At 40.9% G+C, this 66,424-nt stretch overlaps 1 protein-coding gene and 1 long non-coding RNA gene across 3 annotated transcripts in view; both read right to left on the bottom strand.

Annotated features, from left to right (window-relative positions):
• Positions 1–16,162: 16,162 nt before the first annotated feature.
• Positions 16,163–30,540, bottom strand: LOC144586872 (uncharacterized). Its single transcript, XR_013541942.1, has 2 exons — positions 30,390–30,540; positions 16,163–25,387 (listed from the first exon to the last, which is right to left on the bottom strand). It is a non-coding gene; the product is annotated as an uncharacterized LOC144586872 (long non-coding RNA).
• Positions 30,541–57,242: 26,702 nt separating this feature from the next.
• The window catches only part of MAT2B (methionine adenosyltransferase 2 non-catalytic beta subunit), a 14,963-nt gene continuing 5,781 nt past the window's right edge, over positions 57,243–66,424 (bottom strand). The window contains exons 5-8 of one of the 2 annotated variants that reach the window (XR_002301865.3): positions 62,876–63,069; positions 60,183–60,296; positions 59,342–59,514; positions 57,243–58,434 (exon numbers count right to left, since the gene is read on the bottom strand). Coding sequence is in view for 1 of the 2 variants with exons in the window: in XM_020807881.3 (XP_020663540.1) it covers positions 58,264–58,434; positions 60,183–60,296; positions 62,876–63,069 (479 nt within the window). In the remaining variant the exon portion in view is untranslated. The remainder of the gene's footprint in view (positions 58,435–59,341; positions 59,515–60,182; positions 60,297–62,875; positions 63,070–66,424) is intronic. The other variant, XM_020807881.3, reaches the window with a different exon arrangement.

Raw genomic sequence — 66,424 nt, forward strand, 5'->3', positions numbered from 1 at the left:
GGATAAACGCATTGGCAAAGCAGCTACCATGTTCTCTAGACTCACAAAGAGAGTATGGCTCAATAAGAAGCTGATGGCACATACCAAGATCCAGGTCTATAGAGCCTGTGTCCTGAGCACACTCCTGTACTGCAGCGAGTCCTGGACCCTTTGTGCATGGCAGGAGAGGAAGCTGAACACCTTCCATATGCGTTGCCTCCGACGGATTTTTGGTATCACCTGGCAGGACAAAGTTCCAAATAGAGTAGTCCTAGAACGAGCTGGAATTTTCAGCATGCACACATTACTGAAACAGCGACGTCTACGTTGGCTTGGCCACGTCGTGAAAATGGCTGATCGTCGAATTCCAAAGGATCTCCTGTATGGAGAATTAGTGCAGGGAAATCGCCCCAGAGGGAGACCACAGCTGTGATACAAGGACATCTGCAAGCGGGATCTGAAGGCCTTAGGAATAGACCTCAACAGATGGGAAACTCTGACATCTGAGCGTTCAGCCTGGAGGCAGGCGTTGCATCACGGCCTCTCCCAATTTGAAGAGACCCTTGTCCAGCAGGCCGAGGCAAAAAGGAAGTCACAAAAGCAGCAAAACCTGGGAGCTGGACAGGGGACAGATTGGATTTGTCTTCAGTGTGGAAGAGATTGTCACTCTCGAATTGGCCTTCTCAGCCACACTAGACGCTGTTCCAAGTCCTCCATACAGGGCACGATACTATAGTCTCTCGAGACTGAAGTATGCCTACTACTAGGGTTGGCTTTTACATATTTTTAGTTATAGCAACTTCTTGACTTGGCTTCATTTCACTTGACATGACATGACTAGTGAAACTCCTTGAGAACTTCGCTCCTCATAAGGCAGGATGCAAATTCAAGAAAAAGATTCAAGAAAACAAAACAAAGCAAAAAAAAATCTAAGTATCCATCCCTATCGCTCTATCTGAGGCTGGTTTGGGAGACCCTTCATCCCGTTCAGTCTCAGAAGTGCCTCTTAGATGAATTACCGTGCGTTTAAAACTTCACCTTGTGTCATATAAAGAAAAGAATATGGACACTTAACTACCCTCTTTCTTCTGAATATTCACCAGACCTGCACTTTCCCCCAGTGGGGATTCCGCATGAAAAGGCTGCTCTATTGCACTGCGTCTGTATATCAAGCGCGAGAGCACCTGCTGTGCTGTTCAAAGCATGAGGTCTGACACTGCAGTCATTTCAATGCATAGTCAGAAGGCGGCCACGGCAGCCCTGCACTTCCAGGAGAAGAGCTGTGGCGAAAAGACTCAAAGAGAGTGGCAGGCATGTTATTCCTCCATCCAGCAAGTCCAAGTCAAAAAAGTGAGCACATGTTGAATCAATAGTTGGAGACACATCGGGGTTTTTTTTTTTTCGGATGTGGGAAAGAAACACTTTCCTTGCAACTGAAGTGGAATGACATTGCCTCTTCCTGTCAGCCCACAGATATAATTATGTTTGCCCAACCTCATCATGTCTGAGGTCCAGTGCATTCAGGTGTATTTATTTGGGGTGACTAATTTGGTACGGGCAATAGACGGCATGTCTGATCCATTTTGCCATTATCTCTTCTCCGAGTTAATTTTCCTCCCTGACTGAAATACAACCACAGTCAGAGAGAAAGACAGAACTTGTGTTATGCAATACGGAAATAAAGCTTTGCTATTAGTTGAGGGCGGAAATAAGAGAGACATGAAGCAAAGTATGCTGCTTATATACCACCCCGTAGCACTTAAAGAAGTCTCTGGGTGATTTACAATTTAATCATGCAGGCTACACACTGCTAATCCCCAGCAAGCTGGATACTCAATTTAACAATCTTGGAAAATGGCAAGCAGAGTCCACCTTGCGCCAGCTACTTGGGCCTGTCAGAATTGAACTCAGGACATGAGCAGAGTCTTGGCTGCAGTACTGCAGTTTAATCACTGCACCACAAAGCTCCTTCACTATGCCACAGTGTGTGAACAGTACTACCAGCTGTGCATAGTGTAGTCCCAATACATCTATTTCTCTGCTTGCATAGGTCTTTAACAACTAAGGCTGAGCCAGAAGTTCTTAAGCGAAACATTTCTGACATAATTGGAGATAGAGGGGGTAGGGGCAGAGGAAGGAAAAGGTTCCCAGAATCTTCCCCATGTGTACAGTCTGCAGTTCAGGGAAGATTGTCTGAGTGAAAGAGACTATCACTTTCCCCATCTCCAGCTGTCCTAGTGCAGAGATCTAAACACAATCTTTCCATGGCCTCGAATCTATAGTTTCACTATAGTTTCTCCATAAAGTTAAAACATAATTTATTTGCTTTATATGAAAGCAGGCAACCGGTAAGAAAAAAAAATGCCTGAAATTCTCTATAACAAAGCAGATGCTAGGGATGAGATTTCCAGGTTAGGACAAATGAAAAATAGCATGGAAAAAGCTTATTCATTTTCAGGTTCTTCCATCACTTTCTGGAAGAGAGCCATGAAAGCACTATGGCTGAACAAAGCAGAACATAGATCTTCCATGTTCATCTGTGTTTGCTTCTCTCGTCACCTTCCTTCACTCCGTGTATGCAAAATTGCTTCACCATGATACTTCAAGAGGCTCCCTGCCTTGCTTTCTGCCATCCTTCCCCTTGCCCAGCCAGACTCACTGTTTTCTCCCTTCCCGCCTCCCACCACTGCTGTGTGCTTTCTTCACCTGGCCAGGTCTGGACAGCCCTGCTATTCTTTCCCATCATTGCCACTGACACACCTGTCTTCTTGTCCAGACAGCCCTGCTCTTTTCCCACCCAATTGGGGACATACCCCCCCCAATATCCACTTTCATGGTAAGCAAAAGGAGTGGTGAACCTCCCTCCCCCCAAAAATGGAACAGGCACCCTCCCCCCCACAAAAAATGAAATGAAAACAAAATGAAAGTTTACATCATGCACACCCCTTGCAGACACAGCGCAGCTGCACTAACATGCAACATGACACAAACACAGCACACAGTGCAATTTGTTTAGTCTCAGAGCCAGCTGCACCATTGCCTTGGAGTGAGGCAAATGCCTCAGGAGAGCAGACCTCACAGCAGGATGTGCCTCCTGAGCCACCTTGAACTTCTCCTCTACTGGAGGACAGAAATAGGCATATTTATCAATATGAGGTAACAATATGGCCTCATTCGCAGCCGTAAACCCGCCTAAACTAAACCAATCCCTGCTTTGTGCCACCTCCAGAACCTAGGTGTTGGCCACAACCTATGTGTTTGGAGTGTTGTGTGGAAAATTCCAGCCAAATGTTACCAGGAGTAAAGCCCGAAACCATACGCCACACCCTACTCCCCCAAAAAGACATTTGCCCATGTTTAAACTCATCTCTAAAAAGCAGACCTAGCACAACCACCTGCTGTAAATTTTTGGGACTCTCATTTACTGTACTACCCACAAAACATCAGTGCATGGCCTGAAGAAGTGGACTTGCCCCACAAAAGCTTACTGTTTATTTATTTTTTTTAAAAAAAGTGGTATAATAAAGGTATCACTTACTGCTGCATATGTGTTGTCCTGTAGCTTCTGATTTGCAGCCAGCCTTCTGTTTTCAGAAAAGAAAACATACCATTTCTTTTCCACCCCAGGATGCTAATATGATACTGGCAAGCCTATCCATTTTTTACATCTAGTTTGAAATCTCCATTTTGGGACTGAGTTTAACAACAAATCTTCATCTTCAAAACAAGATACTTGGGTTTTCTTTCTTCTATTCTCGATCCAATTTTTTTATACAACCAAACTCAATAAGACGTTTTAGAGAATTTAAAAGCTTGCACAGTTTTATGGAGATTCAGCTAGTTCTAACAAAGGTATTGCTTGCCTGAGAGCCTGTGTCCCCATTGTTCCTCCAGGGAGAAGAGCCAACCTCTGTAGCCTTGGGCAAGTCACATGTTCCCAGGGCACTTCCAGAAGAAGGTAATGATAAATCACATACTCTATACCTGAAAATTCTGTAAAGCTGTGGTCCCCAACCTTGGGGCGCCAGATGTTGTTGGACTTCAACTCCCAGAAATCCTAGCCAGCACAAGTGGTGGTGAAGGCTTCTGGGAGTTGTAGTCTAAAACATCTGGAGGCCCAAGGTTGGGGACCACTGCTGTAAAGGATTGTCATAAATTAGACCTGATGTGATGACACACTATTATTATTAATTATATATTTTCTATTTCAAACTGAGTTGTCAAGCGAAGTTCCATTGTTCAAATGTTTCTGAAAGGCAAATACAGTCTAAAGCCACTGTTGAATCATCTTCCACAGGCAATTTGAAAATGGTATTTTGACTCCAGCGGACGGACGATTAAGATAAATGTCTGTCATGCAGAAGGTTTATCTATAAACACTGCAGCAAGGCGTTAGATTTTTACCACAATAAATGGTTAGTTGCAATCAAATGCTGCTCAGACGAAAAATGTGGCCCATAGCTGTAATTACCAGTCTCTTGACTGAAACAAAGGGCAATTACAACACACTGAAGAAGTGTGCCCGCTACCATGAAGCACTTGATTATGGAGTGGGGAGGCAATCAGCAAGTGACATATTTTTGCCAGCATGGGTCTAAGAAAGAGATCATTGGGGGTGGGTGGGTAAGACTGGGTAGCATTTTTATACACTGAGTTAAGAAATCAGCCGGTCCTTGTTTTTAATACATGCAATGGCAGCTTAAAAAAAACAAAACAGCTTGTTCATTTGGTGAACTTAAACAAAGAGTGAGAATGCACTAATTCTGTAATAGTGTGGTATAGTGAGTTGCTTTAGTTTCTCAATCTGTTCTAGCAAATTTACCGGTTTGTTGGTTTGTTTTTGCATACTCTTGCAACTTTGCCTTATTGTGTCTGACTGCGGAAGGGTAGTCTGTGCTTAAAGCAGCCATTTGTAAGGAATATTACCTCCTCAGGGAATGTCTCCCACACTCATAGAGCAGGAAAAACAAAAACATACCACCTCAGGAATCCTGTAGATTCTAACATTATTTGCCATTTTAACAGACTGCCGTTGGCTTGGGTCTGGATGGCAGATAAACAGTGTGTATCACAAACCTAAAGCACAGTGCAGTCTTTTAAGGAAAAACAGACTATTTTAGGCCCTTGCTCCTTGCCAACCTGATTTTATTCATTATTTGTTTGCCCTGAATACCTGTAAGCTGAGAGAGAGAGAGAGAGAGAGAGAGAGAGAGAGAGAGAGAGAGAGAACACAGAGTCAGGGTACAGCAACCTAGATCTCAGGGGATGTCAAAAAAGAATGAGGGGCAGAAGGCTAATGGAAAGTGTCACTTATGCAAATTAAAAAATGAACATAGGTCTCCTGTCAAAACCAACTTTTTTTTCATAATCTTTGATGATACCTTTGTCTTTAACTGCTTCTTATGCACAAGGCAAGAGCAAGAAGAATCATATTGAAATGAATGTTTGAAACATTAAAGGTTATACTTCTAAATGTAGGACAGTGTTACCAAGGTCATAGCATTGGGGACTTGTCACCATCCCTGGAGCCTAAAGGAGCAACTGGATGAGATTCAGAAAACTGATGGTGATGAGCTGGTGCAGACTAAAGACCGGAGAGAACCAATAGCCTTCTTTGGATGGGAGAGTGAGGAACATCGTGGGGGTAACTAAGCAACCGTTAACATCACCACCAGTTCCAAAAGAATTCCTCTTAGCCCAGTGGTCCCCAACCTTGGTTTCTCAGATGTTCTTGGACTAAAACTCCCAAGAGCCTTCACCACTAGCTGTGCTGGCCAGGATTTCTGGGAGTTGTAGTCCAAGAACACCTGGGGACCTAAGATTGGCAACCACTGCTTTATCCCGTATCATGCACAAAACTGTGAAGGCAGCTCCTTGTCATTAAAGAGAAGCAAAGCTGTGCTGCTAGACCTCTGGCTCCTCCTCCAAATACCATACACAAAGTTCTCACCTGGCCATGAATTTCTGACGCAGCACAATATTTTTATTTATGCATTTTTTAAAAACATCATTTGCAGGTTGCCTTTCTCCTGATAATGGTGGTTAAAAACATTTCAGACTTTAAAAACAAGTTTACTTAGCTGAAAAACCAGCATTTAGGGACTCAGTCAGGGATATTAAAAGCCAGCCTGAAGAAGTGAGTCTTTGCCTGTGGGCAGAAGGACAAAAGGGAGGAGGCTAAACTAAGCTCCCAAGGGAGATGATTCCATAACCTGGAAGCGGCCACACAAAAGGGCCTCTCTATGACTATGGTATGTGATGTATGTAGTCAACCCCAATGTTCTTTCTAATCAGTGGGTTTTGGGTTATTTTTTGTTTGAGTTTTCAATATTTCAGTCTGGATGTCTAAGCTCTATTACTAGAATTTCATGCAGCAACTTCATTAGCCTGCTTCCAGCTCCGCGGCAGAGCATGCAGAAGATCTGGCATCTCCAGACAGGACTAGGACTCAGCTGTTGTGCCCCTCGTGGCACCCTGTGGCTCCCTGGGTCACTGCCAAACCAGCCAGGAGCAATGCAGAAGCTTTTCTTTGGCTTTTTTTGCCAAGCCTGCAGTGATGTTGCTGCTGCTCTTCCAGCTGGCTCCAGCCCTGGCTCCTTCCCATTTCTTTGTTACCTGATCTGCACAGCACAACTCTCTGCTCCTCCTGCACCACCGCCACTGCCGCTTAGCGGAGCTACCAAGTGGAACAAGTTTGGGACTAGGAGAAAAACCCTGGATCAAACTCTGGAGAACTGATGTGATTCAGTGGCTTACCTTCCCATGTAGGAGCTTCTGTGTGTTCTGGAATCAACCTGTGTATGTCCATGCAGGTAGACTGATGTTTAACACATATGCAAAATTGAGTTCCTTTTTCCAACTAGGAATTAATAGGCATAAACCACTATTTTGATAGTGTTTCTTACAGATCAGTGTATGTTCCAAAGTAACTAAGTATTTCTGGGCCAAATTCAGATCTGGTTAAGTGCCCTTGCAGTTAACCAGCTGTTTCTAAGATGCTTGCTTGCTTCCCAGAAGGAAGGACCATATTTGAGGAAGTGGTTGTTTGCTGGTGGAGATCTTAAACTAGTGGGATAGAGGGCAGTTTTTTTAGTGTTCTATTGGCTGTGTTGTACTTGAAAGTTAATGAAAAAACATGTGGTTTTGCAAAAGAGTTGCTGTTATTTAAAAACCTGAGCAATTTTCATAGGCAAAAAATTAATTTTAATGATTAGAGATTTCAGTCATGACAGCAGTAGCTCAGGTATGCATTTGATGCGATAACAATGAAAAACAGTGTTAAAATGGGTGAAAACATCCCAACTAGCCCTTATTTGTGACAGCAAATTTCCTCCGTCTTCCAATAGCAGAAGATGGCAATGTAACTATAGTCCAGGCTATAATAACCTATACAATATGTGAGACCAAATAGCAAATCCCTTCTCAGAGAAATTCTTGGAGAATGTTTCCTTCTCCTAGAGAAATTAGATGAAATTGTTCCCCAGTTTCTCTTCCCAGAAATACAGTGCAGAATTTTGAAAGACCTTTTTTGCATGGCTTTGCTACAGATCATTTGCCACCATCTCTGTAAAATCTTGTAGAGTGAGAACTTTAAAACTATGGTCTATTAAACTTTCCCAAGCTAAGTAATACAGTATAGGGTGAGCTAGAGGTTACTGGCTTCAGAAGCAGCAATCCAGAATTACTGCCTCCATCTCTAAGGGAATATATGAAAAGCATAGATGAATGGATGGACAGATAAGACAAAAATGGTAGATTTTGCAAAGGAAAAAGATAGATGGAACAGACAGATAGATGGATAGGCCAGTAGACAAACAGTGAGATAAGACAAATAAAATACACTAAATTCTTCTCCATGCAGGTAATATGCTGGTGCCAGGACATATTTCAGAATATATGCCGGAAGGGTCCATGACTCAAATTTAAAAATGTGGATGAAGAGCTCACTCCTATTTTTTTCCATCCAGCAGCCCCTCCAAGGGATCAAAAGGAGGAAAATGGAGAGAGAAAAACTTTGTCTTCCTCCCTCCCAAATTCTGCTGCTGCAGAGGGCAATACGGGCTTATAGGTGACTGTAACTCTCCTTCCATCACTTGTTAGGTTTTTATTTGTTTTCCCCACAAGGGAGAGCAGGCACTAGAGTCAGATGCCACATGCAATTAGCATTATCTCCCATTCTAATTAGTAACATCAGACACTGTATCTATCTCCCTCACCTCTCTGCCTTAGAAGCCTTATCCATTGCATTATATAATGTCACTGCCTCTCAACTTAACACATTTTGCATCCTCACACAGAGCCAAAGAACTGACATACCAGTGAGCTGCCATCATCAAATGCATACAAACGCAAATTGCTTGACTGGTGGGACTGCCTTGAAAGCTCCTAGACAGTATTTTCCTCACACCAATAACCTTTGCTGCAGGATTGAGCTCACAGGAGACTAATTCCCTAAGTACCAGTGCACAACACTGATTAATTGAAAGTGTTAATATTGCATGCCCAAGTTATCACCTTCTACTTCCCAAAACAATTTTCCATCTGTTTCTTTTCTTTTCTGCAGCTTCACAGTCCCACACTATAAATCTGAGTGATGATTTTTCCAAGCACCAGCAAGGCCAGTGAGAGTGTGCCCTGGCAGGATTCTGAGCCCTGAGATGTTGATTAGGGTTGGCGAGGATGGTGCGAATGTTGTACCACAACGTTCATACATAGGAGTTCATATTTTAAGAAATGAGTAAACCTAGCCCCCCCCCTTGTTTGTGCTGAAGTGCTACATCCAAACTCAGGGTTTGTAAAAAGTGTACCACCACCACCCCAAGACTTTCACTTTCTGAATTACATATTTCATGAGGATGAAACTGTCCTCCCCAAATGGGTCATAGAGAGTAAGGGTAGCTGGCTGGATAGCTCAATGGTTTAACTATCTGGCAACGGAGCCAGAGGTTGGGAATTCAATTCCCCACTGTCCCTCCTATGAAGTAGAGCCAGCCTATGTGAACCAGTTGCACAGTCCCAGGGTGTCCCCAGAAGAAGGGAAAGGCAAACCACTTCTGAATATTCTCCACATGGGCAACTCTGAAAAGGGTCTCCATAGGTAAGAATTGACTTGATGGCACACAATTATTACTATTTATTATTAAGGGTGCCTATATCTTGTGCTGACATGTAATGGCACTAGCATCAAACTCTGCACCCTGTACCAATATATCATGAGTCCCTGTACTCTGTGCCACAACATTGCATTCACTCATCCAGGACACTTTGGAACCTGTTTCTGAGGTGCTGTAATTGCCTGTGATGATTAATTCTCATGACCTCCGTTCCATAAATGTGGACTGAAGTGGTCAAACTAGGTGTTTGTGAAAGGCTACTTTCTTGGTTTCCCTACATACGAAGATGTCCCATGAAGATGATGACATGACTTCCAGGGAAACTTCAGCTTCAGATCCCAACATCCCAGTGTCATTGGTTTCCGAACTGGAAAATACCCTTTCTTAAATGTAGTAAGTCCTCAGGACAAACAGGACAAAGCAAGATGACTCATCATCTGATTTCTTGATGTGAAGGAACTGATAACCTTTGTTTATCAATGTGTGCATATCTTTAAAAAATACTAGGCAATTTGGAACCAGTTTATTTGAAGCAGGCAGGAGGCATGGTCTGTTTTCTCAGAACTAATAATACAGAAGTTGTGTTGACTAGTGCTAGTGAGGGGGAAATCTGCAACAGAGACTATTCATCGTACAGTGATGGATGTTAACTCTTTCCCATGAAAAGCAGGGTTTAGCTTTCCCAAAAAGTTAGGCTTCCTTATATCAAAGAGTACATTGTCCACCAAGATGCATGTCAGAAATGCCAGGCCAGATTCTGGTGAAAAAAATCATGCCTTTTACAGGGGACTATCAGAGTTTTTCCCAAAGAAAGAACTCTTCCAAGCTCTATCCAGTCAGTAGAAGCATAGTCTTCTCCATAGAAACCACATCCAGAGAACACATTTAGGGAGAAAACATTTCTTTCTGACATAAAAGGGACAAAATCTAATAGTGTGTTTCCATTGGATCCCACTGTTTTCACCAAAATTAATCACTTCTCTCAAAAAAAAAAAACCTGGAAAACACATTGGTGTGAGAATTTTAGCAAGAGAAAGTTGGGAATAAAATATCAATTCCAATTCAGATAACAAAGTACACCTTTGGAGCATGGCTATTACTTGCAGGTTTATTTTAGACATTTATGTATTTGGGTTATTTCTAGTTGAACTGAACGCAGACAAAGCCTCTTGCACACTTATAAAACACAAAAATGGTCAATTTTTAAAATATCCATATCCTTTAAAAAAAAAAATCACTACACATTTGTTGTCTGTTTCAAGAATTTCCTTTTTCTCTCTTTCCCTCATGATTCTCTCCAGATTTTTCTTCTACTCTTGTTAGATCTTCTCTTCCTTAAGAATTTTTTTGTAATTACAATTATTTGTACTCTCTTGCTAAAAATTAATAGTAAATTATTTTTAGCAGGAGATTACAAATCTTTCCTAATTATAGTGTAATATTTTAGAGGCTTTTTTCTATTGTTATGTCCATGTGACTTATAAAGCATCTTACATTGTGTCTGAAGTTAAATTTCATTTACGGAACAACAGGTTCACATCTTTGGACTTTGCTATGATTGAATCGGTACACTTTTAATTTCTTTTCTGTGGTTGGAGAGCAATCCTTTTTAAACCAGCATCTAAGAAAGAAGCTTTCTTTTTCAAAATATATAAATCTTTTGAAAGGTTTTCCTTCTGTGATATATTGTGCTACTGATATTGAAATGGCTACCTGGCATGGACAGATAAAAATGCACTAGTGATTTTCAAAAGGTCAGCTATTTTTGATGCTACCATATATTTAGAAACCATAACAGTGAATCTAATTCACAAGGAACAAACATCTCTTGGCACATCTCTCAGCTGTATCGTATACACTGCAACCCTATGCCACAATTAGCAATGTTGCAATATTCGCACTATAAAAAAATAATTAAGGCAAAAATGAGGATGGATGGACAATTTCCTGATGATGAAGAAAAAAATAAGAAGAAAATGAATTATGGCAGGGTAAATGCAATTATATTTGGATGACAGATGCAGAAATTGTCTGGAACAACTATCAAAATGTTATAGAGTGAAAGGGTCCCCCCCCCCACAGAGAGAGAGAGAGAGAGAGAGAGAGAGAGAGAGAGAGAGAGAGAGAGAGACTTCTTGTCACTTTTCCAGTTTCAAAAGCTTGGGGGAAGGGATCTAGCTTTTATATGAGACTTGAGTAGACATTTATAGTACTGAATACAATGGGATCCTTCTCTTCTCTCCTCCTTTTTCCAGCCCTTCATGTGAGGCCCAGAAGTACTCGGTTCAGGACTATTCCCCAGGTATGTGGATCAAGCTTTGTAACACAGAGATGAGGGACCTTCCTGTTCCACTGACACAAGCCGTTCTGTCAGCAGAAGGGCCTAAGTGTATATTTAGTTTTAACAACAACAAACTGGTTTATGACTGTAGAATATTGTGCCTCTTTATTCATGATTCAAAATGCCAGGAAATGGCCCAGTGTCGTTGCAGGAAAAGGAATGACAGGATAGTCTACAGCAGACTTATCCAACCTGCGGCCCGAGGGCCGCATGCGGCCCAGGTCAGCTCATAATGTGGCTCAGTGCAATTTTTTATTTTTAAAGAAATTCCAAACTTTCAAGTTACACTGCCGGCACTTGCGGCTGGAATGTGGCTGGGGCACGTCACAACGGTAGGGGGAGAGAGGGAAGGAAGGAAGGAGCGGGAGGGGAGGGGAGCTATGTGATTGCATTGCGCCGTCCCTATCAATAGATGGACCCCTCCCGGCCCCATAAAGCCACCGGAGTCGAAGCTGGCAGGCTCTGCTGTCTGAGATCGCAGCTGCTGGTAAGCGCGCTTGGAACGGGGCTGCAGAGGATGGCCAGGGCTGCCCCCCCATGCAGCCCAAACCAAATTTATGTGCAGCCCAAACCAAATTTTCATCTTCTAATGTGGCCCAGGGAAGGTGAAAGGTTGGACACCCCTGGTCTACAGGATACTCTCTTGTACTCAGTACCATTCATGCAATTTCCATGTTGTTGTTTTTTGTTTGAACTGTCCCCATTTTTAGAATAACCTTGTACAACATTGATTTACTCTTCCAGCACAAAATAATTGCCACAGTGTCGTGCAGCAATAATCACTCTATGATTAAAGTGTGGGAAATTACTTTCAAAAAGAATGAATATAAGAGTATATTGGAGGCATCCATAAATGAGTTATGGTAGGATGATGCTCTGGGACTTTGCATGATCTGCTGGGTCTTGATAGAGAAAGACTCAAGAACCAGTAGGTTTCAGCCAAGGGATACCATAGAAATTACTGGCTAATTAATCTGATGGATGGGTGGACTGATTCAGAAATGCTAGACAAGTAAAAATGTGCATCTAACTTTTCCCAGTATGAAGTATATAGTTGAAAAGGAATAGCAAAATGCATGAAGAATTTTCAGTTATAAGGGTCTGAATCTTTCTTCTCAAAGACAGCTGAAAACACTAAAGAGAATTGGTAATTATAGTTCACATCATTTTGTCTAATTCAGTTAAACTGAGAATTATGAGGCTGAAAACAGGTGCTTTACCAACAGCATGACCTAAAATCCAGATGTGAATTAGTGCCTTTACTTTCAGACTGTGAGTCAATCGCAGACCTCTTGTGAAAGTCTCAGAGAAAACTAATGGTATGAAATATATATCGGAACACACATAACAAAGAAAAAAAATCAACATTGAAAATTGGGTAGAAAGTATTTTCAAAGGCTTTCACAGCTGAGATCCGATGGTTGTTGTAGGTGTTTTGGGCTGTTTGGCTGTGTTCTGGAGGTTTTTCTTCCTAACGTTTCACCAGTCTCTTCAGAGGACAAGAGTTAGAACTCTGTCTGTGTTCTAACCAGAACATATACAGAACACAAAGCACTGTGTTTTGTATACCAGAACACAGACAGAGTTCTAACTCCTGTCCTCTGAAGTTGCCAGCCTCAGAAACTGCTGAAACGTTAGGAAGAAAAACCTCCAGAACACGGCCAAACAGGCCAAAAAACCTGCAACAACAATTGGGCAGAATCTTTCTTAGAACCTATCAAAACGGCACAAAACAGTGAGATCTGTATTCACCAGAATATTTGATCAAGAAAAAGGATGGAAAACTTTCATGGAATGAGGCTTTTGAGCAAAGAAGGATGAGACGTATTAGGCAAATGAGAAGAAAGAGTTCAGTCAGCTTGCTTTTGCCAGTAGCCAGTGGCACAGATGAGTGGGGCTGACAATATTGGGGACTGGGAGAGAGTCATCCAGAAAAAAAAGAGAAACTCTGGGAAGCCGAATAAACAAGGGTTGTAGTAGACTGTAGACAAGAAGGGTGGGATTTCATAACATGACGAAGAAGAGAAATGTGTCAAAGGCTAGTCTGATGGTAGTTCATTTATTTTACATGTTTTTCTTTGTTTATACATCTCTCTGTAAAAATGCTCAGGGTAATTTATATCCTGATGGGAAGGAAATTAAAATAAAAGATACAAATAAGGTAAATCTGAAAAATTATAATAAGTGCACAGACTTAAAGGCTTCAAGGTTACCAAAGTCAAATTTTTAAAATGTTGTAAAGGAAGTGTTCAGCACATCACTACTTGGGTGTTTTTGCCAGTGTTTTACTATGGTTTCACTGAGTACTGCAATGTATTTACTCCCTACTGTTGATTTTATTTGATGTTATTCTTTTCTGTTTTATCCTATTTTCAATCTATTTAAACCACCCAAAGAACTTCAGTTATGAGAAACTCTTAAAATATACTTTAAAACAATACATGTTTAAATGCCTTGCAAATAAGATGCAGTTGTATTGGCATGGAAGACTTATAAGACTCCTTAATGGAAAAGTGACTACAGAACATACATAAGGTATACCCTGAGGTTTTGAAGAAAATGTGTGATGACTATATTAAAATAAAACTGAAGTACTAAAGATCAGTGCAAATAAGCAACAAACCTTGTTCAGTGCTTGTGCGACAGGTTGGAAAAGCGCACAAATCAGATCTTTGTCTATCTAAGAGATCATCAGCTATCAAGAACTTACGTCTCCTGATTTCTTTAAATATACATTAGCATCTATGATGCCCACTGGATAAGACATTTGTCCTTGATGAAATCTGAATGACAAATATCACTAGAGATGGGCATGAACTGTCCTGCGGTGGTTCAGCACAGCACCTGTGTAGGTGTTCCACGGACACCACACACTTCCTTCCCTTGCCTCCTTGAGCGAACACTAGTCACTGGCAACAGTAGGGGCTTCTCTCCTCCACCTCCTCATCTGAATGTGCAAGTGCCTGAGACGGCAGGACAGGGAAGCCCATGCTGCTGCCAGTGACTGGGTGATCACCCAAGGAAGTGGAGGAGGGAAACGTGAGCCCAAAGGAAGCATGGGAGTGTGTGGTGCCTGCAGAGCACCTGTATAGGCGCTGTGCTGAACCATTGATCTCTGGTTTGTGCCCATCTCTAATACGATCAGTGTCAGATGGCTGTGTCAATTTCACAAAAACAGTATGTTCACAAACCTTGGTTTCATTTTGCATTATTTTCCAAAATCTGCCATGATAATTTTACCGCTAAATGGAGGTTGATATAGTTTCTGCATCACTGTCATATTCACATGAAACCAGAATTACTGGAATGTCCAGGTGCACCTGGAGCTGTTTTCATTTCCAACAGAAGCTCTTCAGAAGCTACACCATGCAAACCTGACATTTAAAATATGGAGACTCTGATTTGCTGCTATTGAAATGTCATCTTCCATGGTGCACCAACCCTGAGGCAATATTGCTAGAAATATAATTGAAAGACTGCAATATTCAATGGCTCAAAGGACTGCTAATGAGAAAGGAGTTTTTAATCGTAAGGTCACCAGTTCAAATTCTGGCCAAATGAATCATCTCAAGTCAGTGGGATATCCACTAATAATCTACACTTAGTAATGTGTTTAATGCTAGAGGCCTATATTTGAAAATGTCAGCTGAGGTATTTAATCAGAAAGCATGTTGAGTAAGTATTATTTACATAAGAGATATCATGATTCTTAAATGATTTGCATAAAATATGGCATCTATGTTTCTTTGGTGATATATAATTAGATGGTTTATATCTATTTAAAGAGTTTTGTGGCCTCAACCTAGATCATAATTATTGTATTTCTTCTTATACCAAGAACTACAAAGAAAAGATTAATATTAGACCTCATTACACTTGTTAAGTACATTTCCCTGAGCTGCTATGAAGATGAATATATATTATTCCCCACCAACTCACCCCCAAAAAATCATGCACACATATCAGCTGGTAACATCCTATCCACAGGGATATTCTTGAATAGCATAAGGAAACTTTTCTGTCACCACTTGTCTTCTTATCTCCCGCTTTCAGGGTTGGGGGTCTCAGACGTTTTAAAAGCTGTGGTGATGGCTGCTACCTCATATAGTTTTAGTGGGGAAGAGTACAATTAACTAAAGACATGCAAGGCCTTTTAATCATAAGATATATACGGATTGTTCATGGAACAAGACAGACTGAATACTTGCTGGTGGGAGGAACAAGAGGGAACTGTTGCCTTGGTATCCTGCTAGTGGGCTTCCTGGAAGCATCTGGTTGGTTGCTGTGGGAAATCAAATCTTAAACCATTAGAGTTCTTCATCTATATTTGAGCATTTGATTTCCCACCCATCCACCCATTAACAAACCATTTATGAATAATGGCTAAGAGGGCTTTATTTGACATGGGCTTATTGCACTGTCCCCCACTTAAAACCATATGAACTAAGGAATCATCACCACAACTTTCTGTGGAAGGGAATTCCATGGATGATTTTTGAGTTGCATTGAGAAGTGCATCTAAAGCCCAATTCTAACCCAGTCAGTCGGCTGAGAATGAAAGGAAGGTTCTGTCACGGTTTACCACTTGTAGTAGCTATTGTCAAAGTCATGCTGATTTCCAGAGGGAGCCCATTTATACTGTGATATCAGACTTCAGGCTGAGATGCTTTGATGTTATGTAACATTCATGACCATTTTAACTTTTGAGGGAATGAAACTGTCAACCATATAATGTTTGCAAATAGTTTAATTTCTGTGAATAAAGTGGAAAGATCAGTTTGGCTACAGAAAATACAGGACAAAAGGATGAAAGAAATGATGTGGTCAAGCAACTGAGCAATAGGTCCAACTGAGCCTTTGGCTGCCAGCTTCTGACTCAGATGTGACCAATTTTTTAAAAAAGCAATCGCAGACGGTCACGTACATATGTTACAGAGCAGTGGTTCCCAACTTTGGGTCCCCAGATGTTCTTGGACTGCAGCTCCCAGAAATTCTGGCCAGCACAGCTAGTGGTGAAGGCTTCTGACAGTTTTAGTCCAAGAACACCTAGGGAATCAAGGTTGAGAATCACTTCTATAGAGTTGTTGTTGTTGTTGTTTAGTCGTTTAGTTGTGTCCGACTCTTCGTGACCCCATGGACCAGAGCACGCCAGGCCCTCCTATCTTCTACTGCCTCCCGGAGTTGTGTCAGGTTCATGTTGGTTGCTTCGCAGACACTGTCCAGCCATCTCATCCTCGGTCGTCCCCTTCTCCTCTTGCCATCACACTTTCCCAACATCAGGGTCTTTTCCAGGGAGTCTTTTCTTCTCATTAGATGGCCAAAGTACTGGAGCCTCAGCTTCAAGATCTGTCCTTCCAGTGAGCACTCAGGGTTGATTTCCTTTAGAATTGATAGGTTTGTTCTCCTTGCAGTCCAGGGGATTCTCAAGAGTCTCCTCCAGCACCACAATTCAAAGGCATCAATTCTTCAGCGGTCTGCTTTCTTTATGGTCCAGCTCTCACTTCCATACATCATGACAGGAAAAACCACAGCTTTGACTATTCGGACTTTTGTTGGCAAGGTGATGTCTCTGCTTTTTAAGATGCTGTCAAGATTTGTCATCGCTTTCCTCCCAAGAAGCAGGCATCTTTTAATTTCGTGGCTGCTGTCTCCATCTGCAGTGATCATGGAGCCCAGGAAAATAAAATCTGTCACTGCCTCCATATCTTCCCCTTCTATTTCCCAGGAGGTGATGGGACCAGTGGCCATAATCTTAGTTTTTTTGATGTTGAGTTTCAGACCATTTTTTGCACTCTCCTCTTTCACCCTCATTACAAGGTTCTTTAATTCCTCCTCACTTTCTGCCATCTATAGAGTGCTCATTAGCAATTCTGAGGGAACAACAAAGGGAATGAAGAGGGTCCATGTAATGACTATCTGTAAACACATGTTACAAGGCATTCACAGTGACAATGAACTCAAACAGCAGTGGTTCCAAACTTTGGGTTACAGATCCTGAAATCAACTCCCATCATCTCCAAATAATATTTGTTGGAGATAATAGGAATTTTCTCCAACAAATATTATTTGGAGATGATGGGAGTTGATTTCTAACAATATATGGAGAACCAAGACTGAGAAGGTAGTGACAGAGATCCATGAAAATTGTCTTAAATTATGTTAGAGTCTCTCTTGGGTTCAAATGTAAACAGCTGGTTATCCAACGAACAATGTAAAGGGGGGCTTTGCAAGACAAATTAGCATTGCGGCCTCCCCTTTCTATTTGCATAAAGAAACATATCTAAGATTTGCTTTAAGCCTAATGTGAGAAAACAAAACACACACAGCTGCACACTTTTCTTTCATGAACACACAGACACACACACACACAACATAGAAGGCTGAGTCTGATGAACAATTGTTGCCGTTCAACTGGCTAATGAGGTAATCTGTTTCCAGTGTTGTTGAAATTGAACTTTTGATAATTTTGAAGCCCTTTAATTTATTTCTTAGAGGAGGGAAAAGGACAACATCTATGGTTAAGCAAGCACTTCATTACTTCCCTATCTTTGGTCATAAATTACTGTTTACCTGTCAGCTGAAATCAGAACACCCACAAGGTACTCTTTGAAGTTAACCTATTGGATATAAAGAGTTGTTTAAAGAGCTGTTAAAGAGCAGCTTGATCTTCAGACGAGGTCCTTTGAAGCTGAGAGTTAATGGCAGAGTATTTTTATTCCAAGTGATCAAGCAATTAATGAGATAAAATAGTGGGAAGGCAGGCTTAATAGAATTATTGTGGCTCAATCACATGCTAAACCTTCCATCAAGTGCTAGGAGAAGGAGGTGAAAACAACCAAGAAATTGGGTTGCATCAATTCAAGGCAGGAAAAAAGAAAATAAAGCAGAAGAAATAAGCCTGAGTCTATTTTTTAAGATCTTTGTTAACCTTCTGTGGCAGGAATGAAAATATTTAATGCCTGCCTCTCACATCCCAGTTGTAGCAAAGAAAACATAGCTTTATACACATGGGCAGTAATAAGAATGTTATGTAAAGTGCATTTCTACACGTGCCATGGAAAAGTGGGCACACACATAAAGCAAGAACAAGAATATGATGCCTGAGCACATGAGACATAATAAATAAACTGGATGAAGATGGATGCAATCACTGTTTGGGCAGTGGTACAATAATGCTTCTGAAAAAGGCATACAGTTATGAGGTAAAGAATAGAGTACTATCTAAATCCATGCTGAGGAAAAAATATTTGCAGATGCGCTGAGTATTCCCATGGTGTAAGAATCTTAGATATATTAGACGAATTCTGAAGAAATATGGACAACAATGTAAAGACACAGTGGTCCCATTCAAAAGATGAGGATCCATAGCTTGGACCTGTGCCCTCCAATGTGACACCCTTTATACAGGTCAGACAACTGTCCATCCAGTGTGGCAGGGACTGCTTTAACTGGTAGGGGCTTACAGACGGAGGTATTTTCTGCTACCTGCAGATATCAAGGGCTGAAGCCACAACCTTCTATCATCCAGAATTCACACCCAAGAAATGGAGTATGTGTGGCTGCTGTTCCTTGACACAGTTGACCCATTTCAGTCAGGAATGGGTTAACTGTGGCACTCCAGATGTTTTATTTTTCATTTACAATTCCCATCAGCCCTTGCCAGCATAGCCAGTGAGGAGGAATTATGGGAGTTGCAGTCCAAAAACATCCCTGAGTTGAGTTTTTAAGACTGGGTGGCTTAATAGAAGGGTGTCTTCATCAACAGTTTAGATGTCCTCTGTAGCAAACAACTCCACATTTTAACTGCACCATCAACTGCTAACGGTTAGAAGAGATTTCCAGGAACAGACTAGTGGATATTTAATTACACTGTACCTTTGTGAGGATGTACATCCTGCCAATCTCCATTGCAAAGTGGGGTATAAATCTAATTAACACATTGATTGAAATCTTGGTCCAGAGAGACCAGAGCGCAAATCAGCAGTCAAATGGAGTTGAGAACTCTCAGCCCAATTTACTCCACAGGATGCTCATCAAAATAAAATGAACTTAACCATATGCATACAACCTTCAACTACTTTAGAACAGAAGTGTGTTTAATAAACAGAACCCCTTATATCCCCACATGCTTTCTAGAATATTGTTTGTAGCAAAAGAAACCAAGCAATGATCTTTGACATTCTTTACCATCGTTGTTATTTCAAGGTTTTGAGAATATTTGGATTATTTTTTAAAAAATGACACTTTCCACCAAGATCTGTCTTCAGTTTTATCCACCTCTTTGCAAAGGAAATCATCAGAGCGACCCTTGGGAAGGTGGGGGCAGGGGGAGAAAAGGGAGGCAGCTCAGACATTTCTTGAGCAAACAAAATGTCAAAAATGTAAAGAACATTGCCCTTGAAAATGACTGGCCATCTTGCTTGATCTCTTTGTATGCTCCACTCTAGCTTCCATAAATCACGAGGAATAGCAGAGGATTTCAGCTCTGTGCTGCTTAAGCTGAGAGATACCAGTGACAAGAATTATGCTGAAGTCTGGCAGCTTCCCATCTCTTTCCCAAGGATGCCTCCCTTCCCCCATGGGCCAGAAATGGCAGGAACCACTGTGATTTTTGTTGTAAAACACAGATAAATTAGATATATGAATAGTCCATCATGGAGAGAGAAAAGCGGGGTACTGTTAGAGGAAAAAGATCTGGGTGAGAGTAAGAATGGCTGCTTATGGTTGATTATTATGATGATGAAGAAGCAAAGAACATAAGCACAGTTGTATGGAGAAAGTCCAGACAGGCTGGATTGTAGAAACAAAAGAGGCAAACAATACATATGTCACTTGTAATTTTTTTTAAATGCATGCAATAAGGTAACAGCTATTATGATTCTCTATCACTGTCTGGAGAACATGGAAGAAGAAAATTTAAGATTATAGAATCATAGAAAAGTGAAGTTGCAAGGGACGTACAAGGCCATCAAGTCCAACCCCCTGCTCAATGCAGGAATACAAGGTATCTGGTTCCACTGTTGTATTGCTCTAACAGTTAGGAAATTTTTCCTGATATTCAACCGAAATCTGGCTTCCTTTAACTTGAGCCCATCGTTGTGTGTCCTGCATTCTGGGATGATCGAGAACAGATCCTGCTCCTCCTCTGCCTTTCAAATATTTGAAAAGTGCTATCATATCACTCTTCAGTCTTCTTTTGTCAAGGCTAAATATGCCCAGTTCTTTCAGCCTTTCCTCATAAGGCTTAGGTTCCAGATCCCTGATCATCCATTATACATTTTGAACCTGTATATAGAGAAACTAAGGTGAGGAAAACATATTCAGGCTATTTATCTGCCTATTGCCCTCCTCCAACCGGTCCAGATCACTTCATTCATGTATTGGTGCTCTATTCCTACAAAAGAAAAGAGGAGGGTACAGCTGAGAGGTATGGACCATTTGGGGTGCATTGGGATGAGAGATGGGCACAAAATGAACCATAAAGCAAAAAAGAACCACACAAAGTGGGCTGTTTCATGGTTTGTTTGGGGGCACTTCAGGGAAATGTTACCTGCCCAAAACAAAATGAAACATTGAACCATTATCAGTGTTGGCAATTCATACACTTTGTAGCTTGTGTGATTTGCGACTTCCATGAATGGTAGAATGCCCTTTACATGATGCCAGTCTCACAGCAAGTCTTCAGCTGATTCTCCTCCCCACTCTCTCCAAGTTCGGTGAATATTGGATTTGGGATGTCCAAGTTATAGCCCCCCAAGGCAGGTTCCCCCCCTCCAGAAAGTGTTTGTTTTGCCAGAAAGCTCATGGTTCATGAATAGTGAAGAACCACAAAACATCACAAAGCACTATTTTCCTGGTTCGTGCCAATCTCTAATCAGGGCCCCTATCCTACGGACAGTATTTTCAGACATTTTGTTTTAGTAGTGGGTTTGGGTCCATTGATCTGGTATCTGTCTTTAACAGTAATGCTGAGTAGGTATATGCCATTCAGGATATATATATATATATATTTACATTATCCTAGGTCATGACGCCTTCCAACCCTGCTCTTCTCCAGGTAAGTACAATTTAGGTGTAAGTCTGGCTGGTGGAACTCCCAAAGTGGAGAATTCTCGGATATGAGACACACACACACCCATGAATGGCACATGACTAGCACTGAAAGCTGTACAGAGTACTGATCGAAGCAGTATAGGGTGGAAACATTACTCTTCATGATCTAGACATGTTCATTGATGCAGTTTCAACTTGCACTAGATGTTTTTGCTACCACATGACATGTCTCAGCTCTGTCATCATTGGTATGTGGTCTATTAAACTTCCAGAGATCTGTTTTCCCAACCTGGCAGCCACCAGGTGTGGAAGCTGGATAACAACTACCATTATCCATAGGCATGGATAGGCATGCTGAGGTGATAAAATGAGTATGCAATCCAGTGTATATGGAAAGCATTCAGTTAAGATGTCTACACTAGATCCTTTTCACATGTGCAGCAATTTGGCCAGATTATCACCCATTCTGGAATTGTGCATTTGATTTTTTTTCCCTCCCTATTCAGAAACAGACATTTACAATTATCTGAGGAGGAAGACTGGGGCAAAATAGGAGTTTCTGCTTTGTTCAGTGGCTTTCAGTTACTTGCTCCATTCATACTAAGAAGGATGTTCTAGTCAGGGTAGATGGTCTTAATTTATAACATTCCAATTCCAATTTCAGTTCTACTAATTCTAAAAAATAAGGATGACAATGATAATGAAGATGATGATGATGGAGGTAGAGATGTAATAGGGAAGGTTATACTACTGGATACTATGCGAGAAGAATTCAGCAGTGTAATATGAGAATCAACCATGCAAAAACTGACCATTGAAGAAATAGCACAACACCAATATTTAATGCTAAAAGTCAGGCTCTGCTAGCCGAATCATTTCTAGCTCTTTTCACTGTTGATGGCATTTGAAATCCCTGTGATGCTCAGCTGCGATATTCTATACAAATACAGCTGGTGTCAGATGAGTAATTTATGGATACAATTACCGTATCACTATAAACAACGAGGGTGAAACGCACAAGGTGTATAATATGGGCACATTTCTGAAAGTAAAGGCTGAATAAATTGTAGAGGTGCTCCTGTAAGCTGCAATTTGCAGACCATGGCTATAAAATAAGACTTTTCACTTATTTGGGAAGTCACTGATTGATGTCAGCCTGATGACCTTGCTCCCATAGCACCAGAGTTTTATTTATCTCATTTACAGGGCCTCTACATGTCTCACAGTGTCACTAAACAAGTAGCAATAAATACTAGTGCTTAGTGTGGGTGTAATCTCTTTAAATGAATCTACTAAATGTGATGAAAGAAAAGAGATCAAGTAGGCCTAGTCCTAATACCAGTCTTAATATCAGGCAAAATAAGCTTTTTTTCTTGTAATGCAGAGGAGAAATGAATATGCCTTCTAGAATCAGAAGAACATGCAGGAGAGCCTGGTATTCATGACCTTTATCCTCCTCATTGCCTCTTTCTCCCAGAAAGCTTTCCTGCCCTATTATTTGTACAAGAGAACACTTTATAGCACAGTCTGTGAACTAGCTGATAACAAGCCAGTGGCAGAGGAAAAAACACCCAGTGACTGTGGGATCTAGCCGGTACAGAGAAATATCATAATTATTGCCAGCTTCTAATCTTGAGGTTGGAAAGGCAAATTCAGCCCTGCCATGGTATGGACACCTGAAAATTGCTGATTCCACTCATAAGTGTCACATTGCTGCTGCTGTCTTTAATGCCTGCTCTATCTCTCACTTGCTCTGGGGTTCTGCAGGAAGAGCAGACTCCAGCTCTGCCATTAGCAGGTAAAAGGAGAGGATAAAACAACAGTAACTATAGCAACACCAGGGCAGACTGAATGTCTCTTCCAATAGCTACTTTTTAAAAAATGCCAGAGATTACTTAGGATATAGGAGTTACCTCCCTGATATGTTAGGGAGAGACTCCCTACTGTCTACGGAGATATCTGGTAATTCTGTAGGAACCTCTAATAAACTCTCACAGTTCTGTTTCACCTAAAGGGAAACTACTAAAACAGTCTTTGAAATGAGTTGCACCAAATGCCATCCAAGGTTTCAATTAGTCTACCTTGTTTGTGTTCCTAGAAGGACAGGGCAGGCCCTGCGCTTAGTCCTTTTTGTTAGTACAGAAGAATGATGTGGGGTGGAGGTGGGAGGAAGCAGGCATTTTTCTTTTAAGATCATGAAAGATTTATTGCTATATAATACTGGTGAATTAGATATTAATTTCCTTACTTCAGTTTTGAAAGAGGTGTTCTAAATATCAGTTGTGATTCTTTTTATCTTACAAGGATAACATTTGCCAATCAACTTTTGAAACTATGTGAAGTGAAACTAAGAAACCACTGTACCATTTTCCATTTTGAGATTAGTACTAGGTGAGTTTTTTTAAGACTCAAAACTTTTTTCTTAGCATAAAGACTAATGGCCTATTTTGACATATATGTTCTCATTCTTGTTGCTAGGCCATGGAAATGTGATTGCAGATGCTAACACATTATTGCTACTTCTTTTTTTAAAAAATGGTTGTGTATTATGTATGGGCAATGAATACTGATAATGTCTAAAAAAAATTAATGCCTTAAAAATCACAAATAAAATATCCCTCAATTCCCCAAAATGATTTTCTCCCTATAAGATTCTGAAGTAACAGTATTTTGAAGCAATCAAAACTAACATCATTGGTAGTTGCTTGTGGTTGTCTTCTAAAGTATTTTTGTTATCCTCTTATTATCCCTAAAATGTAACACACTTGCCACATGTTACTTCTAATCTCTGAATAACAGTAAAAGGTGTGGGTGTCTTATAAATATCAAAAACATTAAATAAAAATCAGCTGTGGGCTGTCTCCAGGAATTGTATTGTGAGGGTGTCTGGAAATTGTACACATACAAATATAATATACAAATTGCATACAAAATGTATGAAGTAGAAGTGACAGCAATAAGGGGACATTAATTTTAGCAAAGTGAGGCTGAACTTTGGAACTGAACGCAATAGAAGAGGACAACAATTTGAGCAAACTCAGGATCAATGCAGATGCAAGGCAAGTGAGAGTGACTGAAAACACAACTCAATGTAAGTTACTCTCTGTTGTGTTCCTTTTTCCCTTGCCAGCCACATCTCCTCCTTATCCTTGGTATATAATGGAGGGAAGGAGAAGCCATACCACTCTGCTTAATCTGAGCTTTCTGTGCAGATATAGGTTGCATGAACGATAGATTAAAAAGTCCAGGTGCCTCTTTGTCCTCTTTCATTCTTTTAACCATTCCTTTAAACATAAAAACAAGACTTGACCAGTGATGAAGAGGGAGGGATCATGAGACCCCATTTAATGACCACTTCAGTGGTCCATGTTAATAATCTGGTTCTTCACTATTTGCTTTACTAGTAGGGTCTTCCTCCTTAATGGCTACATGGCTGGTAGTTTCAACATGGTCTTCCCTTTACAAGGTATAATTATATCTAAAATTTGAACAGTGGAATCATGTGAGACTTTCATTTAAAAAAAAAATTAAACACTTGCAAATTTCTTTATATAGAACCATAGGATCTATTGTTCTTAAAAAAAAAAACAGATTTATGAATGTGGGATATTGTGCTTCTATAGCCACAATGCAAAATATCAGAAAATGGCCTGGTATTGCTGCACAATATCATGCCCACATTGCCAGTAGGAAAAAGAATGCCAGACTTCACAAACATTCACAAAGAGACACCAAGCAGGGGGGAATCCCAGAACTGAGCTGCTGCTTCTTCTTCTTCTTCTTCTTCTTCTTCTTCTTCTTCTTCTTCTTCTTCTTCTTCTTCTTCTTCTTCTTCTTCTTCTTCTTCTTCTTCTTCCATCAATTAACCACTTCTCACCCAAACACAAAGCAATGGTCAGGGCTGTTTTTTAACAAATGAAATATTGAAGCAAAAGTGTGAGTGCAACACATGCAATGGAGCAATATACACACTTTAAAACCTCGTAGGTAAACTAATGTGGCCATGCCTGCTCCTCAGAGCGCAGACTTGAAAGCTATCTTCTAATTCTCAAATTCCAAACCCATACCCTACAAACACTTTGGCTACATGTTTTCCAAAAGATATCCCCTCACCTTTTAAAATAAAAATAGGGGACTGAGAGTTAGCAAAGATGGCCGCTTAAAACCAAGGTCAAAATCATCCATAGTATGTTAAAAAAAAAGAATGCGAAGACAGATGGAGAAATTTCACTTGTTTGAAATGTAGTGTTGGAGGTTACCCATATAGATACAGCAGACGACCAGAAAGGCAAATAAATTTATGCTCAGTCAAGTCAAATTTGAACTCTCACTAGAGCAAAAATGAGTCAACTGAGGCTATCCTATCTTGAACCTATAATACGTAAGAACAGAGAATTGACCAGAAAATACAATATTGCTGGGGAAAGTGGGGAGGGGGTATTAGAATGAGAAGAGCTAACATAAGACAGATTGTCTCAAACATTTGAAATTTACCTGTTTTAAAAACCTTGCTTATTCTATTTAAAATGCAATACAACCTCTTGTTTATCACACTGTTTCTTCAACACTTAATAAAATATCTGTGAAAAAAGAAACTAAAGCAATCAAGATCTTATTTGGATTCTCCCATCACTGACCTAATTTTCGAAGGCAGGGTTGGGAAACATGTGGCATTTCAGATGTTATTCACTGCAACTCCCAACGGTACCCATCATTTCCTATGCTGAGTGTGGATAGGAGTCACAGTGTTGTCTTAAGTTAGCCAGGAAGAGTCGCACTGGATCAGAGCAAATGGAATCCAGTATTCTGTTCACACAGAGACCGCTAACAGTTCTGTCTTGCTTATGCTTCCCAGCAACAGATTTACAAAGCCTTACTGACTCCAGTAGTGAAAGGATTGTGTATCCATCACGACCAGCAACTTCTGAGACCCTTATTGTCCATGATTTTCTCTAGTTTCCTTTCAAAGCCATCCCAGCTGGCAGCCCTCCCTACATCTTGTGGCAGTGAATTCCATGGCTTAGTTATGTGTTGCACCAGAGAAGAACTTCCTTTTATCTATCTTGAATTACCTACCATTCATTTTGAGTGGTTCATCTTGACCTCTGTTAATATTACTGAGAGCAGCTGGGGGCTAGGGGATTCTTTCTCTCCACCTTCTTCATATCGTGCAGGTTTAATTTTTTTTTTATCCTGTCACTCCTTAATTGCTGCTTTGTAGTATATTACTAGAATGTCAAATTGCATCTTCTTTAAAGACTCTTAGGTAAATGCTGGGGCAAAGTACCTAGGGACTTGAATGCATAGGTTCCAACAAAGGTCTATATGTATATCTTTTGGATATTCATGTTCTATCAAGTGATTTCTTTTTTTTTTTAAGCCTAATTTTTTTTTAAAAAAACCTAATTTTTTAAAATCTACTTTTAAAATTTTAATATTATCATTGTCACGATGACACAACGTAACAAGAAATTGAATGTTAATGTAGCACCAGTTGCTACCATATACCAACTTCTGGGTTGCCAACAGTAAACAAATGCAATTTCCTTGCGATATGCACCCAGAGATACAGGATGAAGCGAGGAAAAGCAATCCTATGAATAAATGATTGTTTGTGCAATAGTTGTTAATCCCTCACTGACGCCCACCCTGCATTTTTTAAAGGCAAGTGCTTGGGATTTGAAGTTTAGCAAATCATTCTCCCCATCTCTGGTAGACAGGACTGTACAGTGCTTGCTCATGGCACTTTTGCTCTTTTCCAATCCTCCAGGATGGAAGAAGCCTCTTACAAACAAGGCAGGCTGCCAGAGATAGAATACAGAACGTTCAGGGAGAGTGAGTGGCAACATTTATGTAATTGGAATCCATTTAGAGAGCAGCGCTGTGCCACTTTCTTCTGCAGGTTACATGAAAATCCCAGAAATGTGTTACACAAGATTTAAGTCAAAGCAAGAAGCACCTAGTGCAGTTCACTCACATCTCGGACTTTCAAATTCTTAAATTTGCCCTTTACTGAAAAAAGTCAATGATTTCCCCAAGAAAGTTTGATTAGTTTCTTTTACTTTCTGTAATGAAGTGCCATCCTTTTTACACTTGAAAGGATCTTTGTAATAATGCAACATTGATCTTTTGAATACAGATGAGCTAACCTAGATAATAGGATTTAGTACCCAAAAAGATGGGACTGGAATAGATCTGTAAGGCTCCAGTGCCATCAAGAGGATTTTCTCGACAAGGCAACCATTCATTGCCCAAAAGGTCCTTAACAAATCTCCCCAACCCCTGCCTCCATTATATCTGAAGTGATCTTTTTCAACGAAAGGAGCAGCCATTAGAAAGCAATTGAAAATTTAATGTACAAAAAGCTGTCAATGTTGAAATGGATGACCGCAGAGTGTGCCTAATTCATGGCGCCGTCAGAAAAATTATACAGAGAGGGCATTTCAAACTCTTTTCATTCTTTCGTTTTAATCCTCATTGCCAAGTCCCAGTGCCTAAAACTGTAATAACACTTTAAAGAATAATAGCTGAAAGAAACACTGGTGACAAGAAGCAGATATTGGATATTTTTTTTCCAGTGTTGGTATACATGAAAGGGAAAAATCAATGGCAAATCAACACTTGCTCTTCTGAATATTTCCTGTCACGAAAACAGTAATTCTAATGGGCAGGAAGTCAAAGTGCTACCCTGGCCAAATCTCTGCTTTCTGACTATTGCATTTTGTCTGTTAGCTTTATTATTCTTGCTTGTTGTCGTTTTGAATACACTGTTCACAGTGGCAACTGACAACTCCAGTTTTGAGTATGTTAGGAATTCACTCTAGGTTTTAGTTGGGACGTGGTGGCGCTGCGGGCTAAACCGCAGAAGCCTGTGCTGCAGGGTCAGAAGACCAAGCAGTCGTAAGATCGAATCCACACAATGGAATGAGCTCCCGTCACTTGTCCCAGCTCCCGCCAACCTAGCGGTTCGAAAGCATGCAAATGCGAGTAGATAAATAGGGACCACCTCAGTGGGAAGGTAACAGCGTTCCCTGTCTAAGTCGCACTGGCCATGTGACCATGGAAGATTGTCTTTGGACAAAACGCTGGCTCTGTGGCTTGGAAACGGGGATGAGCACCGCCCCCTAGAGTCGAACACGACTGGACAAAAATTGTCAAGGGGAACCTTTACCTTTACCTTTAGTTGGCACATTACAAGAGCTATCTAAGATGCTCAGCCTTATCCCCTGGAAAGGTTCACTGCCTCAGATAACCCTTGAAAAGTGCAGATTAAAACCCAGTGAGGATTCAGAGCTCCCAAAACTGGAGTCACCAGCTGCTGTTGACTGTTCCATGGGTTAACTTTTAGTAATTGTTTTGCATTCTATACTTTTATGAGCTGTTCTTGTTGTTAGGTGCCATCAAGCGGCCTCGGATTTATGGTGGCCCTATGAATGACTGATCTCCAAAACATTGTGTTCCGCAACAGTCCTGCTCAGCTCTTGTAAATTCAAGGATGTGGCTTCCTTGATGGAGTCAATCCATCTCATATTTGGTCTTCCTCTTTCCCTGCTGCCTTTCAGCTTTCCCAGCACTATTATCTTTCCCAGACAATGCTGCCTTCTCATGAGGTGCCCAAAGTAGGACAGCCTCAGTTTCATCATTTTTGCCTCCAGAGTGTTCAGGCTTGATTTGCTCTAGGACTCACTTTTTTTGTCTTTCTGGCAGGCCAGGGTATCTGCAAAGTTCTCCTCCAGCACCACATTTCAAATGAATCAATTTTATTCTTAACAGCTTTTTTAAAAAATCCTCCAGCTGTCACACCTGTACATGGTGGTTGGAAATACATGAGTGTGGATGATCTTGGTCTTGGTCTCCAGTGACACACCTTTACACTTGATTATCTTTTCTAATTCCTTCATCGCTACCCTTCTGACTCTCAGTCTTGTTCTGATTTCTTGGTTGCAGTCTCCATTCGGGTTATGAGCTATACTGAGTTATTTGAGGAGGAGAAATGAGACAATCATGCTGAGACAAAAACTACAATCTTATCTTTGCTGCCATCTACATAAGAGCATTAGTGGTTACTCCTTGGAGTTGTCATCTACATGGACTGGTGGCATTCAGTATAATGGAGGGTGATATACAAAGGTTGAACTAAAAGAATAAATGTGGCTTGCCATGGCCACACTAAATTGCTATTTTCAAAAACAAGGGCTTCTAGCATGGGGACAAAACATTAGGGAAAAAGAAGAGGAGGAAAAAAATGTTAGAATCTCTTCCTCCACCACCCCACAATCTGGGCTTGGGTGGGGAGAGTCACCATGATTGTTCTTAATGAGTTTGCTGTTGTCTTTCAAAGAAAGGTGAGGGCAGTCCCAAGCGTAAGATTCAGATACATGCTTAACATCACATCCTGATTTGACCTCAATTCCAGTGTAGGCCAGGAGTGGACAATGGGTAATAAAAACAGAACGCCAAGTTGTGATGTGGGTCTGTGCCTTAATAAACTCTTTTGGAGCCAGTGCTATCAAGATGGCAGGTTTCTATTTCCTGATGCTCACACTGGCTGTAGAACGATGCTTCTAAATTGGAAGTAAATAGATCATTGCAAAGCCTGCCATGTTTCTCTCTGTCAATTGAATTATACAATAGATGGGCAAGGACCTGAGATATGAATGACAGGGACCTCTAAACATGTCCAACTTCCTTTCCATTCACTTCGGCTTACACATTATCATAGTGACATTTCGAGCTCTATATCCCATATCCTGTAATTGCTCTATCAGAGCAGAACTGAACCACCTATTCAGATTGTTAGCATGTGCCAATCAAGCTGGCAAATGAAGATGAATTGCCTGTTTTGCCACTTCCATCAATATAAACCCAGAATGAAATAATACACAATATAAATTTTTAACTACCTGTCTCATTCTACCTGCAAACATGAAATTCCCATGCATTTATAGAAATCCTGTCCGCTATATGCCCATGAAGCAAAAGAAAAAAGAAAAAAAAAGAGGTAGTCTCTTTGGTGGTGCAAGTCTGACCCCTTGTGGTACAGAAGAAGAAACACATCTCAGACACTGAGTGAGGAGCAGCTGCTATAACGTCGCCTGATAGTCACAAAACTCTTTGTTTTCCAGGACATTGTTTCTCAACATTTATCCTGATTAATGATCAAATTATATTAATCTGCTATGTAGATGAGCCATCCAATCAGAAAGCAAAATTATAGCAAACTCCAAGTAGATTTCTTCTCAGTATCTACATTTTTCTTTGGTTGTTTCCTGAACAATATTCATGTTAGTCTGTAGCATCAAAAGCAACAGTTTACAGACTTACTTAGTATAATAATGCTAGGTCCATTTGAATCAAAAGATGGCTGGCTGGCTTGCTGCCGCCATTAGGGCTGTAGACACGATCGCACCTAAATGCCCTCTCCGGCGCGCAGTTCAGCCAGTGTCCTGGTTCAACCAGGAGCTGCGAGCTATGAAGCTGAACAGGAGAAGGCTAGAGTGCAGTTGGAGACAGGAACCAACTGTTTATAATAAGAAAGCTGTCAAGATCGTGACTAACCACAGCCTGGCCAAGGTGAGGGCTGCTAGAGGATCACAATTCGCTAACTGGATAAGCGAAGCTTCAAATCAGCAGACGGAACTTTTCCGTATAGTTTGCAATCTATCCGGAACTGGGCCTCCTACTAATAGGTGATGGGCGCTCCACCTTGCCCAGTGATTTTTGAATCCTTTCAGCCTTTGATGTCGGATATGGTGGACAAAGTGCTTGATCACTCTTAGTCCACCATTTCCTCTCTTGACCCCTGACCAGCCTGGCTAATCAAAGCAGCCAGGCCTATAACAACTGAATGGGATACAGCAATAATTAATGGGTCTCTCAAGGGGACACTCATTAGGCCCATCAGGAAGGAACCTAGTTTGGTGGCGGATGATATTGGCAATTATAGGCCCGTCGCCAATGTTTCCTTCCTTAGTAAGGTGGTGGAGAGGGTGGTGGCTGATCAGCTTCATGCTCTTTTGGATGAAACCAATGCCCTGGACCCGTTCCAGTCGGGCTTCAGGCCGTGGCATGGCACAGAAACGGCATTGGTTGCACTGATGGATGACCTGCTGAGGGAGGTTGATGGGGCAAAATGTCCTTGTTGGTCCTTCTTGACATCTCAGCTGGTCCTTCTTGACATCTCAGCTGTCCTTCTTGTTGGATGGTCAAGCAATCTAGATGTAAATTTCAAAGGGGAAGGGCCTGCAACACAAACTAACTTGTTTGCTTGTTTGTTTACATGCTGACCAATTAGAGAGTTTGTTGTTCCCGGGTAGGGAGGCCCCACCCCTGTTTCCGGCCCTCCTGGCCATGAGGTGATTCAACCACCATTGTTGGTCACCATTCCTGCACACGCTCTTCACCTGGAAAGATGTAAAGGTTCCATGCCGGCCCACTGAGCCTGGAGACCCCTCCAGCCACGTGGGGCCAGAACAGAAGAACATTGTATTCGCTATTTTTATTCCTGTATCTACTTGAAACCTTCTAAATGCTTATCTTCGTGAGTACAATATAGATTTCTTTCTTTTATACAAAAGGCCTCCTGAGTGTTATTCTTGAGTGCTAGTGTTTGGTGAGGGGCGGGTACAAAGGGAAACTTCTAGCTAATTCTGCCTGAACCGGCTGGCACTTCTGCTGTGCATTTGTACTGGAATTCAGTACAGTACCAGAACTCGTAACAGGTCATGGGCCCAGAGTGACTAAACAGCCAGCAAAAAGGAAAAGATTAGCTAAGAAGTATTTTTCGGGCGTTTGTTGTTTTCCAAGTGTATCTTGCGTTTCTTTTTCTCCCCCCCCCCCTCAATATACCAAACTAGCTGAAGAGAGTTTGCTATTGTTTGCTTGTTGATTTTGTGCTGAAAAAGGAGGCAGGAATGGCAGAAAAGAAGGAAATTAAATTGCCAGCCTTAACCTCATTTAATTTTGTGAGATGGAAACAAAGACTATTACTGGAATTTAAGGGCATGGAGCTCAATGATTGCTTAAATTCAGACAAACCAGAAGAAAGCAAAGCTAAAGTAGAATGGGAAAAGAAAGATATAACTGCACAAACAATAATTTTTCGCAACCTAACTGATGAACAATTGGCCTATGTTGCAAATTGTGAAACAGCAAAAGAAATGCTTAAAAATCTGGAGGAATCTTTTGGGGTTGCAAGCCACCAAACTGAGGCAGCATTAATTAAGGATTTAACCAGGATCCGCTTAAATAATAAGAAGGATTGTGAAAAACACATATCTGAATTTTTAAATATTACAGATAATCTGATTGCATCTGGTCATCAAATGCCTGATAGGATGAAAAGGGGATTTCTGCTAGCATCCCTAGGAGAACGTTTTGATGCTTTTGCCTCAGTTGTAAATGCACAACAGTTGTCTTTTGATGCCAGTGTTAAGGCTCTGAGAGATGAATGCAGAAACCAGGCAGGAGGCTATTTCAGTTCCCAAGAGGCAAGTGGATCAAATTACCTGATTCAAAACAGGAGCCATAGAAAGGCTCCGCCCCACGACCAATCACGTATCAGCTGCTGGTCTTGTGGGAGGAAAGGACATAGATCAAGGGACTGTGACGCCCACAAGGAGGCTCCAGCCAATGGGAGCTCTCACCAAGTTGAACAAAGAGCTAGCAAAGGCAAGAATGCAGCTTCTGGTCACAAGAGGGACAGAGCTACAGAAAGGCCAAAGAAAGAAACTAAACAGAGTGCATTTATAGCTTATGAAGTTACACCGAGCTACCAGAGAAATAGAGACTCATGGATTATTGACAGTGGATGTTCACAGCATGCCACTCATGACAAAACATTTTTTAAAACTTTTGATTCATCAGCCAATGGGCAAATTAAGGTGGCTGATGGGAACTGTGTGGAGGTGCAAGGCAAGGGGTCTGGAACTTTGATGTGTCTAACACCAAATGCAGTCTATGAAACTACTGTAAGTGACGTGGTCTATGTTCCCAACCTTGACTGCAATATGCTCAGTGTGTCAAGTCTCGCGAAAAAGGGTTTTGATGTACATTTTTATGGTGAAAAATGCACAGTTGAAAAGGACAATGAAATATATTTGGAAGCTTATGAATCTAATGGCATATATAAAGTCAGTCTCTTAGATGAACAGGTGCAGATCAACACAGCGCAGACGGTGCAAGAAGAAGTGAGCAGCCTGGACCTGTGGCATCGCAGATTTGCTCATAGAGACACAAGTGCAATCCTGGAACTGCACAAAAGGAACCTGGTCAAAGGACTTGAGGTAAAGCCACATGACAGTAACAAGACATCCAGGTGCGTAAGTTGCCTTACAGAAAAAGGGGTCAGACCCTCATTTCATTCAAGTACTGAACAAAGAAGCACAAAAGTGTTAGACTTGATTCACACTGACTTATGTGGACCAATTAATGTACCATCGATGGGAGGCAACAGATATATTCTAATTTTTCTGGATGATTTTTCAAGGTACTGTGTCACCTACCTACTGAAGGACAAGAGTGAAACCCACAACCTTCTGAGGAAATACGTGGCCATGGTGAGCAACAAATTTGAAAGAAAACCTAAGGCTTTTCAGTCAGATAATGGTGGTGAGTACATTTCAAACCACACACAGACATTCTTTGAGGAACAAGGTATCCTACACAGAAGGACTGTTCCATACACACCAGAACAAAATGGAGTAGCTGAGAGAAAACTAAGGTCTCTTCTGGAGATGACTAGATGCATGCTTGCAGATGCAGAGCTACCCACCAGGATGTGGGATGAAGCTATTATAACTGCTACTTACCTTCAGAACAGACTACCAACAAAAGCTACCACAAAAACACCCTTTGAACTTTGGCATGGTAGAGTCCCAAACATCTCACACATTAGAGTTTTTGGAAGCATTGCATACTCTTACATTCCCAAAGAGAAAAGGCATAAGTTGGACTCTAGAACTGAACAAACAATTCTTATTGGGTATGATTCAGGTGTCAAGGGTTACAGAGTCATGAATCTGAGAACTGGTGAGGTCAGTACAAGGCACGTGGTTCACTTTGATGAACAAAGGAAGGCTGACAAGAGAGGGACTGTGCTAGACAACTCTGATGAACAGAATCAATACAGCCAACCTCTCCTAGACATACCTATCCCAGTGCCCTCACAAAACGAACCAGAGGAAGAGGAAGATGACGATGAGATGAAGAATGAGAGCAGTACACCAACAGAAGGGGATACGGATGGAGCAGTTGACAACTCTGCAGAACCAGAGGATGGCACCACACTGCCAGAGGTTCCAGAACCAGAGGTCAGACGCTCATCACGGTCCAACAGAGGTGTGCCGCCGCTTCGCCTGTCCTACCTTGCAAGGGCGTCGCAGACAGATGAGCCAGCGACCTGGGAAGAAGTTGAACAAATGCCAGCACAGGAGGGTGCCAAATGGAAACAAGCTGCGAAAGAGGAGATAGAAGCCCTACACAAGAATGAAACATGGACATTGACAAAGTTACCAGCAGGAAAGAAAGCAATTGGATGCAAATGGGTATTCAAAGAGAAAAAGGGAGCAGATGGACAAGTGGAACGCTACAAAGCAAGATTAGTTGCCAAAGGATTTCTTCAAAAGTATGGAGAAGACTTTGATGAAACCTTTGCTCCAGTTGTGAAACACAGCACTATAAGAATGCTCCTGAGTATTGCAGCATCCAGACAGATGCTAGTCAAGCATCTAGATGTCAAAACTGCATTTCTTCATGGCGAAATTGAAGAAGACCTCTACATGCGACAACCACCAGGCTTCATTGACAAGAAGCACCCCGACTTTGTCTGCAAACTGAAGAAAGGCCTTTATGGACTGAAACAGGCAGCCAGAGCCTGGAATGAGAAGTTGAACAAAATGCTACTTCAGCAAGGCTTCACGCAAGGAAGAGCAGATCAGTGCCTGTATACTAGGAACAGGAATGGACACTACACATATATTCTAGCCTATGTTGATGACCTCATAGTAGCAACCCATGAAGAAGGGGAGTACAGAGGTATAGTACAGAATCTGAGCAAAGAGGTAGAAATAAAGGAGCTGGGAAATGCGACATATTATTTGGGTATTCAAATTGAGAAAGCAGCAGATGGCTCATATTTATTGAGTCAGAAACAAAAGATACTTGAACTGTTAGATATGCTAGGTATGCAGGATGCCCATGGTGCTGCTACACCAATGACTACAGATTTTTACAAAAGTAAAGAGAAAGGAGAACCTTTGCCCGACAATAACCAGTATAGAGCAGCTATAGGGAAGCTCTTATACTTGACAACTACTGCAAGACCTGATATTGCCACTGCAGTAGGAATATTGAGCAGAAAAGTCAGCTCACCGACACAGAGTGATTGGACAGCAGTAAAAAGAGTAGTTAGATACTTGAAAGGGACCATGGACTTTAAGCTAAGACTGCCAGCTAGTGACACTCCAAAACTTGTGGGAATGGTAGATTCGGACTGGGCTGAGGATCCAGAAGATCGTAAATCCACTAGTGGTTTCCTCTTTATGTATGGGGACGGTCCTATCTCATGGGGCAGTCGTAAACAGGATGTTGTAGCTTTGTCTTCCACAGAAGCAGAGTTCATTGCAGCGGCAGAAGCATGCAGAGAACTGCTATGGCTGGAGAAGCTGCTGACGGACTTCGAGATAGAAGGAGGAACACCGTTCCAGATGATGGAGGACAATCAAAGCTGCATCAGGCTATCGCATGCAGAAAAGATGAACGCGCGCACCAAGCACATTAGTGTGAGACATGAGTTAGCGCGAGACCTGGTCCAGAGGGGTACCATTCAGATGACCTACTGTCCATCCACGGAGATGACAGCAGACATCCTGACCAAACCTCTACCAAGAGATCGCTTCCAGAACCTGCGAAGCATGATGGGACTTGTTGAAATTTAGCATGCTAGATTGAGAAGGGGTGTTGGATGGTCAAGCAATCTAGATGTAAATTTCAAAGGGGAAGGGCCTGCAACACAAACTAACTTGTTTGCTTGTTTGTTTACATGCTGACCAATTAGAGAGTTTGTTGTTCCCGGGTAGGGAGGCCCCACCCCTGTTTCCGGCCCTCCTGGCCATGAGGTGATTCAACCACCATTGTTGGTCACCATTCCTGCACACGCTCTTCACCTGGAAAGATGTAAAGGTTCCATGCCGGCCCACTGAGCCTGGAGACCCCTCCAGCCACGTGGGGCCAGAACAGAAGAACATTGTATTCGCTATTTTTATTCCTGTATCTACTTGAAACCTTCTAAATGCTTATCTTCGTGAGTACAATATAGATTTCTTTCTTTTATACAAAAGGCCTCCTGAGTGTTATTCTTGAGTGCTAGTGTTTGGTGAGGGGCGGGTACAAAGGGAAACTTCTAGCTAATTCTGCCTGAACCGGCTGGCACTTCTGCTGTGCATTTGTACTGGAATTCAGTACAGTACCAGAACTCGTAACACTTCTTGACATCTCATCGACCACAGTTGGGAATCAGTGGCCTGACTTTGGCCTGGCTGTGTTGTTTCTTGGGGGACCGTCCTCAGAGAGCACAGATTGGGGAGCATGTTTCAGCCCCGTGGAGTCTCAATTGTAGGGTTCTGCAAGGCTTGATCATCTCACCAATGCTGTTTATGAGGCCACTGGGAGGGGTCATCAGGGGGTGTGGGGCCTTGTGCTATCAGTACGCTGATGACACTCAGCTCTACATCTCCTTTTCATCTAACTCAGTGGATGCCATTCTGTCCCTTCAGCGCTCTCTGGAGACTGTACTGCAATGGATGCAGGTGAATGGGCTGAGGCTGAACCGGGACAAGACAGAGGTCCTGAGGGTGGTCAGCCCATCCATTGATTGTTTGAGAAGCTCCCTCTCATTGGGGGGGTGACTCTCACCGTGAAGGTTCGCAGCTTGGGGGTCCATCTGGATCCGGCGCTCACCATGGAGACCCAGGTGGTGTCAGTGGTCCACTCTGCCTACTTCCACTTGTGACGGATTGCCCAGCTGCATCCCTATCTTGATGGTGGGGCGCTCATCACTCTGGTCCATGTGCTTGTAATCTCAAGATTAGACTACTGCAATGCACTGTACGTGGGGCTACCTTTGAGATTGATGCGGAAGCTTCAAATGGTGCAGAATATAGTGGCCAAACTTCTTAGTGGGATGAGAAAAGATCAGCATATCTCTCCCACACTGGCTGCTTTGCATTGGCCTCCCATTCGTTTCCACATTGATTTCAAAGTTCTAATGATGACATATAAAGCTCTAAATGGTTTAGGACCTCGATATTTGGCAGAACACCTTCTCCCACCTAGATCTACAGTACTCATATCACTCATCACAGTCAGGAGGGACGGTTGAGGGGCCTTACTCTGAGGAAGGCTTGGAAAGAAAGAGCAAGAAACCGGGCCTTCTCGGCAATGCCCCACAAGTATGGAATAATCTTCTGTCTGTGATTCGCCGGGCTCCCTCGCTGGGTGTTTTCAAGAGTCAACTTAAGACCTGGATCTTTAGGCAGGCCTTCCCCATTGTCAGTACTTGAGCTTTACTTTTTATTTTCATTTTCTGTCTTTAATTTTTCATTTCATTGTTTTTCCATCTTGAGCTACATTATTATTATGATGATGATGCTTAAATTGTGGTTGTATTGAGTGTTTGGATTGTTTTAATTCTACTTTATTGTAACCCGCCCAGAGTAGACTATGTCTAGATGGGTATGAAATAAATAAATAAATAAATAAGTAAATAAATAAATAAATAAATAAATGAAGAAAGAAAGAAAGAAAGAAAGAAATGACTGACTGACTGACTGACTGAATATATAAATAAATAAATGACTTACTGAATAAATAAATAAATAAATAAATAAATAAATAAATAAATAAATAAATAAATAAATAAATAAATAAATAAATAAATAAATAAATAAATACAGTAAGCAACAGGATTTCAGGCACTGTCTTTAGGTGGTACATTTTACATGCTTTTAGTACACAGAGACCTATTGGCATCCAGCTTTATCCAAGTTTGAAGCCTTTCCCACGGAATACCTGTCTGGCAAACTGTGAACAATTTAAGAAACTCCTAAACTGAGGAGGATTTAGCTATAAGGCTCAAACATTAGAGCAGGGATATGGGGTGTGGATGCGTGCAAGGATGAACCCTCCACGTCTCTTGCCTGTCTGTTGAAATAGAAGATGTACTCACAATGCTAAATTAGTATCCAGCAGGTTTATGCTGTCTGGATACCAACAACTGTGACCTCCTGGGACATTCACTGCCATGAAGAAAATGTGGTCAAGGAGTTCCTTCAGGCAATTCTCCAAAAATGGTTGCATATGAAGAAGACAGGACAAGCTGGAGACTTTTCTCTGCCTAAAACAAAGAAGTAGTTAGTGCCACTGACTGGTCTGCTAGTTGAATCTTGCCAGTAGCAAGCCCATTTAAGGAAGCAGGAAGGCCTGTTCTCCACTAGAGATCTACACTCCAAGAAAAAGGGAGCCAGAAGGGGGGCTTAGGAGGAACAAGCCAATGACAGATGTTGATGCTGCTCCACCCTCACATTTGCTGCTTATAGTAATGGCCTCACCCCACCTGATGCTTGGTCTCTTCCTGAAGATCTTGATGTGCTGTCTTCAGCTACCTGACCCTGAACAAATGAAGACACTGAGACCAATGTCTGGTTCCTGCTGCCTTGGGTGATGGTGTTGCTTCAATTAAATACACTTTGATAACTGGCAAGGTAGCCCTCCCTTGTTACATTACACAAACCTGGCCAAGCAACATAAAGCTGCCCAACAAGCCGGAGTTTTTAGAGCGTAAGGACGGTCAATATCTGCATGCCTTCAGCATTCGATCTCTGGTTTTGACAGACCAGGGGGGTAATCATTCCAACTTCTGATTGGACAAAGAATTCAGAAGGCCAGGGCCTGAAAGAACCATAGAGGCACATAGGAAAACCACTGTGTCACGTCTTACCTGGAAACAATTCCTGATTTCATGTTTCTCCAGAAACATTTAATCATCCCTTATTGAGCATGGCAATATTGCTTTAGATCCTTTGCCAACATTACATATACCATGCTAGGTAGATACAATGCTGTTTCACTATGTCATACATATAAAGTTGCCATCGTTCTAACTAGAGATGGGATATCTGTATTCATATACAGTACAAGGGCAAATTTCATGGACCCAGGTGGTTGGGAATCCCAGTCCCACCTCCCAGAACCAACCCATCCACATAAGGGACACTGTACAGTGTGTGCAGCTGGCATCCTGCTCATCGTGCCAATCTCAGACATGCCCCAGCTAGCACATCTCCACCTCCCTGCACTGCTGGTCACTCCAGCCAGCGGGCAGGGTGATGAATGTCCCTGCTCAGGTGCTGAGTGGCCAGGAGTGCCGGAAGTCAGAGATGCACTTCCTGGGCTATGTCCAAGATTGGCACAAGAAGCAGGAGGCTAGTCACACACACCACATGGTGAACCATAAGTGGATGGGTTGATTTGGAGAGGTGGGACTCGGCTTCCCGGCCACCTCGGTCCAGGACATTCATATTTGTATATGAACATCCTTTCTCTAACTCATTCAAGACAATGCAATCCATTATGACTGAACTTAACATTTAAAGCTTCAGACTACTACATTTATCAATAACGTTTCTATAGAAAAATAATATTGAAAGATAACACATTGAGAGTGCAGAACATCAAATATGTGAATAGTAATTTTTCAAAACACATCATAATTCAAACATTAGAATGATTTCATGGCAGAATCATCACTTCTGATCACCCAACCATTATTCTTTTCCCTTACCTTCCAGTAAAGCAGGCAGCAATCACCTCATTTCTGGTCACATATGGTTTTACACTATTGGCATGGTAAACATTTGGCTTTAGCCCACATGCAGATCTCTCAGTTAAGTAATTCATAGCTCTAAATGTCTTCTTCACCACAAATGGACCTTCCCAGATTATTAGGAGCTTAGAACCAATACTTGCTCCACCGCATTGAAATCACGGTGCCTTGCTTTTGGATTATGGCAACGTTTTTGTTGCGAATCTTCCAGGCTCTCTCTAGCCACTTCTTGGATTACATTTCAGCTTCTGCTGTAGTTGATTCAGAGACAGAGCTGTAGGGATAAGACTTTTAGCAATCATACCCCTCCTTTTTTTTAACAACAAGAACAAAAGGAAAGTTTCCGTGAACCAATGAATGAGGCCTGAAGGCAAAGGCAGGGAAGGCGGCAGAAGACGTGTGACAAAGAAAGGGGGACAAAGCATGGCAATCCAAAGATCTGTCTGGATCCTTCTCATGGGAGAGAAAAAGGTTGATCGGTGTGAACAGGAGGATTGCTCAAAAGAGAGATAAAATAGATTGCACTAAAGAAAAGAACCTTCTAAATGCAAAACAGACAACTCAAACTTCCCCCATCTGGACATGACCTAAGTTGCTCCATTCGTTTCAACAGAACAGCAAAGAATATGTAACGACGAAAGACCTCAATAGTACCTTGTAAGTGTTATCCAGGGCTGCCACCTCCTGCTGAGCAATGGTCAAATGACAGAGAGAGTGACAAGCAATCTACCAAACTGACTTATAAAATAACATCTCATCCAGTAAGATAGATTTAGACCATTTGAATCCATTGCTTTGGGCCTTTCCCACTGAAGCTGTGGAACACAAGCTTGCTCCATCCTTCACACGATAGCTTTTCAAATATTTAAAGATAGCTATCACACAAAGTTTTAGCCTTCTCTTTTTTCAGTCTAAACATACCCAGTTCCCTAAACTATTCTTCATATGGTTTAGCTTTCAGACCTTTTACTGCCTTGGCCAACCTCCTCCGGAGGCTGTGATATTCTTCTGAAATAGTGGTGCCCGGAGCTGGACACAGTATTCCAGGTGAAAATGCATGCTTATTATTACTTATCTTGATCTGTACACTGTTGATGCAGCTTCTTATTGTGCTTGTCCCCCCACACCACTACTGCTACATCACACTCTTGATGCAACTATACTTTGTGATCCACTAAGATCTCTAGTTCCTTTTTTACACGTATAGCTGTGAAGCCAGCAAATGAATGCTCTTTGGTTCAATTTACCGTTCCTTCCATTTTCTATATGTGCCCCTCATCTGTATGTTTTCCTTTACTCAGTTTTTCATTTTTTACATATGCCTCTCACTTGTATTTCTTGTAGGGATAGTTCATAATTGCACCCTCAGTAGGTTGTCTTTAAGAAGTCTCTATCGTTTATGTACTTCCTTCTCTTTGTTGACTTCTCATTATGGGATCCCACCAAATATTTCCTTATGCTTACTGAAGTCAGCTTTATTAAAGCCCAGTGTGTCTTTATACTGCCATCACTTTTCTCCTTGCTCAGTATAACAATTTCCAAGAGGGCATGGCATCTCCCATCTCAAGATCCCACTACTTCCACTTCACTGACTAGTTTCTCCTTTCTGAGTTATACTCAATGGCCTCTCCGTGAGTGATGGGGCTGTTTTGACCACCCGTCCGGAGGAGGTGAAACATCATGGGATCAGGGCGAGCAGGCGAAAACAGAAGCCTTAAAAAGGCTTCTCAGCCCTCCATCGCCCTCTTTGTCGGAGTCAAGTTGGCCCACCCACCCTATATTGTAAGAATGCAATGAGCTGGTCGCTTTGGGGCCGGATGGGAATTTTTGACCTGTACCTGTTTTGGCTCTAGGTACAGGTGGTTTTTCACCCATCCCATTCTTACTAGAGAGGGTGGTGATGGTAAGTTTAAAAGTTACATCTTAAATAGGTCACAATGGCAGGTAGTGCAAAAGGAATAGGTCCAAGTGAGTTCAAAGGGGGGCAATTAGGGGGTGCCAAGCACTCCTCCTCTCAGGTTGGTATTAGCAGGAGTTAGCTGAGGGGAGGGGAAGCAAGGCATCCTGGTAACATCATGCCCGGGGATGTGCTGTTTCGTAGGATAGCCCACTTCCGGATTAGGAATTCACTTAAACATGGTCTGGACCGGAAGTCATGATAGAATCTGGAAGCAGACCAGAATTTGCACTATGGTAAGGCCCCCTTGTGAAAGGGGAATTAAAGTTAATAAAAGTAAATAAAATTGTGGCCCAATTACCCCATGTCATGTCTCTCATTTCTTTATTTCGGGCTGGGCGGATAAATGCTTTCCAGCAGTATGCCCTGAACCACATTCTTTACATAACAGTGTTTTTCCTTCTTTTATCCTATTTAATCAATCTGCACTTTCAGAATAATTATATTGCTCAATCATTATATCTCAAGTCATGTGTCTCATCCCACCAGGTTTCCAGAATGCTTATTATATCCTTTTTGCTTTCCTGTGTCAAGAATTCAAGCTTTTTTGTTTGTTTTCCATGCTCTCCACGTTGTTATACAGACATCTGAAACTATGGGTCATTCCTTCCTTCTGCTTCCTTATTGGGGGTTTTTTGTGTGTTTTTCCCCCATCCACTGATGGGTTCTTGCTGCACTTTCCCACTTTGTGGGAAAGTGCAATCATTGAAGCAAAAGTTAACTGCAACCATGAGTAAATACAGAGCTGCACTTGAAAAAGAGGTTATTCATATCAGTAGAGATCTCATGTGACATATGTACTTTGCTAGTTTTAAATCCCATATTTTCATGCCCAGTTCATCAAAACATTACAATAAAGCACATTTCCTATTTCAGAGAAAAATAATGAAATGAAAACAAGGTTCCTGTCTACAACATCTGTGCAGGTAAGAAATTTCAGCAGGAGCAAATTTTCTCTGCCCAAAATCATGAACTACAGGTGCCAAATTGTCAATGAACAGAGACCCAGCTTGGGTATTAATCACTTAGAAAAAAAATACAGAAAGTACCATTTACGGGGTATTTTGTTGGCATGTTCTGCATCAATTTGTTCACTGCAGGCTCTGCTTCAGGCTAACTGACAGAACTGATATACTTCCTATCATTGCTCTGAAGCCCACGGAGCTGAACAGCATGAGTCCACAGTATTCAAGTGAAGAGTCCACAAGACATGAGAAACCATTAACAGAAATATCATGCTTAGAATGTACAGCTTGATATCACTGTAAGTAGCTGACAGGATGCCAAAAGGGAGGCAGGAGACCAAAAAAAATGTTCTTGTTACTAATTGCAGAGCTCTGAAAATTACTTTTTAAAAGTGATTTGTTCTTGCTTCTCATGACAATGTAAACCATCCAAGTAATTCATTGTTCTTATTCAGTTCAGTTCCCTCCCTCCTCCTCCTTTTAAAAAGAAGCTCATTGGGCTACTTATTATCTTCTTGGCCACTATCCTGTTGAAATATCAAAGTGTGCAATGGTAGTTGTACATGATGCTGGTGTTTCTGGCACACAACGTGTTGCATGACTGGTCACAGAACAGGCATTCTGTCAAGAGCTGCAAACTACTCGTACAATTGCCATCATGCACACGGACATTTCAACAGGTTGCTGCTGTTCATCACATTAAAAACCTTGAGCGCTGACAAGAGTGTCATAAAACTTCAAAAGTTCCAATCAAAATGACTTCGAAATGTCCAAAAATGCAAATTAAAAGTAACTTTAACAGCAACTAGACAATGTTATGTCTTATAATGTTTTTTTCATAGCAGAAATACACCTATTCCATTGCTTTGGAAATGTAACTTTGTAGTCTTTTTGTCACAAATATGTATTCTGTGAAACTAAGGGTGTGCACATACAGTCCAATCTAATTTGTACCCAAACATTTCTCATACAATTTGGGACTGACTTGTTCTGGGGTCTCATTTAAGGTGGCTGGACCAATTTGCCATCAGGTTTCTGCAGATACTTATATGCTATTTCTGTTTCTGGCTTGGGAGTTAAAACGCTCCAAAATATTGGAAAATAAAGGCATCTGAGCTGGTATGAAAGGTTGTTAATAGTGATATTAACAATGTGGTGGACTTTCATTTTGTAGGCAAAACTCCAATTGCTTGCCTGCCTGCCTGCTTCCTTCCATTGTTTTGCCTAATCTAGGAGCCCTGCTCAGAGAAAAGGTGTGCCAAGAAAGATGTCCCCAGTCAATACGTCTTGCCCAGATGTGTCCACCGATGGCCTACACGAATCAGAGTGCTGCAGGTTTGGCAACCACCCACCCTAGAACATGCATAGGCACCCAGAGGAAAGGGGAGGGGCATTCTGCAAATAAATGCCAGTGGCAGGCATTAAAAATAAAATGAAGTAGAAAATGAGAGAGGGGTACCGTTCCTAGCGGTCAAAGCCTTCATAAGCCAGTCAGTCATCAATCATATATTTATTTAATTAATTTATATACACTCAATTCTAAGTTAAATGAAGTCTCAGCCCAGCTACCTGAAAGGAAAAGCAAGCAAATTCTAGAACACAGCCAGTTTAATAAGCTATGTACTACCCTTCTTGTCATGCCTGGATGTAAAGTAACTGTTCTGCCAGCTGCACGTGGAGTAAATAAAGTTCTGTGAAGTTGATATGGACCCTCCCAGGGCTCAGCGATTAGTTTCCCTGGAGAGGTGTTGACTTTCACCAGAAGAATTTGCTGATGTCAATCTCCTCTTGTTGTGGCCATTTCTTGTTTTGCTACAGCAACTGGAGCCAAGGTTTTTTTTTAGTCTGAATTTCAGCATTATTAAACTCTAAAATACTGAAGCAAACTTGGCTACAAACAATGGTTTGTAGGAGTGCCATAACCGACTTTATCATGGCTGGAGGCTCCTGGAATTGCCCTGTATCTGCTCTGGTAGAGTACAAATATGCCCACTTCCTTCATTTGGGCACTTTTTTTGGGAACTTTGTACATACCTCTACTTGTCATTTATTACTTAAGTAGCAAGTTATAAAAAGAGACATCTAGAAACACAGGATGGCTGCGCGAGTAACTTTACTATGAGCTGTGACTTCAAAGAGGGCATGTATAGCGAATGAAAAGAGAAAATTAAATGAAAAGACAAGTCGTTAGGAAAATATATATCTGTAGGGACATGGACAGGAGAGTTAAACCTCAGAATGAAAAATCAGATGTACAAACAGGATGACAAGCAGCTTGACAGCAGTATGTGTAGAAAGGATCTAGAGGTCTTAGGAGACCACAAGCTGAACACGTGTGAGCACTGTGATGCAGGAGTGCGTACAGAGAAGGGTAATCAGGATAGTAAAAGGCTGGAAACTAAGCTTTATGAAGAATTATTTGAGGGACATGGATATGTTTAATCTGGGAAGGAAAAGGCTGAAAGTTGGATTGATTGCTATCTTTATTTAGAATGCTATCGCGTGGAAGATGGAACAAGTTTGTTTTCTGTGGCTTCAGAGGGTAGGCCTAAAGCAACAGATTCAAATTACAAGACAAGAGATTTACATGTCGAGAAGAAATTTTGACAGCAGATTCTATATGTCATTTATGTTTTTATTTTATTAAAAATAATACAAAGAAAGAACAAAATCTTGACAGCAAAAGCTGTTCAACAACGGAATTGGCAGAAGTGCTCAGTTCTTATTTTAGCTCAGTCTTTTCCCAAAGAGGAGACTATGATCCTCCAGACAAATGTAGAGTGCAAGTGGAGGGGACAGAATTGCAGCTGGAGATCGATAAACAAATAAGGAATATCTTAGTACCTTGTATGAGTTCAGATCTCCAGCGCTGGACAACACTGTATATCTTGACTTCAGCAAAGCTTTCGACAAAGTGATCCATGATATTCTGATCAGCAAGTTATCTAGGTATGGGCTGGACAGAACAACTGTTTGGTGCATACACAGTTGGATACAGAATCATATGCAGAGGATGATGATTAATGGCTCCTTCTCAAACTGGGAGGAGGTAATAAGGGGGGTACCCCAGGGTTCAGTCCTGGGTCCGGTGCTCTTCAACATTTTTATTAATGACCTGGATCAGGGGATGCAGGGAATGCTAATCAAATTTGCAGATGGCAGAAAATTGGAAGAGAGAAACAAAATTAAAAATGATCTGGATACGCTTGAGCACTGGGCTGGAAACAACAGAATGAAATTCAACAGGGATAAATGTAAAGTACTGTGCCTAGGAAAAGGGAACCGAACAAATTTACAAGATGTGGGGATACCTGGCTCAGCAATATTACACGCAAGAAGGATCTTGAAATTGTCATAGATAATATGCTAAATGTAAGCCAACAATGTGATGTCACTACAAAAAAAGCAAATGCTATTTTAAGTTGCATTAATAGAAGCCCACAAGGTGCTAGTTCCCCTCTATTTGACACTTGTTAGGCTTCACCTACAGTACTGTGTCAAGTTCTGGACACCTCACTTTAAGAAGGATGCTGACAAACGGAACAAGTTCAGAGGAAAGTAACAAAGATGGTCAGGGGACTGGAAACCAAGTCCTATGAGGAGAGACTGAAAGAATTGGGCATGTTTAGCCTTGGGAAAAGAAGAAATAGGGGAGATATTATAGCACTTTTCAAATACTAGAAAGGCTGTAATTCAGAGGAGGGGTAGGGTCAGTTTTTATCATCCCAGAGTGCAGGACAACAATTGGTTCATGTTACAGAAACCAGATTTTGGTTGACTATCAGGAAAAACTATCTAACTGTTAGAACAGCACAACAGTTGAACCAATTACCTCAAGAGGTGGTGAGTGCTCCAACCCTGGAGTCATTCAAGGGAAACTTAGACAACCACCTGGCAGATATCCTTTTATTTGTATTCATGCACTGAGCAGGGTGGTTGGACTCTATGGCTTTATAGGCCCCTTTCAACTTCATTATTCTATGATTTTATTATGTTACTTTTTTAAAAAATCACAATTCAAACATTTAAACAAACTTACTTAAATTTAGTGCTTACCAAGAACAGACTGATGTTGAACCAAAGCTCAGTTTAAAAATATCATTTTGTTTGGGCTGCCCACATTTTTACAATTACTTTGTAGAATGTTAATTTGCTCTGCACAATAATGTAGATTCTTTAGACTTCCTCGGTTCAGCAACTATATAGCACAGACGCTTGTTGTCTGCTTTTCCAAAGTGATCTATAAACTGTCAGTTCAGTTTCACATATATTAAACACTAGTTGATCGTGACATTCACCGGGAGCCTTTAATCGTTCTAATTGCCTGTAGTATAATGATAGAGCCTTTTAACATCTCACTTCTCCTTATTTGCTGAATGTGACCTTTTTCAGTCAGACTAATGAATAATGGGCTATCAGTCAGGGCTTTAGCAAGATCAGCACCGTTCATCTTCCTCTTTCCCACTGAACTCCTACTGGTGTTTTTGCAGTTTAGATATTTGCATGAGTAACATTATTTCTTGGGTTGTAAGTGGTATACAGTGGTGCCTCGCTTAGCGATTGCTTCATTTAACGATGAAATAGCTTAGCGACGACTTTTTCGGAGCATTTTAACGCTTTGTTTAATGATGGTCCCTATGGGCGATTTTTGTTTAGCGATGGTTGGGACCATGCTTTGCACAATGATTACATTTTGGGTCCCCTGTTTCGCTTAACGATGGTTTAAACAGCCTCATGTTTGTTGTTTTTTAAATGTTTTTCTGTTATTTATAAAGTTAAAGTTTACTGTTTAAAATGTTTGAAATCATAAAGTACACTTAATAAACCCTTTGTTAACCAATTTTGACTTTGTTCTGATTCTTTTTTAATTTGTTGTTGCATTTTTCCCCCTTGAGATGCATTGAATAGGTTTCAATGCATTTCAATTGAGGAACCGCGTTATGGCGATTTTTGCTTAAGGACGACAATTCTTTCCTATTAGAACAGATTATTCGGTTTTCAATGCATTTCAATGGGAAATTGCATTTCGCTTAGCGATGAAATCACTTAGCAGCAATTTTTTTTTGAACCAATTAACATTGTTAAGCGAGGCACCACTGTATTTGTTCCTGTCCACATTGGTTATGAAGATTTAAAAAAAAGAAGAAGAAGAATGAGCTTTTCCATTTTTGGTTTTAAAAGGTGGCTAGCTATTAGTGTTTTGAGATGGTCCACAGATGTGTCGCTTAGGATCATGCACAAGTGGAAGGAAAATATCGCAGACTCAAGGGAATGGTAGAGCTGGGAGAACTTCAAAGGGTCATCTAGTTCAATTCGGCTCTGGTGCAGGAAATGCACAGCTGAACACCTCTGACAAATTGCCACAGAACCTCTGTTTAACAACTTCCAACAAAGGAGGATGTCTAGTAGCTGATGTGGACAGAGAAGAAAGGAAAGTCCAATGCTGACAAGACACAAAACTGAAACATGGACCGTGAGAGGTACGAATCAAAGTAAACTAGAAACTGGAAAGCAAGAAAGGGAATGTTTGCAATGCTTGGTGTCAGTGAACTGAAGTGGACTGGAACAGTACATTTTCAGCAAGGCAACTACAAAGCATTTTACTCTGGAAATGAAAAATTCAGAACAAATGGAGACGCTCTAATTCCTAGGCAAGATATAGCACAGCCAGCGGTCTGGCTGGTATTTGATCAGACCTTGTATTGTTCTGTAATCACATTGTCCAGATAAATGCAGAGGCAGAGCTGGCATCTGGAGGTGTGACAGGATACAATATCCATCACCGTATCCATGTTGTGCAAGTCAGTGTGTGTCAATAACTGCTTGAAATTGTGGGGTTTTCTGTAAGCAACTATAGGGCTTGGATGGGGTATTCTTGTCAAGGATGGATTGGAGACCATGTGTATGAGTGGTCTCAGTAGTGGGCTGAGTGTGTCAACTGGCAGTGTTTGATCATTTCTTTTTCAATAGGTTGCTTCTGGTTATTTGACTTTCCTGGTTAATTTGGTTCTTAACTTTATTGGACAGTATTGTAGTCCAAAAAAAAGATGTTTTGTAGATCCTGGAGTTTGCAGTCTGTATTTTGCAACAGATATAGTGGCATGTTCAGGTTAGACGTTAGAGGCATGCAGGAAGGTATATTGATCACTGGATCGTCAATGCAGCATGGTGCTAAGGTCTCTAGGTTGAGGTTTACCTTTGCATGAAATTTATTGAAGTCCAGATGGAATTTTTCTAGGTATTCTTTTCCCTTGGTCCAGATTTTAAAAAGGGGGCAGCAAAGCACTTCAAACAGAGGAGTGGTTTTTAGGTACAGTATAACAGTTAAGAAAACATTGTCCTGGGTCAGCCATGAGTACATTCTCATATTGTGAAATGCCCATGGCAGTTCCATTAATTTAGAGATACAGTGATGGCAAAAATATTGGCACTCGTACAATTCTGTCAGAAAATGCAATCCTTCTCTCTGAAAATTGTTGCAGTTGCAAATGTTTTGGTACTCACATGTTCATTTCTTTCGTTTGCGTTGGAACAACAAACAAAAAAAAACTGAGAAAAGTCAAATCTGATACAATCCCACACAGAAACCCAAAAATGCACTGGCCAAAATTATTGGCACCCTTAACTTAATATTTGGTAGCACCCCCTTTGGAAAAAATAATTGAAATCAATCGCTTCCTGTAACCATGAATGAGTTTCTTACACCCCTCTACTGGAATTTTGGACCACTCTTCATTTGCAAACTGCTCCAGGGCCTTCAGATTTGAAGGATGCCTTCTCCCAACTGCTGTCTTGAGATCTCTCCACAGGTGTTCTATGAGATTCAGATCTGGACTCATTACTGGCCATTTCAGAACTTTCCAGCGCTTTGTTCGTAACCATTTCTGAGTGCTTTTTGAAGTGTGTTTCATTGTCCTTCTGGACGACCCATGACCTCTGGTGGAGACACAGCTTTCTAACACTGGCCACTACGTTGCACTCCAAAATTCTTTGGTAATCATCAGATTTCATGTTACTGTTCCCACAGTCAAGGCATCCAGTGCCGGAAGCAGCAAAGCAACCCCAAAACATCTATGAACCTCCACCATGTTTGACTGTAGGGACTGTGTTTTTTACTTTGAATGCCTTATTTCTTTTTCTGTCAACAGTGCCATGATGTCCCTGACCAAAAAGCTCTACTTTTGTCTTACCTGTCCACAGTATGTTATCCCAGAAGGATTGTGGTTTTGTCACATAACTTTTGTCACATAACTTTTGGCATACTCCAGTCATGGTGTCCTCCTGGTTCTCCTACCATAGCATCCCTTTCCATTCAGATGGTAATGGATAGTGCAAATTGACACTGTTCTACTCTGTGTCTGCAGATCAGCTTGAATTTGTTGGGAAGTTAATCCGGGTCCTGTGTCCACCATTCGAACAACACTTGGTTGTAATTTTTCAGTAATTTTGCTCTTCCGTCCACATCCAGGGAGGTTAGCTACAGTGCCATGGGCTGTAAACGTCTTGATGATATTGCGCACAGTGGACACAGGAACATGAAGATCACTGGAGATGGACTTGTAGCCTTGAGATTGTCAATGTTTTTCCACATTTTTTCTCTCAAATCCACAGACACCTCTTTACACTTCATTCTTTTCTCCATGCTCAGTGTCACACACAACACAAAGCTTGAGTCAACTTTTCTCCATCTTAACAGAGTGGTTTATTTGACCAGATGGGTGGGATATAAATCAAATAAATAAATAAATAAATAAATAAATAAATAAATAAATAAATAAATAAATAAATAAATAAATAAATAAATAAATAAATAAATAAAATTAACTGGTTGCAAGCGTGATTACTATATTGCCCAGACCTCTTACTTATGACAGGTGTGTCTAAATACAAATTAAAGGGGCATCACATGCTTGAAAAGCAATTGCTTCTTACAATTTAGACAGAGTGCCAATAATTCTGTTCTCTGTTTTTTGTGTTGTTCCAACACAAACCAAAGAAATGAACGCGTGAGTACCAAAATATTTGCAACTGCAACAATTTTCAGAGAGAAGGGTTGCATTTTCTGACAGAATTGCAAGAGTGCCAATATATTTGTCCATGACTAAATTCAGTTGTCAAAGGTGAAATAGTTGTTTCTAGAGATGGGCACAAACCTCGGTTTACAGGTTCATCCCATTTCATATGCACAGCACCACAGGTGCTGCATGTTCCCTTCCCCTGCCTCCCTGGCCCACTCATCAGCCAGTATGTGCTTCTCTCCTCCTCCTCTTTGGCTGTTTGACCTGTCCCCAGCAGGAACATGTTTGCCCACCTTGCCTCCTTGTCTGAGTGGGTGATCAGCCAAGGGGGTGGGGCAGGGAAACGTGTGCTCCTGGTCAAACAGCCGAAGAGGAGGAGGAGAGAATTGCATGCGGGCTGGTGAGTGAATCAGTGGCCGGAGAGGCAGGGGAAGGGAACACACAGCACCTGTGGTGCTGTGCATATGAAATGGGATGAACCTCTTAACTGAGGAGGAGTGCACGCTGGCTGGTGAGTGGGAGATCAAGCTGGAAAGGTGAGGGAATACGTGGCATCTGTGGTGCTGTGCATAAGAATCAGAATCATTTAACTAAAATTTGAACAAAATGGAGTGGGGTGAGGGAAGAACAGAAAATTTGAGCATGCAAAGTGTTGGGAAATATACAACACTGACAGAAGTCACATACTTTGCATTGCAGCTCAGCTTAAATGGTCTGAAGTGTGGATACAACTGGTGACCTTACTCAGAGACCCTCCCTAGCAGCCTATTCACATGTAGAGGTTTCATTGGGCAACAGTGTCTTCTCTGCAGATATTGGTACTTTACATTTCCTCTTCCTTGTGGTTAATCAGTTCAGAAACCCACAAATAGGCTTGATTCCATTACTGCTTGGCACTTGCCTGAATATGATGAACACTACCAATTACCATCTCAAACAGATACTTCTGGTAAGATTTTGCAAATGATATGAAACATTCTTGGAGGTCTGAATCCAGAATCTCAGTTTAACTTGGTATACCATGCCTGAGACTCACACAAAATGTTTGCGATTTTGTCCCTAGCACAGGAACTCTACAAAATTCCTGTTGAATGGGAAAGTGCCTTTATGCTTCAGTGCTTTCAAAAATTGGGTAAGACATTTCCTCAAGTTACTTGCTTCTGAACCAGTGGGATTTTTTAAATATATTATTTATTTATTTATTTATTTACAATATTTTTTAGCCGCACCATTGCCAGTGGCTTCTGGCAATTACTATATATAATTTTTTTTTTGTAACTCACAGGAATCCAGCTTTCAAGGCTACTGCTGTAAGTTATTCTTACATGGCTTGCAACTTGAAAATTCAAGGAGCTGCTGTCCTTTTCTTGATTTTCTTTACTGTTTGTCAGCTCTGAATTGTGAACTTACTGGAGCAGACCATATTGCCTGGCTTAAGCCAAAACTCCCTTTACAATGTGGCTTGTTCAAATCACATGCGGTTCAAGTTAAAACATAAAGTAGGAGTAGCAGCGATGGACTTTGAAGTACAAAACCCAAGCCCAGCTGTGCTCCGCCAATTGTTATGAAAAATGTGAAGCTGAAAAATGAAAAAAGCACAGAGATCACTAATTCAAGGCAAACTATTATCTCAATAATTGAATACCCTCTTCCCATGTCTCCTTGGTGCATACTTTTAGGAGCCAAGTAAACATTTTATTCTTTCAAGGATCTTTGCCCATCTTGGCACCTGGGAATGAACAGATTCCAGGGTGAACAGTGAAGAGACTATATAGGGTCTCAGTACCCCCCATAAGGATTGTGGGGATAGCGTTAATTCCCTAGTGCCCTAGTTTAAAGTCTTATGCTTTGGCCCAGTTGGCCCTTTAAAAGTCCTGTTGCTCCAATAAAAGTGCCTGTTCCAGCAATTACTGGTGTCTTTATGGAGGGTGGTGCGGGAGATGCTCACATACTCACAATCATGACTAGAAGGGGGGGAAAAGGATTTTGGGGGCCATTGGTTGCCTGTAGTTGTTATTGTCATTAGAAAGTTGGTGTTCCAAGTCAAGATGCATCACACAGCTGCTGTCCCTCGTGATAAAGAGAATAAAGAGTGGGTCTACACAACATTCAATTGCTAATTCTTTGTAGTTCATCCTGAGCATCAGCTGCTGCCTCTGCTTCAGTGCTCCAGGAAGGGGGGGGGGGGAAGGGGGGGAGAGTTACAGTTCAGAGGCATGGTAAAGAAAAAACCCAAGCCAGCTTAGAAAAATGCAGTACTATATATGGAATGTTTTAGGGTTCTTTCTAGTCTCCAAAGCAGGATAGAACTAAAATTGTAATGGGCTAATTTGACATTGATCATGGCCTATAAGACCTTGACATTTTTAAAGCCCTGATAAAATCTTTTGAGTTTCCTGTAGAGGTAAGTGCTGTTATTTCAGTGCCAAAACCTAGGGGGGTGAGTGTCATTCTACACTGGCCATGAGTATACTACTACTGTATATTGGGAAAATATTTAGATACTTAACAGCACTGACATTAATTAGCTGAGCTATCCTAAAAATTCAAATCACAGCATTCCCCCCCCCCCCCAATTCAAACAGCCTAGTTTCACATATCCTATATGCCCAGTCTGGGTTTTATAGTTTCTGGCTTGATAGTGCACTGAGTTGTTGAACACTGTAAGAAGTTTGATTTCCCAGTATGGCTCCTGGGAGAAAAGCAAGCCAGTGTGGCCACGAGCAAACAGCACAGTCTCCTAGTGCCCACCGAGAAAGGCACTAGTAAACCATGTGCAAATACTTTGTACTTAGAAAACCCTTAGAAGGGCTGTTGTAATTCAGAATCAACTTGACATCACTACTACTATTGCTACTGCTACTGCATGTTTGAGAGATTACTGACTTCATGATGCTTCCTGAAGGAATACATATATATGTTGCAGATGCAATTGGTTTACAAGCTTTGTCTTGGAAAGTGATCAAAAACACTAATTATGCCGAATGTTTTAGAGGGGAAAAAATGAGTTTTGCCCTTCATCTCTGAGATGTTATGAGTTTTTTAATCTACAGTATTTGTCATAATAGCAATACATGAGATATTTTCATGCATAGTTTCATATTTTAAATCAAGAGTTCAAAATGAAAAGTTGTATTTGGGAAATCAAAGCATGAATCTTCAGAAAAAGATAAAAACCAGGGCTAGATAGAGATCAGGCAATAGAATATGTCATAGAAACCAGTAAAATGTTTACTAAGAGGTGATCAGACTTGCAAATTTAACGTTTTTTTAAAAAAATCTGAAACTAGGGCAGAAAATATTAATTTGTGTTACAAAATGGTGGCATAAGCCAGTGTTTCCCAAAATGGAGGCCATGATCCCAAAGGGGTAACAAAGTATTTTGAGGGAGGTGTTTCATATGTCACATATGTTGCAACCATCAGCCTCATGTGCCATCAAGTCAATTCTGACTTAGTGCAACCCTTTTCAGGGTTTTCCAAGTAAAGTACTCAGAAGTGGCTTACATTACCTTCTTCTTGGAGTGCCCTAGGCCTGTGCAGCTTGCCCAAGGCCACACAGGCTGGTTCTTCTCCCAGGAAGCACAGCGGGAATCAAACTCCCATCATCTGGCTCAGATACCAGATGCCTAAACCACTGAGCTATCCGGCCAGGTTATGTGATGTAGCCCTTGTTAAATAATCTCTTCCTTGACCTTTCAAAACAAGATATTAGCAACAGATCCCTTGAAGGAGAAAGCAGCCTCCACTTTCTGAGAAGAGATGACCCAGATTATTTTAAAAACTGCCAATGGAAAGATTTAATTACTACCACTTCTACAAGAAAAGGATTTGTCATTTCTGAAGAGCCTAAAGGAGGGTTGGAAAAGGAAAAAGAAACCTCCCTCCCTGCCAGAGACACAAGCCCCTAGCAGGGGGACACAAAAACAAATGGCCGCCTTCAACTGGAGCGTATGCAAGAAAAACTTTGAGCCAATTTCTGAGGGGGGGGGCCCTCTCTGGGTACAACAATGTCCTTCCTCCCCCTGGCCCATGTTTGAAGCCCTTTGATGTCTCCTCCAGCCTGTTCCCTCCAAGGTTTTGAAGTGGGGGTGGCAGAACTGGCAGCAGCAACAGTACAAAGGCGAGGAGCATCAGCAGCAACAGTGCCACCATGTTGGGGAAAGACGATGATGGCCCTTTGACACAAATGTGATGGGGAGTGCAGGTTAATTGGTTATTATAAAATGGGGTTGTGATTTAAAATAGGTTGAGAACCAGGGGCATAAGCCAATTAATAAGCAGAAGCTGCAACCTAAAACTGAAAGGACACAGGTATATAGTAAAAGGCAAGGGGTGTAACAACATTTCCAATATTAAATACTTCACTTTGATTCAAAATTAATGAAGTACTCCTCCACAGGATACAAGCAGCTATGGAACTCCCCAACACAAAATATGGCTGCTGACTTAGACAGCTCTGAAGGGGGATTAAATTAATTCTTGGATATAAAGGCTATACATAGCGAAAAGTCAGCATGGCTGCGCGTCACGTAATACCAGCTACTGTGAAATGAGACAGAGGGTACAGTTGCTTTTTTTTCTTGCTTGTGGACTAATAATAAGCTATCTGTTGCAGTGTGAACATAGTGTTGTACCAGCCAAATCTCTGCTCTGACCTCACATGGCTTTTCTTATGTTCCTATAAACACACTTTCAACACAATAATCAATATATATGAATATGTGCAGCTAAGTAACATTGTCTTTTGCACAGATTTAATGGTTATGATCTACAAAGTCACACATGGCTTGGATCTAGGTTGTCTAAAGGCCAAATCTTCACTCATGAACCTTCCCAGGTTGAGTTCTTTGGAAGAAATCCTTAGTATCAATACCCATACAGGCACATTTAATGGAGGCTCAAGAGTAGGCTTTTTCTGCAAAACTGCCCTCCAAGAAAGTCTATTAAACCTTCTCTCTCACAGACTTAGAAAGTGACTATTTACTGAAACAAAAGCGATCTGGTGCTATATTTTCTTTTCTTTTTTTATTATTTTATTTTATTTTTTACATAAAGGGTGACATAGGAACATGGGGGTTAGGGTTTGTGAGGGAAGGGGATTTGTGAGGGAGAGGGGAAATCATAGCATACTAATATCCAATCTATACCTATTGCCATATCAAATCCAAAATTATTCTATTTACTCTTTTCTGCCTTATGTATAAGGTTCACATTTCACTATATATATTCAGCTACTACCTGTTAATTCAGTCCATTTATAAAATAAGTCCCATCTTTCTGTTGCCCTTTGCAAGGATTGGTCCTTCATAACTTCCGATAAGATGTCCATTTCGGCTATTTCCCGTATCTTTTCCATCAGATTTTCTTGTTCCGGCACCGCCATACTTTTCCAATTTCTAGGTGGTGCTATATTTTCTTAATGCCTTTTAATATATCATCTACTAAATCGTTCCTTTAATGTATTTCTGTTTTAATGTTGATTCTGCATGTGAATTTTACTTCTCACTATTACTGTAAGGGATGCAGATTATATTCCTGAAGTTATTTAACCACTAAACAAGGTGCACTTTGAAGGGCGGAATGGTTGAACATTTGCCTGCGCTGAAGTCCAGCAGACCGCCTATTGTCAGAACAGAAACCAGTGCTTCATTAACACCATTCCCAACAGGTTCTCATTCGAGAACGCGAGTAGTGAATTTAGTAATGCACAGCTTGTTTGAAGATTGAGCCCCTCTCTGGACACAATTCCCTATGCTAACCCTTAAGCACAGAAGACATGGGCAAAGAAAATGGATAACTCTATGCTGTAACCCATCATAACTAATACAAATTACAAAAACAAAAAATTGCACTGAGTAACAGTCTAACCAAAAACAAATACAGGCTGAAATGTTCAATTTGACAAAAGAAGCTCAAGGAACACAACACAAGGTATTTATGCCAGTAATATGTCTTTTAATGTCATTTTTTATTTTTAACTTACCAAGTGCATTTCAGTATTTCAGACTAAAAGTAATACTATGTTCTTACAGGAACAAATTGACAGCAACAGTGGCCTCAAATATTGCATGAGCTGGATTTCTTAAGATGATGCAGCTTTGAAAAGAAAAAACTCCATCACTTTACTGAAGTGAGAACACAAACATTTAGACACAAGCAAGCTTTAACAGTAACTGGGTGTTCGTGATGGCAGTGTTACATGTTTTCAGTATGAGCTAAACCTTTTATTCTCAGAAGCAAGGAAGTACAAATATCTGTAGCCACTTTTACGCAGGTTTTGAGAAGGAGATAACAGGAACAATTGTAAACCAAGAAGATGCTGATCTTACATCTGAACTGTTTAATGAGAACGTCTAACCATTTTCAGAATTCCATTGGGTATGAATTTCTATAGCAAGAGCCGAGCAAGTGAAAGGCAAGGATAATGCCAAGTTAGTGAGCACGCATCTATGAAAAAGTTAACTATACTGTACAAGTAGAAGAAAGGTACAGGTGAGCTTTAAAATGCAGAATCATGTGAAATCCCTTGAAAACTACACAGCAATTGAAAAAAATAAGGAATTACTTTAGTATATTTTGATCACAGCTAAAGTGAAACAAACTCCAGTGTTTCCCATATCAATTTCAATCACATCAAAATGGCTTGAACATAAAAAACAGAAAGCCCTGAACTTTACCTATTATTATTTTGGCAGCTAGGGAAATAAACATTTGAGAACAAATCTGTATAGCTGTACTAAGGATAGATTACTAGATATTTATAAGCCAGTGATAAGAAAAAAGTCCCAAACAAGGCTTTTTGTTTGTCAATAATTGTTACAATGCCACTAGTGCAAGATTATGTTTTTACCTGATTGAATTAAATTTGAAAGACAGAACACGCAATATAAAACTATCCTTTTCCCCCATTTTAGAAAAGTGCCTCATACCATACTTACACTAAGATATTTACTAACTAATGGAAGACAGTCTGCCTCCATCTCTTGTCAATTAGAAAAGGCCAAAGAGATTCTTTGATCCCTACTCGAAAAGGAGTGTGCTGTCCAATGCCCAACATCTGCAGCCTGGAACAGTCAAGCTGAGCATTCCTGGGACGAAGAGCACCCACTACTGGGCTATCTGTAATCTTTAAAATAAAGAGAAACATCAGAGTATGGGAGAAACATTTTCTAGAATAAAATTTATGCAGTTTTTCTAGGACTACCCACCGCAATAGAGAAAGGGGCAAACTCCAGAACTAGAGTTCCATTCTTTCTTCTTATAAGAATGTTTCAATAACTGAAAAAGCCTCTTTGCATCCTCCAATGACCAATATTTTTTCTTTAAAAAAGGGGGTGGGCGGTGCACGGAGTGAGCATCAGGGTTACCAATGGTTCCTCAAAACCTGACAGATTTCCCCTATGCATAGCACTCACCAGCAGGGATAACAATGTTGCGAGTGTGTGAGGTATTTGGGGAGGGCCACACAGAATCATGGACTGAAATAACAAAGTTGGAAGGGGCCTATAAAGCTCGATGCAGGAATACAAATCAAAGGTATCTGCCAGGTGGTTGTCTAAATTTCTCTGGAACACCTCCAATGTTGGAGCACTCACCACCTCTTAAGATAATTGGTTCCACTGCCGTACTGCTCTAACAGGTGGTTTTTCTTGATATTCAATCGAAATCTGGCTTCCAGTAATTTGTGCCCATTGCTGGGTGTTCTGATCAAGAACAGAAATGTGCTACTGTATCTCCCCTCAGTCTTTTTTTCTCAAGACTAAACATGTCACGTTTTTTCAGTCTTTCCTTAGAGGGCTCAGTTTCCAGCCCCTGAACATCCTTGTTGCCTCTGAACTTGTTCCAATTTGTCAGCATCCTTCTTAAAGTGCAGTGCCCAGAACCTGACACAGTACTTTAGGTGAAGCCTAACCAGTGCCAAATAGAATGGAACTAGTACACTTCGTGACTTGGAGACTATATGTCTCTTAATGCAGCCTAAAATATCATCTGCCTTTTTTTGTAGCCACACTGCACTGTTGGCTTATATTCACCTTGTGATCTATGATGATTCCAAGATCCTTCTTGCTTGTGGTATTCCTGAGCCGGTATCCTCATCTTGTAATTGTGTTTGTTTTTTTCCAACATGTTGATCATCCCAACATTAGAGAAACAGGAATATTTTCCCATCACAGCATTGAACAACGAGTACCATTTTCCGTTAGTACTGAAAGGATATGAAGAGCTATTCCTCTGCCAATACACTTAGCTAGGTCTTATTCTAGGCATCCAGTTGTCTTTCCCTACAGCCTAGCAGTTTCTGTTGCAGCTAACTGTCCTCTCTTTAAGGAAACTGCTCTGGAAAGGAATCTTATAAAATATACCCACTTCCTTTGAAGTGTATGTTTACCGAGCACTAGGAAAGGCGAGCGCAAGAACAATGCTCCTTCTCTACCACTCCACTGAATCTCTACAATGAGAAGAGGAGGGGGCTTCCCTCATCTACAAACCTGCTTAGCTTCTGACCTCAAAAAAAGGAAGTCCCTCTCCCACTAGCCTGTTCATTCACCTACATTAAATTCCATGCACTTGCCTAACTGCAATTCCTTGTTCCCTCTTGCCTCCAAGCAAGTGCTTAAATACACAGGGGAGACTGTAGCTTATAGAAACTGTAATCTGAGCAGATCACAGAAGAAATTCCACCCAAAGTTTTTAGTGAACACTATTAGATGAACAGCAAAGAGAGAGACAGAGAGAGAGAGAGAGACAGGATCACCCCAATAATATAAAACCAGTTCAAATAATTGGTTTATCAATTTGTTTTATCTCCAGATTCTATCAGATAAACTGTAAATACAGTTTTGCTCTCCACCTAAAACAATTAAGACTACTTACTGGTCTCAAGTGGCTACTCGGAAGGTTGAAAGCATCAGCCATTGCACGTGCCATTTCAAACTTGGTCATCTGCTCATTTCCAGACCAGTGGAATATTCCTCTTATAGAAGGATCCTTGGGAAAAAGAAAAACATGGAACATTTGGAATCCTCTTGTGCTCAGATATGTGGGAAGGAAGCAAAAAAAAAAAAAAAAATCCATGCAATGGCTGAAGGCATTTTAGAGCAGAACAGAAAACTCATAACCCAGCTTGATGTTTCTGGAGTAAGCCATTTGTTTTTGCTTAAAGAATGTCACATATAATCATTCAAAAATAGAAAGCAAGAATCGACATCTTAAACTGCAACTGGATTATTTCCTAATGAATCTTTCTTCCTTATAACAAAGTTTTTTCCCATGTTGTTCTACGGAGCATAAAATGAAACTCTTTAATTTTATCTCAGTCACAGAATGTTCTCCAAAAACTCCTGAAAATCAATTCTTTTGATCTTAAATGAATTGAGGTTTATGATATCTACATTTCCTTGAAATGCAACTGAAAATTGTTACCTTTATTGAAAAACACTGCTTAAATTGCAAAGACAACACATATTAGGAAGAGATTTATATAACTTAGAATTCATCACAAACACAAAGTGATTCCAGAATTAATTTTGTGTTGTCAATAAGCTGACAGAAATTCTGTGCTTGCATTTTTTCCCTTTACAAAGGAACACTTTACAGATCTTATTCTTCTAAAATTGTATTTTAGCAAAGACTGCTCTTACGGCTACTTGATGGGGAGATAAAATGCTGTCCTGTGTGCAATGATCCAATGTAGTAAGTGGTAAATGAACATTTCCTGGACAGAAGGTATTTGGACATACAGTAGGACCACCAAATAAGTATCATAGATATCTGAAGACATGGAAACCTTTACAAGTGTGCCATTCCCTTTCTTTCTTTAGACAAGGACATATTCAATATAGCAACATGGAGACACAAGATAAATTAAATTACATATCTGAGGAAGAGTCTACATACATCTGTGTTTTCTACCAGGGATGTATAACTATTATCAGATCTGATATATGGTATATACTGTTTATCCAAATACTCATTGGACAAATCGTCACCAACCTACACTGTGCTGATTTGGAGACAGTCTGAACTGATTAGATATTCCTACATATATTTGTACGTATTTGCAAGTTTTTGGACTTTGGGGCAGGGAGAAAGCCTGTGGCATAAGTATGTGCACCACACACTGCCATCAATTTTGGGAATGTAGTGGACAAAGCTCCTACTGACCATCCTTCTTCCATGTATCTCTCCCTGTCAGCGATGCTCTGAGAAAATGTGGAAGATGTCCCCTCAGTATATTTAATTAGTCATCCAGCTTATCCAATTATGCCCACTTTCTGTCTTGCCCGAATCAGAGTGCTGGCAACTACTCACTTATGAACCACATACAGGTATGTGCAGTGACAAAATTAATGACCTCTGTTGTTGCTCTGTATTATGTAGAAGAGCAGCTGGGTAAAGTCAGGCAGAAGTTTCTTCTGTGGATCTCTTGCAGTGCACCAAACAACGAGAAGAACAGAAGAAAATATGTTGGGCTGCGGGAGATGTTCCCTTAGTGTCCCTAATCCCTTAGTGGCCCAAATATGTCTACTCATGGCGCGATGCATTCACAGTACCACAGCAACAGAAAAAAAAGATTCTGTAAATAAAGGCCAGCATCATATATTAAATATAAAAGGAAGTAGAAAACTGATGTTAGACAGGAACACAGTCTCTGGTGCTACTTTGTCCTATGCAACCATGCCATGCTCGGATGTAAAATGGTTGCCCAGCTGAGTGGCTGGGGAGCACATTAAGTGGAGGGAGCACATTAAGTGGAGTCTCCACAAGGCTCAGCAACTGGAGTTTCCAGGGGAGGTGTTGGTTTTCATTACGGCTGCAACTCTCAACCTTATTTTCCTTTGGCACTTCATTTTGTCATAGCAATTGGTTCTCAATATTTTTGGTCATGTTTCAGCATTTTTAAACCCAAGCACACTGGAGCAAATTTTGGTAATTTGTAGAGGCATAAGAACCAATCTGATTGTGACCTACAGTCAACCAACTGCAGCCATTATGGGAACAAAACATAGATATAGATACAGTATCTATAGATAGATATAGATATCTATCTATCTATCGATATCTATCGATATCTATCTATCTATCTATCTATCTATCTATCTATCTATCTATCTATCTATCTATCTCTATAGATAGATATAAATATATATAGATATAGATATTAAAAATTGCTGTATCTTGTTTAGACACTTTTGTCCAAAGTGTTGGATATTTCCATGTTCTACATATTTCCATGTTCTACACTGCTCATTACTGTACAAATTTCTTAACCTGAAAGATACTGAACATTTCCATGTTCAGTACATTTCCATGTTCTACACTGCTCATTACTGTACAAAGTTCATAACCTGAATGATACTGAACTTATTTTAAAGTGTCAACAGAGTCCTGATTTTTTTTTTTTTTGGTTTGCTATTAGAAGCCTGCCAAAACTGGTAATATATACTTCTCAAATTCTGGATACAATTCAAAAATATAATAAAATCACTATGAATCCTGTCCCATGCATACAATTACCACATATGAAGCAACTCCTCTGGTTTAAATTCATTTACAAAATTTCTCACCAGCATTCTCTTCTCTGCTAGCTGTCGGCAAACACTGGCTACATCCTTAACATAGGTAGGAAACCTCTGCTGCCAGTGGTCCATATTGGCTGATTTATTGTTCAATTGCACTTTTTCAAACATGATAGTCACTGCACTCTCTTCTAGTCGTTCAACTTCTCCATACAAAATAGGAATTCTAAGCACAGCAGCACCTACATGATGAGAAAAGTGATCAATAGAAAGATGCATTTATGGATAGACATAACATTCTTAAATCTAGCTCTAAAAGTAGTAATATTAATATCATGAAATTCACACAATACAATAAACAGTTGCAGATCTCAGAAATAACACCATCAGAGCAACCAAAAACGGCAATATTAGGAAAACCATACATACTGCGCTGATATTTAACAGATACTTAGGTTTTTTGGTTAAAGCTTGTATTTGTTACATAATACCTGTAAATGTTTTCATAGTTTTGATTGACTGTGCCTGGTGTTTTTGAATAAAAACCACCTTTGAACAATTATGTTCCATGCCTTCAAGATGATAATTCTACTTAAATTTTGTAAAGAAACAGTGGTACTGATTACTGCTGATGTAAGGCAGAAATCATATAGGGGAGAAGAGGAAATTGCATCTGAATTTTTTTTTCAGATGAAATGCAACTATGCAAGCAAGTAATGCTATGCTACATGCACAAGTAGCAATCCATCAAAATAAACATTATCTTATATTTTAGATGCAACCATGAAGTAATGAGGGGTTTTATGTTAAGGATATATGTATATTGCAGTAGGAGGCATTTCATATTTTCTTGTGCAACCAGTTCTGTTTTCCATGAATGGCACAGACTGGTGAAAAAAAAACAAAAACCCAGCAGCCATTCAAGTGGCCCTGCTTCTGCAACTATGAATTATATTTTCAAAGAGAATCTTCCTTCATTTGGAACTGACCACTTTATTTTGTCCACCATGCACACAAAACAAATGCTTTAGGTTTAGAATTCCAATGAAATATGGTAATCTTTCCTGGTATAGTCTCTCATACTAGTACAATAGTCCCACATAGGTCTTCATAGTGGAAATCCAGCCAATGAAATCTATTTTCCTCTCCAACTGCCTCTGAAATACAGACATCACAGAAACCATATAGGATATCATTTAAAAAAAAAAATTAAACTAGGAATGAGATTTTCAGATTTTTGGATTATTGGAAGTCTTTGAGGCCTTACTAGATGCAGCTCCGCCTGAGCTTCCTCTTCCTACCCAAGTGCTAGCTGGAAGCTTTCTTTCTGAATAGGAACCAGGGTGAAGCTAGGCCTCAGACTTCCAGTCTAAGCCTTGCTCAAAGGTGAGTCATATTTAACTGTCTGTCTGCTAGACAGTAATCCCAGAATGGGGAATTACAGAATTATGAAATCCCATTCCTATATTAAACTGCAAAAGTCCTACTAACCACCACAAAAACCACTTCCACTCATTATCATCTTCACTGCATTAGGCAAACGTCTTTCTCTATAAATCCTGTCACTACAGACTTCCACCCATCCGTGACCCTAACAAATTCTTAACACCTTAGGTTTTCTTTGTAAAAAATGCATAGCCCTTGACCATTTTATTTATTTATTAGTTTACATTATTCTCCTGCCCAATTAGTAGCAAAACCACTATTCTGCATGGCAAACATAACCAAATGTAATAGAAAGCAATAAGAAACATCAGTAAGGAAAGCTCCAAATCCCAGGACCATGGTTTGCAAGAACCAATGGGCGCCATGATCCAACAAGCCGATGGACTGCAAAAAAAAAATCACAGGTAGCAGACTAAGAGTGAAAGGTAAGATTACTTTAGGTAAAGGTAAAGGTTCCCCTTGACAATTTTTGTCCAATCGTGTTTGACTCTAGCCAGCGTTTTGTCCGAACACAATCCTCAGTGGTCACGTGGCTTAGACACGGAACGCTGTTACCTTCCCAAGGTGGTCCCTATTGATCTACTTGCATTTGCATGCTTTCAAACCGCTAGGTTGGCGGGAGCTGGGACAAGGGACAGGCGCTCACTCACTTTGGGGTGAACTAAAAAAAAGGCTTGAGAGAACAAGTTACCTCGTGAAACCCAGGAGGGATGGGGCTAGCTGCACCTCTAGAGTAAGGGACTTCCAGAGTGAAACGGCTACCACAGAGAAGGCCTGACTGCAGGTAAATGACTTCCAGTCCTCCCCGGAGTGGCCACCCAAAGCATCCCCATATAAGAGGTGTGAGTGGGATGAGTAGATGTTTTGAGGGAGAGGTGCTCAGGCAGGTAACAAGGTCCTAAACTATTAAGGGCTTAAATCTAAAATAATTTAATTTCTATTCCTTGACAAAACAATTTCCCAGAAAAAGCAATGAGAAATGTGCACAGTAGTCCAACGGAAGCAACCAAAACAGAGAAGGAGATCTGGTTCAAGTGAGGCCACTGCATTGCTTTAGATATTAGTACCATTTAAATCTTTTTACACCTCGGTTTCAGGTCTCAATTTAGACTTTCTGCAAAATGTTTCATTTTTGTTATTTCATACTTTCATTTTTTTTTCCAGTTTCATCTCTGCTGCACAATATAAAACACTGACTTCCCATTGTTTGGGAATCTAAGATGTGCTAAATGCCACACTGAATTTCAATTATTTTAATTTAAACAGTGAGAAAGGGGGTGGAAAAGCAACACCTTCCACCTGAGTGCTACCCCCTCTTCCTTGGACAGTGGAGGGAGCCCAAGCCACTAGAACAGTAAAGAAAGAAAAGGAAGAAAAAGAGAAAACCCCTGTTGGACAAGAAAGGGAAGAGAAAGAGAAAAAGGCAGGAAAAACGAACCAGGAGAAGGAGAGGGGAAAAGAAAAAGAAGATACTATAAATACAGGAGAAAAGGAACAGAATGGGAAGAAGAGTGGAAAGGCCAAGGAAGTAGAAGCTAGTGCAGTAGAAGCAGTAAAAAGACTAGTATTACCTGAGGCATAAGAATGGGTTTGGATAGAGAACCCTTAGACTCATGAGTGGAAAAAAAATCATAAGTAAAAGTCTTTTTACTAGGGGGAGCATGAGATAAGAGTGTGAAGTAGAAAGATACAAGAATAGAGAGTATGAACAGAGACACGGAGAATGGAAATTCCCACACCCCAGTGAAACCACAGGCACACAAGATGGTGGGAAACTACATTCACAGAGACAGCAGCCCTACAGAGGGGTGGGGTGATGACATCTACCATACTTGCAATTGTCAGGAGACTCGGTTGAACCAAAAGGAAGAAAAAAAACCCCAAGAATTTGAAAAGGCTGAAAGCTCATTCCATAAACCTCTCCCTCTCCCTGTTGGAGAGAAAGGGGAAAGCTGGATTGCTTGAAACTGTTACTACAATGTTGAATGGTTCTTGAGTAAAGGTTGATGGTTCAAAGCAAGAATAGGAGTCCGATGTATTTGTGGGAGGGGAACAAAAGGGGGAGGGAGTACAGCTGAACACACACACATACTATCATCAGCCTATGTATGTTTGTTAGAGCCGATGGCACATTAAGGCCTCAACTAGTCA

The sequence above is a fragment of the Pogona vitticeps genome, chromosome 2, assembly GCF_051106095.1.
Source record: "Pogona vitticeps strain Pit_001003342236 chromosome 2, PviZW2.1, whole genome shotgun sequence".
NCBI classification, from domain to species: Eukaryota; Metazoa; Chordata; class Lepidosauria; order Squamata; family Agamidae; genus Pogona; species Pogona vitticeps.